Source organism: Toxotes jaculatrix, chromosome 8, assembly GCF_017976425.1.
Source record: "Toxotes jaculatrix isolate fToxJac2 chromosome 8, fToxJac2.pri, whole genome shotgun sequence".
Classification (NCBI taxonomy): Eukaryota; Metazoa; Chordata; class Actinopteri; family Toxotidae; genus Toxotes; species Toxotes jaculatrix.
Window position 1 is genome coordinate 1,421,733 of NC_054401.1, and position 67,686 is coordinate 1,489,418.

General features: G+C 43.9%; 8 protein-coding genes across 21 annotated transcripts in view; 4 read left to right on the top strand and 4 right to left on the bottom strand.

Moving 5' to 3' along the window:
• Positions 1-1,316: 1,316 nt before the first annotated feature.
• On the bottom strand, positions 1,317-3,892 carry LOC121186554 (protein C19orf12 homolog). The gene is made up of 3 exons (XM_041045323.1): positions 3,737-3,892; positions 1,906-2,066; positions 1,317-1,690 (listed from the first exon to the last, which is right to left on the bottom strand). The coding sequence occupies exons 2-3, from the start codon at positions 2,063-2,065 to the stop codon at positions 1,449-1,451; spliced, it is 402 nt and encodes a 133-aa protein (XP_040901257.1). The 5' UTR covers position 2,066; positions 3,737-3,892; the 3' UTR covers positions 1,317-1,448.
• A 3,330-nt stretch (positions 3,893-7,222) lies between these two features.
• Positions 7,223-16,720, top strand: LOC121186552 (NLR family CARD domain-containing protein 3-like). The gene is made up of 11 exons (XM_041045319.1): positions 7,223-7,321; positions 8,525-8,596; positions 9,087-9,194; positions 9,374-9,481; positions 10,136-10,205; positions 10,432-10,660; positions 11,025-12,831; positions 12,910-13,083; positions 13,680-13,853; positions 14,133-14,179; positions 14,640-16,720. The coding sequence occupies exons 2-11, from the start codon at positions 8,541-8,543 to the stop codon at positions 15,164-15,166; spliced, it is 3,300 nt and encodes a 1,099-aa protein (XP_040901253.1). The 5' UTR covers positions 7,223-7,321; positions 8,525-8,540; the 3' UTR covers positions 15,167-16,720.
• Positions 15,619-20,886, bottom strand: LOC121186553. 3 transcript variants are annotated; one of them, XM_041045320.1, is made up of 11 exons: positions 20,333-20,883; positions 19,585-19,950; positions 19,091-19,459; positions 18,543-18,896; positions 18,392-18,409; positions 17,856-17,922; positions 17,712-17,755; positions 17,109-17,259; positions 16,905-17,018; positions 16,496-16,563; positions 15,619-15,808 (listed from the first exon to the last, which is right to left on the bottom strand). In XM_041045320.1, exons 1-11 carry the CDS (start codon positions 20,723-20,725, stop codon positions 15,785-15,787), a joined length of 1,968 nt encoding a protein of 655 aa, XP_040901254.1. In that variant the 5' UTR covers positions 20,726-20,883; the 3' UTR covers positions 15,619-15,784. The 3 variants fall into 3 exon arrangements, with proteins under 3 accessions (XP_040901254.1, XP_040901256.1, XP_040901255.1); XM_041045322.1 differs by having other exon boundaries at positions 17,856-17,919; positions 20,333-20,882; XM_041045321.1 differs by lacking the exon at positions 15,619-15,808 and adding an exon at positions 16,210-16,340 and having other exon boundaries at positions 16,432-16,563; positions 20,333-20,886.
• A 933-nt stretch (positions 20,887-21,819) lies between these two features.
• mettl25b (methyltransferase like 25B) lies at positions 21,820-25,837 on the bottom strand. 3 transcript variants are annotated; one of them, XM_041044404.1, is made up of 9 exons: positions 25,700-25,837; positions 25,259-25,377; positions 24,837-25,053; positions 24,667-24,729; positions 24,046-24,183; positions 22,775-23,592; positions 22,548-22,621; positions 22,437-22,502; positions 21,820-22,346 (listed from the first exon to the last, which is right to left on the bottom strand). In XM_041044404.1, exons 1-9 carry the CDS (start codon positions 25,835-25,837, stop codon positions 22,264-22,266), a joined length of 1,716 nt encoding a protein of 571 aa, XP_040900338.1. In that variant the 3' UTR covers positions 21,820-22,263. The 3 variants fall into 3 exon arrangements, with proteins under 3 accessions (XP_040900338.1, XP_040900337.1, XP_040900339.1); XM_041044403.1 differs by having other exon boundaries at positions 22,437-22,621; XM_041044405.1 differs by lacking the exons at positions 21,820-22,346; positions 22,437-22,502 and having other exon boundaries at positions 22,551-22,670.
• Positions 25,623-29,882, top strand: isg20l2 (interferon stimulated exonuclease gene 20-like 2). Of its 4 annotated transcripts, XM_041044416.1 has the most exons (5): positions 25,774-25,898; positions 27,832-28,658; positions 29,025-29,225; positions 29,561-29,640; positions 29,735-29,882. In XM_041044416.1, the coding sequence occupies exons 2-4, from the start codon at positions 27,987-27,989 to the stop codon at positions 29,621-29,623; spliced, it is 936 nt and encodes a 311-aa protein (XP_040900350.1). In that variant the 5' UTR covers positions 25,774-25,898; positions 27,832-27,986; the 3' UTR covers positions 29,624-29,640; positions 29,735-29,882. The 4 variants fall into 4 exon arrangements, with proteins under 4 accessions (XP_040900348.1, XP_040900350.1, XP_040900346.1 ...); XM_041044414.1 differs by lacking the exons at positions 25,774-25,898; positions 29,561-29,640 and adding an exon at positions 25,623-25,745; XM_041044412.1 differs by lacking the exon at positions 29,561-29,640.
• Positions 29,883-30,182: 300 nt separating this feature from the next.
• Positions 30,183-53,703, top strand: bcan (brevican). Of its 4 annotated transcripts, none has more exons than XM_041044399.1 (18): positions 30,183-31,387; positions 31,528-31,777; positions 33,724-33,805; positions 34,599-34,760; positions 40,814-40,896; positions 42,206-42,598; positions 43,610-43,784; positions 44,265-44,392; positions 44,839-45,132; positions 45,402-46,289; positions 46,680-47,507; positions 48,490-48,741; positions 49,453-49,557; positions 49,681-49,839; positions 50,836-50,918; positions 51,026-51,170; positions 51,253-51,435; positions 51,770-53,703. In XM_041044399.1, exons 4-18 carry the CDS (start codon positions 34,750-34,752, stop codon positions 51,901-51,903), a joined length of 3,861 nt encoding a protein of 1,286 aa, XP_040900333.1. In that variant the 5' UTR covers positions 30,183-31,387; positions 31,528-31,777; positions 33,724-33,805; positions 34,599-34,749; the 3' UTR covers positions 51,904-53,703. The 4 variants fall into 4 exon arrangements, with proteins under 4 accessions (XP_040900333.1, XP_040900336.1, XP_040900334.1 ...); XM_041044402.1 differs by having other exon boundaries at positions 48,493-48,741; XM_041044400.1 differs by lacking the exon at positions 33,724-33,805.
• Positions 53,704-54,225: 522 nt separating this feature from the next.
• hapln2 (hyaluronan and proteoglycan link protein 2) lies at positions 54,226-58,269 on the bottom strand. Of its 2 annotated transcripts, XM_041044410.1 has the most exons (6): positions 57,724-58,269; positions 57,528-57,632; positions 56,652-57,008; positions 56,306-56,422; positions 56,029-56,211; positions 54,226-55,296 (listed from the first exon to the last, which is right to left on the bottom strand). In XM_041044410.1, exons 2-6 carry the CDS (start codon positions 57,607-57,609, stop codon positions 55,019-55,021), a joined length of 1,017 nt encoding a protein of 338 aa, XP_040900344.1. In that variant the 5' UTR covers positions 57,610-57,632; positions 57,724-58,269; the 3' UTR covers positions 54,226-55,018. The 2 variants fall into 2 exon arrangements, with proteins under 2 accessions (XP_040900344.1, XP_040900345.1); XM_041044411.1 differs by lacking the exon at positions 57,724-58,269 and having other exon boundaries at positions 57,528-57,703.
• A 7,587-nt stretch (positions 58,270-65,856) lies between these two features.
• The window catches only part of rhbg (Rh family B glycoprotein), an 11,932-nt gene continuing 10,102 nt past the window's right edge, over positions 65,857-67,686 (top strand). For 2 of the 3 annotated variants that reach the window (XM_041044408.1, XM_041044409.1), the window contains exon 1: positions 65,857-66,238. In XM_041044408.1, the coding sequence (XP_040900342.1) occupies positions 66,058-66,238 (181 nt within the window). In that variant the 5' untranslated portion in view covers positions 65,857-66,057. The remainder of the gene's footprint in view (positions 66,239-67,686) is intronic. The other variant, XM_041044407.1, reaches the window with a different exon arrangement.

Below are 67,686 nucleotides of genomic sequence, written 5' to 3' on the forward strand. Positions count from 1 at the left end.
CTCCAACAACATGTTTCTCCATCTCAACAAATCTTGAAAAAGTTACCATGATCATTCAGTGTGTGTGTGTGTCTAGACCACACTGGACAAGGTCCCAACAAAGGTTTTACAGACAGGTTGTCCCAGAAAGTTTGTAATTGTTAAGACTTGAGTTGATTTAAGGAAAGAAACTGGTTAAAATCACATGTGACAGCGCTGCTTATCACACTTATATTTATCTGTCCCTGCTTTAAAATACACAGTCAACAGTTTGATCATATTTATTAACTTGATCTCTTGTATAGTAGGTTCACTACATTATTTCATATTGGATTTAATGCAAATTTCCATTGAACATCATATGTCTTGTTATACTCGCTCCATCTTAAAATAACATGATTTTCCTTTAAATCTTGGTTCTGCAAATTTTATTTTGGATTGTAACAAACTTTCTGCAAGTTAACTCCTGAATGTGGGAGGAAGCTGATTAAAGCTACATGTGACAGACGGTTCTGTTTATCACGCCACTGATAAAAAAAAAAACAAGTCTTATAATGATCTCTCTTTGATGAAAAATAATTAATTAAAATACACACTTCATCAGTGATTCTTTCAAAATGAGTTTACCTTCTAGTCCAAACTTTTGGCGGGATGTGGATGAAGTTCTTTGACTGATGCTTCTCTTCTTGGTTAGATTTGGTCTTGGAGACGCTGATGCTGCTCAGTTACCTGCAGAATATATACTCTGAGACAATAGAAGGGAGTGAAGCAGTTTACACAAAACAGACCCGAATGAATGAACCGGTTTATCTTGACTTGTCTAAAATCACTGCCAAGTATTCAATCCGAAAATGGAAAGTGAAACTCACCTCATCTCAAAGCTGAAATAGTCACTCATCCATCAATAGTTCTTCATTGTGTTAGCGTCTGTCCAAACACCTTGATTCCCGTATTTTATAGATGTGCTGTTACAGGAAGTTACAACTATCTTCCTTGGCGTGAAACGAAACTCAATGTCAGTTCAGTCAGGAAATGATAGCTGTGTTTCTTTAAAGTATTTGATTCCTTTTAATTCTTCAGTAACACAGTCACAATGTCTCATTACAACATTAATAGCTTCAAAACTGCTCCAACAACATGTTTCTCCATCTCAAAAGGCATTAGTCAGACCGGTTTGTTTTTATTTATCTATGTTGTTGATCATCAAGGCTGAAAACATTCACTGTGGTTTTAGGATGAAGAATTTGTCACTGGTTCAATCTATTTTCCTAATCCCATGACTGGTCTTACACATCTTTAAATACCTTTAATACAATAAATCAAACACACACTGTGGATAGTGACTGCGCCTTTAATCAAGAGTCTCTTCAGCTTCAGAAGAAACAGTTCACAGTTCTTAACAAAGGCCTTAGAGAAGTTACCTCTGACTGAGGTTTCCACAGACACTACTGCACATAGTGCACCTCAGCCTACACCTCCTTGCTGATATATTTGACAAGAGCATCTTTTAGCTGCTGTTTCACGGAGGGGTTAGCCAACACCAGAGCGATGAGCTGGGCCACATCTGTCCAACGAACTCTTTCCAGGACGACCATGAGATGTTTATAAAGCCTCTCCTGCTGCGGAGGACTGAGCTCACTTATGATCAGAGGCACAGGTTTGAACTGTTCATGGGTCATCATGGCACCCATCAGGCCTCCAAGAGCACCACCTGGGGAAAAGAGGAGACTTTCAACCTTTTGAGCAACAGTATTGATCAGTATTGATCTGTCCAACAGACCCAGAGACCCTTAAAGCATTTACTTCTATTATGACAGTACAGAACACACAGGGTGACTCCAGTTCACCTTTGGTCACAAATGAGTCAAGATGAACATAAATATTTTTAGACACGTCAGAAGAGCTGTTGATTTTTTTTCCACTTACCTGCAGCAATACCAGCAGGACCCAGGAGCAGCCCTCCGACCACAGCCATTCCTCCAGCCACTGCTCCTCCCATCGCTGAACCTTTCACCGCGACCTGGATCTCCTCATCAGCAAATACCTCACAGCACATTTGCATAATAGCCTCAATTCGATGAGCCATCCTGGAATACAGAAAGTAAGTGTAAGATGCTTTGTCTAATAATAAGCACAGAATAAGATATCAGGAAAATACTGTCAGTTCAAACAATCAATCACTGACACACACCTTAAAAGAGAGAGCACTGAACATGATCCTCCATATGCTGAGTACTGTGGCATGGCACACTCACATATTTTCTAAAGCTGTTATCTGCAGACACCATTACTGAATAGTGTAACAGCACTGACTGAATCAGAAAGCAGTAAGACATGAGCTAACTTCTCCACACAGTGTTTTCCATTATCATTCTGCGCAACCTGCACTGTGCTGTTCTCCTTCCCCCTGAATGTGTCTTCACTATGAAATCAAACAACAAAATAAATAAATAAAAACTTCATCTAAAAACATCTACATCTAGACAGACAGACAGAGACAGACAGACAGACAGACAGATTCTTGATTCAGTGGCCGAGTAGAAAAATAAATAAAATGAAATGCATTAACATAAAAATATGATAGAGAAATACACACAACAATTAACAATAACAATCAGAGTCACACAGTTGTTGCTGTGGGCGGGAAAGATTTCCTGTGTCCGTCTGTGTGGCAGCAGAGCTGGGCGACAGTAGGTGGTGGAGAGATTATCCACGGTGGTTAGGAGGCTATATGGTGGTTTCTGATCTAGACCTGGTTCTGTCACCACAGAACAAGGATTGAACCCAAATGCACAACTCGAGAACAGAGTTCCAAAAGAACAGTCTTTATTTCTAAAATGCAAAATAAAAAATAGTTTGTGGCAAAAAGCAACTAAAAATAAAAGACCACAAAACACAAAATACTAATTTATGAAACAAATCAAACAAATCTAGAAAAAGATGATGAGGACGGTGCTGGTTTGACTGACATGAGACAGAATGAACTGCCAAGGAACAAAGGGAGACGCAGACAATATATGCACACAAGGTAATGGGGAACAGGTGGAAACAATCAGGGCGGGGAAGACAATCAGACTGGAGGGAACACAAGAGGAAGGGCGAGCTACTTGAAACACAAAGGGAGACAAGACACTATTTCCTCACTGTGACCATAAATAAAATAAAAGCAGGCCTGTGTATTCTGAGCTGTAGTAAGATTTAAATTAGATCCCACATCAACAACACGCACAAAGCACAGCACACATCTACCCTACACACCAAACACTGCAGCCATTTCCAGACCAAAGTGTGTGCAGGACACCAAACAGGTGTTAGCGTTGTGTTTTGGGTCCTTTCTCTCAGGTACATGTGGACGCTGCGTTGTACCGGTGAAATGTTTGGCTGCATGGAGGTTTACACACACACTGTTTACACATTCATGCCTCTGATGTCGATTCCCAGAGTATTAGCTGTACATTAGTATAACCGTAACAGCATCAACCTGGCAGTGACTGCACTAAAAGAAAAAGCAATACATACAATTGACAGGAAACTGTATAACTTCCAAATTCCAATAAAAATCTGGCTGAAAATATCTGAGTGTTGTCCTGCCCATTGCTCTGTATGGTAGCATGTGTCCACCCAGACCTCACAGCCGAACCTGCTGGGAAAAACATCCTGCAGAATCTCTACATGCAGACTTCTCCACATACATGTAACACATACAAAAGAAAGGCAGATACACACCGATAATCAACACTCAAAAGAGAGAACTCACTTCTTTAGTAGATTCAAATGTCACCTGTCCCTAAACAGAGATTATGACGAGGCACAATATTTCTAAACCGCCAGAGACAGACAGCACAGCCAGATCCTGACCAAGTAAAGGCTCAGTGTCCACAAACTGGCAACCGATCAAAACGGACGCACGAAAAAAATCACGGCAACCCAAAGAGAACACAACATGTGGTCCCCCACCCTTCCCCTTCCTGTGTTATTTTTAATGTTTGGTTTACTGTTTCTCTCAGTCGTAACCTGATAAGTGACCATCAGATTAAGAGCGAGAGCAGGAGGAATGAGAACACAGCACAGTGCAGGTTCCACACGATTACGACAGCAAAACTAAAAAATAATGAGAAGACAAGAGTAGGGCTGGTAATAGGTTCAATAACAATACAAACAATAACAATAATGACAGTAAGACTAAAAATAGCCCTGATAATAATAGTTACTGAGACTAATTATGGGGCAGTAGGTGTCCGACAGCCGTTGGCCCAGACTCCACAGCTCTGAGGACAGATGAACCTGCAGAGAGCAACAGCAGAGGAAAAACAAGGCTAAGGGAAGGGGAAGAATCAAAATAGTAACGTGTTAATGGGATATGAATGAGAACAATGAGGCTGTGTGGAGGAGAAACCTGGGGTTGGTTTTATTTTCATCTACTCAGGAGGAGTACCAGGCTTCTCTGGCATCACAGGCCGGACTGTATGTTTAAAGACTATCTTGCCAGACTAAGAAGAATTCTTCCAGTCTGGTGGAACACCACATCCTTTTTCTTTAATAGGCGAGTCTGGGAGATAACCACTGAGCACCTGAACTTGAACTTCTTTTGTTTTATTGTCTTCTTTTTTAGAGGAGCGATAGAGTCAGGTGTCATTTGCACTGAGCACTGTCGACCGTGGGGGACTAAAGTTTGCACACGAGTCCTCTGTTATATTTAGATATGACACTGAGTTAAGTGCTGATGGAATCATGTCCTTAAATTTAGCGGCAGCACCATCAAACAGACATCTGCACAGACATGCCTGATAGTACGAATTCAAACGCGGAGCGATTTCACATGGAGCGCAGGAAGTAAGTTACACGTCAAAGCCAATGGAGGAAAAATTAGCCGAGTCCGTATTGTACGGGTTTAGATCCCGTGTCGAGGAGGAGTTACACACAATTAATCAAACAATATGTTGGACGTGACCCGCAGCTCATGAAGATGAGCGAGTTTTCAACGGGCGTTAAAGATTTGCAGACAATCGCGGCTGTTGTGATTACCGATTATCTCGTACTTCAGACCTCTTATTATACCAAACAGTAAATGAAAGCCTACAAAAGCCTGGAGACATATAACTTACCTGTGAGCGGGTGGGTCCACAACCTTGGTACCAAACGGCTCCAAGGCGATTATCGTTTGGTCTTCGCCAGGGTGAGTGTTTATTCTTATACCGGTTATGTATAAGCTAGCAGCTAGCAATAGCGGCTATAATGTAAACAAACACATCTTACCGGGATACAAGAGGGTTTATTTGTCAGTTACACAGAAATACTAATGACATGGCAGCGAAATAGCATTTGGACTACTGAGTCAACGTCCCCTAAAACACTAGGGCAGAATAAAAAGTCCCAGTGAAGTTCATATTAGACTACCGGCAACTTAAACGAGCATTAAGCGACAAGCTAATGATATAAACACAGCCACAGAAACCAAGTTAGCTAGCTAACATACCTTTGACGAAGTGGTCACTGCAGACATTAGCAGGCTGCTCCTCCCAACCGCAGACGTAGGTTTAAGATCCACCTGTTACGGCGTTGTTCTGTACTTTTTTTTATATTTCTCGCCTTTGTGGGTGACTGCTTTTGGTACCCTATAATAGCTTTTTTCTTTTTCTCTATTGGAACGATCTGAGCACCGGTAAACTACACAAAACATCGGCATTTCCCCACACGGTAGATTCTCGGTGTGTCCGTCAGCTGGCGGCTGAAACACTTCCTGCCCGCCATCTGAATTTGGCGCCCGCGCGTCGCTGCATCGTGACGTCACGTGAAACCCACCTATACGTTACCGCAGCGCGTGGACCTCACGTGACGTGAGGTGCTGCCGGTGTGTCCGGTTGTTCTGTCTGAGAAGTAACTGACTTCATCTTACTGTTGTGACAGTTACTCAATTTCAGTTTTTTCCAAACCAATTCATTTTCAATTCTTCTTCTTCTTTTTCTTTTTAGTCAGGTTTCATTATGAAGTGTCCCTCTGTTGTTTCACAGCTGTTAGTCCTTCAGGCACAAAGATTCAAGATTCAAGAGTCTTTATTGTCATTATGCGAACATAACGAAATTTTCCCGGCTTTAAGGCACACGTATAAATAAATAACACAAATACTTTAAAAAAACGCTTATGAAAATATAAACACAAAGTAAAGTAAAGTAAAGTAAAGTAAAGTAAAGTAAGTAAGTAAGTAAGGGGGGGGGGGGGGGGGGCTCTGGGGGAAGAAGCTGTCCCTGTGTCTGTCTGTAATGTTCCTGTACCGGTTTCCTGATGGGAGCGGCACAAATTGTGCGTTGCTCGGGTGAATCATCCTAAATACAAAGGCTGGTTTCATTTCTACAGAAACAAGCGCCGGTCACTGACTCGCTTGTTCTACAATGGCAAGCGTCACTCAATATTTTAAGCATTAGTAATTTACAGGTTGTTATACAGGACGTTAAGACTGAGCACAGACAGACTGAAGGATTCACACAGGGTCAGTCAAACCTTTCATTTATTGGCTTCTTGCTTTGTTTCGCCAAATATGTTTTGGAGGAATCATTAATACTCTTTATGTTCACAACCAGAGAGTGTCTACGAGCCTTGACGCAGGAAGCACACACAGCAGGCTTTTATTAAATGTGGCTGTTGAATAAAATCCTTTTTTCTTCTGGTGCTGGACTGACCGGATTTAATCTGAACCAAGGTTTAGTCTGAGACAGGCTCAGATCATCTCATGAATCTGGCAAACAACAGGAATAATTCAAAAATGTTCTAGTCTGGTTAAAAAGTCTCTCTGAGACTCGCTGAATTAGTTTTTATCATTTCTTGACTTTTTTAAAACAATATTTTAATTTTTTTTTTTTTATGTTTTCATTTTCTTTAAAAACACAATTCAAATAAAATCAGTTTCTAACTCTATGTTGCTGATCAGAAGTCCCGCTACTGAACGACTTTTGCAAACTTGTGTTTTCGTCCAGATCTGATCTGGGGCCAGTGAACTTCCACACAGCATCGCTGAGCGCGGCTGAATCCACCCGGTCCAAAACACAGTCGTGTTTCTGTTGTTTTACATTCGTGTGGACATCATGTATTTTCACCAGGTAAGTCCATAAGAAGGCGACAGTCCTTCTAATGAGGTTTCACTTTCAACATTACATACACAACAAATTCGGCGCGTTCCCGTGCACTCTGGATTAGAAAGAATAATTGCCAGGGCACAGCTGCTCTTTTAGTTCTTAGCTCCGCCCACAGGAGGCGCTAGCTTAGTCGCACCTATTTCCTTATTTATGCATACTTTCATTTCCTTTATTTTTTCGCTCGGCAAAAACAACCTGAGAGCAACGAAAAGGTATCGTATCAAAGATCTCATGGTGTCTCATAGTTTAACTGGAAACTGTTAATACGTATTTAATGTGCAGGGTGTTTGCTGTCCTGCGTCTGTCACCGAGAATTAAAACGCTGAAAGAGAACGAGACTTTATTAAGGGCGTATGTGAGCGATCAGTTCCGATAATCTGCAAATAAAGACACAAGAAGGTCACAAATGATTTTAGACATTTGCACACACAGGAAGAAATTTGCACGTAAAATATCAATATTTATTCAGGTTGTGATGTTTGCATTTGTAAAATTGTTTTATTAGGTTTCTTGGTGTTTGTGGATTAAATGCGAACAAAATTCCGCAGAAACCGTCGTGAACATTTGCAGAACTTATTTTTCATTTGCAGATCATATCATACACGCGTGGGACAGTTTGAGTTTAATATCTCTTCGTGTAAATATGCCAACCTGCAAAAAAACAAAACAGAAAACACTGCAGACAGCTGGTGTTCATCGCAATCGCTTTCGTTATGATGAGGTGGCCTGTGACCGCGGGAGGAGGGGGGTTGCGGGGTGGTTATGGGCGGGCGGACGGGGAGCAGTAATGGTTTGTTATGATGACAGTAAACATTGGGGACTCAGGCACGGAAAGCAGGATACAGGCAATGAGAGGGGTGGACAAAACAGCTTTCACTTTCTGTCTGACTGTATTTCAATATGGAATTTAGACTCCACCACATCTTTAGGTTTAGTTTCTAGTTACTTTGCAGATTAATGGTTTTGCGTGCAGAGCCTTGAATCAGTCAATAGAACATGATTAATTATCAATGATTATAGAAAGTGGCCTCAGAAAATATTCAGACCCTTTGCTGTGATACTTAACTACTGTGATAAAACCCCGTGCAAACAGGCAGGAGAACAGGTGCAAACTCACCGACAGACAGCAACGAGACTTACCTGCCAAAAGGTGATCCACATTAGGGCGGGGCAAGCAACAAGGTTGTGAAAAAAACAAACAAAAAACAAAGACAGGAAGCAAAGTGGGAACAGAGTCACAGGGAATGAAATTTCAAAATAAAACAGGAAATATTGACCAAAACTCAAGAAAGCAAAACAAGAGTCCACAAAGAGTCTGAACACAGAGACTCTTTGTGGAGGAGTTCAACAAAAGTCCAAAATGAATGAATTATTCCAGCTAACACAGCACATTTGATTTGTTTGCTTGTGCACAGGTAAAAAGTGTACCAGATGGAGGGAGACACCAGTCCATCTGAAGAACATGACAGCAAGACTGAATATCAGAGGTAAGATGATCTCTGTCCTCAGTGTATTTCACACTGAGCTCTGACTGTCATGACTCAGAAAAGTATTCAGCTTGGAGTCAAACATTTCACTTTTTAAAATCTTTAGTTTTATCAGAACAGTCCAGTTCACACATCACCTGGACACATAACTCTGTTTGGAAATATGCATTTATTTAGGCGGAAGGTGAAAAGACCAAAGCTTTTTCAGCAGATTTCTAATGTCTGAGCTTGGTATGAAAGCTCAGGCCTCTCTCTAAGCTTTGACTTGGAAAAACTAATTCATGTTTTATTCCATCACACCATCATTTTATTCTTACTAAGCTCTCTGAATGTGGAGCTCTCACAGTCCAGGTGAGAGAAGACCTTGCTACTGGAATTTACAGGGGATGCATACAGCCCCTGTGTATTTTGTATGGACCCTGAGGACAGGACTGTTTTCATTGAGGTTTTCTTGTCTTTTCTTTTTTTGTCAATTCTCCATTTCTTTCAGGATGGAGCTGGAAGGAGCAGAGTCTCCTTCACCGACCTGTGTGTCCATGAAGAGCGACTCGTCCAGGAATTTGCCTTTAGTTTTCAAAGAGCAGGAGCCATCTTCAGAGTGAGTCAACAGATCTGCAAAGGGAAATAACTACAGAATTATATATGAAACTAACTGCATTTATTTCTGGTACAAAATATTGTCCAACAAAGCTAGTTATCTTGACAGGCCAGAGTTGTATAATTACCTCTAACTGTCCATCATATCACACTGATGTGACAATCCTCCATTTCTCTCAGGATGAAGAGGGTAAGAGCAGAGTCTCCCTCACCGAGCTGTGTGTCCATGAAGAGCGACTCGTCCAGGAATTTGCCTTTCAGTTTCAATGAGCAGGAGCCATCTTCAGAGTGAGTCAACAGAACTTTTTTAGGACTAATTCTCTGTGAAGGGGAATAACTACAGTATGACATATAAAACTTTGTAGACGTCTGCTCTCTGTGTTGTGGTTTCACTGCGGTCTGGGCTCAGACAGACAGTATGTCCAATAAAACTGTTCTAACACCAGTGAATTGGCCCGGCTGTCACTTCTCTGCCTGTCTGTCTTAGTCGTGATCGTCTTAACACATCATCATAAAATAGGATGGAGCAGGAGGTCTGATACCTCATGGTTCCTGTCAGTGTGGAACACTTACCAGTGTCCTAGTTTTTTAACTGCTGACTTAAACTGCTGTCTTTAACTGACTGTAAGACTTTGAAGACCTTTGGTCCAATGTTGGTTCAAAAGTTAAAAAAATATGAAATATCAATTTCCACATCTCACTGTTGGAATGAAAGTAAATGTGCATGTTGTTTCCCAACATGTTGAACTTTGCAGCACAAGTTCTTTTGAAAGAGGAGCAGCATCTCATCTCATTAACATTCATCTCTTGTCAAACCTTTGTTTTTGTCCATGTTGTGAGATGGTTTTCTCTGTAACAGGCTGTGTGTTGTGTGTCGTGGTTCAGTGTTAAGTTACAAACAGAAACAGCCGTCATCACTAATGGATCATGTTTTCTCCACAGAGTTCACCCGGAGGCTTCAGGGGTGTCCACTGGTTGTCAGACAAACCTGGACCTGAACAACATATTTACGGTTTGTAACTGTACAAGTACACCTTTAAGTAGTACCTACAAAAACTTATTAAAAAAAAAAACAAACAAACTCTAGAATAATCTCGCATAGTCAGACTCTCTATCTCTACACTTTGTTTTAGCTCCTTTCAGAATGTCAGAGTATTAAATTTGGGCTTTTACTGTTAGAAAGACTGAGCTGAGTTTGTGTTGCACGAGTCAAGTTTATGAATATTGTTGTATTCCAGGTTCTTCGTGAGGACATTGCTAATTTTATGAAGAATGAACTTGACAATCTCCAGAGGTTTCTGAGTTCAGATTACTCAGCATATTCAAGGAGCCAAAGTGAGGATGAGGAGGTGGTTGATGGTGAAGAGGAAGAACAGAGGAGGAGCGTAAGTGAGGCTTTTCTGAAGATCACCCAGCGGTTCCTGAGGAGAAGGAAGCAGGAGGAACTGGCCGACTCTCTGCAGAAAAGTAAGTCGATGCAGGAGAGGAAAGAGTGTTAAATCTAACAATGATTTGTTATTACCAGAGTCATTTTATGGTAGTGTAACAGATTGGAAGGCCGAGCAGGTGAACTGAAACAGGTGTGTGGTTCTGGACGGCTGAAGCAGGTCTGAGAAAAGAGTCAGTGACGGAGCTGGTCAGGTAATGAGGCGGTGACCTAAAGAGAGAGCAGGACACCAGGACTGAGCCATGAATGTAGCATGTGGTAGACTGAACAATCAGGAGGAGACTGTGACAGGATGCTGACTGCAGTTCACTCAGAACACAGACAGTTAGGTAAACCTGAACAATCGAATGTAATCTAATACAGTCTTTGTAATTTCCCTTGTAGAAACAGTGACTGCAGTGTGTCACCATAAAGTCAAATCTAACCTGAAGAAGAAGTTCCAGTGTGTGTTTGAGGGGATCGATAAAGCAGGAAACCCAACCCTCCTGAATCAGTTCTACACAGAGCTCTACATCACAGAGGGAAGGGGGGGAAAGGTCAACACCGAACATGAGGTCAGACAGATAGAAAAAGCAGCCAGGAAACCAGACAGACCAGAGATCACAATCACATGTGAGGACATCTTCAAAGCCTCACCTGGAAGAGACGGACCAATCAGGACAGTGGTGACAAAGGGAGTGGCTGGCATTGGGAAAACAGTCTTAACCCAGAAGTTCACTCTGGACTGGGCTGAAGACAAAGCCAACCAGGACATACACTTCACATTCCCATTTTCTTTCAGAGAGCTGAATCTGCTGAAAGAGAAGAAGTTCAGCTTGGTGGAACTTGTTCATCAGTTATTTCCTGAAACCAAAGAAGCAGGACTCTGCAGGTTTGAAGAGGTCCGGGTTCTGTTCATCTTGGATGGTCTGGATGAGTGTCGACTTCCTCTGGACTTCCACAACACTGAGATCCTGACTGATGTCACAGAGTCTGCCTCAGTCCATGTGCTCGTCATAAACCTCATCAGGGGGAAACTGCTTCCCTCTGCTTGCCTGTGGATAACCACACGACCCGCAGCAGCCAATCAGATCCCTCCTGAGTGTGTTGACATGGTGACAGAGGTCAGAGGGTTCACTGACCCACAGAAGGAGGAGTACTTCAGGAAGAGGTTCAGAGATGACGAGCAGGCCAGTAGGATCATCTCCCACATCAAGACTTCACGAAGCCTCCACATCATGTGCCACATCCCGGTCTTCTGCTGGATCACTGCTACAGTTCTGGAGGATGTGTTGGAAACCAGAGAGGGAGGAGGGCTGCCCCAGACCCTGACCGAGATGTATATCCGCTTCCTGGTGGTTCAGTCCAAACTGAAGAAAGTCAAGTATGAAGGAGGATCTGAGACAGATCCACTCTGGAGTCCAGAGACCAAGAAGATGATGGAGTCTTTGGGAAAACTGGCTTTTGAGCAGCTGCAGAAAGGAAACCTGTTCTTCTATAAATCAGACCTGACAGAGTGTGGCATCGATATCGAAGCAGCCTCAGTTTACTCAGGAGTGTTCACACAGGTCTTTCAAGAGGAGAAAGGACTGTACCAGGACAGGGTGTTCTGCTTCGTCCATCTGAGTGTTCAGGAGTTTCTGGCTGCTCTTCATGTCCACCTGACCTTCATCAGCTCTGGAGTCAATCTGCTGTCAGAAGAACAATCAACCTCCCTGTGGTCGAAACTGTTTGGACAAAAAACTGAAGTGTCAGAACTCCACCGGACTGCTGTGGACAAGGCCTTACAGAGTCCACAGGGACACCTGGACCTGTTCCTCCGCTTCCTCATGGGTCTTTCACTGCAGACCAGTCAGACTTCCCTACAAGGCCTGGTGGCACAGACAGCAAGCAGCTCACAGGACAGTCAGGAAACAAGCACGGTGCAGTACATCAAGAAGAAGATCAGTGAGAATCCGTCTCCAGAGAAAAGCATCAATCTGTTCCACTGTCTGAATGAGCTGAAGGACTCCTCTCTGGTGGAGGAGATCCAACAGTACCTGACTTCAGGAGTGTCCACAGATGAACTGTCTCCTGCTCAGTGGTCAGCTCTGGTCTTCATCTTACTGTCACAAGAAAAAGGCCTGGACGTGTTTGACCTGAAGAAATATTCAGCTTCAGATGAGGCTCTTCTGACGCTGCTGCCAGTGGTCAAGTCCTCCACCAAAGCTCTGTAGGTTAAAAACAACTGCATAAAGTAAATATGTTCAAACTGAAAAGAGTCTAATAGTTTCTTTTTGTTGCTTTTCAGGCTGAGTTGCTGTAATCTGTCAGAGAAAAGCTGCAAAGCTCTGGCCTCAGTTCTGAGCTCCCAGTCCTGCAGCCTGAGAGAGCTGGACCTGAGTGACAACGACCTGAAGGATTCAGGAGTGGAGCTGCTCTGTGAAGGACTGAAGACTCCACACTGTGCACTGGAAACTCTCAGGTCAGGATTTATCAGTTTGTTCAACAGATGACCGTTTAAATCCACACGCAGGAGAGAACCACTGCGGGAAACACTGACAGAGAATAAGTGAAGAGAATAACCACGTCTTCTAATAAAAGATTAAATGAATTATCATACTAACAGTGTTTAGTCAGAAGCTTACCATCATGGAGGTTAGCTGGCAGTTTGGAGCTCTGCAGTCACTGCAGCTTTTAAACCAGGTGGAGCTGGTGGATGTAGCTTCTGATGCAGGTGAGTGGTGAACACCAGCTGTAGTTGAAGCAGCGTTGGAGAGCCCACACTGGTCAGTGACAGAGGCGAGGAGAAACTTTGCATCTTTGCTGCAGAAAGTTCAGCACCGGTCAGGCTGGGTTGTTTGGACAGATGCATCCAGGGGCTGAGGAGGAACAAGCTTTAGAAGTTTCACCGTGTCTTTGGTTTTCACTTCTCCAGCGGAGGAAGTGAACATTAAAAGAGTGTAAAAATAGTTCAGCATTGGATTTAAGAGAAAAAGAGGATTTAAAATAAATGTTTTTTAAAAACAGAAACATGTAACGTTTAGAATAACTAAGGTGTGTGTGTGTGTGTGTGTGTAGGCTGTCAGGCTGTCTAATCACAAAGAAAGGCTGTGCGTACCTGGCCTCAGCTCTGAGATCCAACCCCTCCCATCTGAGAGAACTGGACCTGAGCTACAATCATCCGGGAGACTCTGGAGTGAACCTGCTCTCTGCTGGACTGAAGGATCCAAACTGGAAACTGGAGACACTCAGGTATGGACACACAAGGCCCACAGGTGTAGGTTGAGTTTTGAGTTGGGGGAATAAAGAAAAAAGCAAATAAATCAATAAATACATAAAAAAACACACAAAAACAAATTTTTTTCTCACATATCGTGGTAGTGGTATCTAGAGATATCTGCCTCTGACTGATGCTGTGTTTACATTTATATTTAAGCTAAAAGCTCAGATTAAAACCTTGTGGGATTTGTGGATCATCTTGATCATCCAGGGCATTAAAGTTGTGCTGATCTCACTCTGTTTTTGCACCAGGATGAACAATGGCCGACCACAGTCGATGAGGTCTGGGCTGATGAAGTGTAAGTGTGCTTTTCTTTTTTTAATGAGATGAGAGTGAAGTGGTACACAGTTCATTTTTGAATGACACGATGTTGAGGCTGGGGTGGCTGACCATGCTCCACAGAGAGCCAACAGTCAGGCAGGTCTGACAGCCAGTCAGAGAGAATGGTTGTGAAACTGATAGTTGTAGTTCCACAGTAGTTCAGTGGGTCTTTGTCAGTAGAGGTGAACAGATACAGGTGAGTGAACAGTGTGAGGCAGAAGTCTTACACTTCTTTAACCCTTTTAGCTTTATGCTAGTTTCATAAGGTTTTGTTCATTTGCAATTTATAATATTATAATATAATAAGATTTTTTAGAACCAGTTTTAGAACCAAAAAGTCTAAACAATATCATTGCTATTAAAAGTAAATTTAGTAAATTAATAAATGTTAAAAACTTGTCAGATAATAAACTGCTGTTACATTATCTCTCCATCAGATGCCTGTGAACTCAACCTGGACGTAAGCACGGCAAACAGAAAACTCATACTGTCGGAGCACAACAGAAAAGTGTCAATGGGGAGAGAGAAGCAGCCATATCCCGATGATCCAGAGAAGTTTGACTACTGGAAACAGGTGCTGTGTAAAGAAGGTTTGACCGGCCGCGGTTACTGGGAGGTCGAGTGGGAAGGACAGGTTTATATAGCAATGACCTACAGGGGAATCAGAAAGAGAGGAGACGGTGACGACTCCTGTCTCGGGAGGAATAATCAGTCCTGGAGTCTGGCCTGCTCCGATGAAAGTTATTCTGTCCTGCACAATAACATGAAGGTGTCCATCAACAGACCCCGCTCCAGAAGAGTTGGGGTGTACCTGGACTGGTCTGCTGGCAAGCTGTCTTTCTACAGCGTCTCCTCCAGCACTCTGACCCACATCCACACTTTCCACACCACATTCACTGAGCCGGTCTACCCTGCTTTCAGGATTAGGACCGAACCATTTAACTCCTCAGTGTTTCTGTGTTAGATTTAAAAAAAAAAAAAAGATTTTCTCAGTATTTTTCAGCTTATAACATTTTAATTTTACTATCATTTTATTTTACATTTTATTTTTAAAAGGATCTTTTTTTATAATAACCAATCACTTTAACTTGTTATTTCACAAAACCAAAGTTTCTCATCAAAACACAATTGTCTTGGTGGTTGTGACACTATAAGTTTGTATATTGTTATAACAAGAAACTTCTATATTACGTTGCAATGAGTCGAAGGGTCTGATCACCACAACAGACACTATATATAAGATGATTGATAAACATTTAAGTGGATGATTGAGACGCGTGGCAGGATGTTTTTATGCTGCTCGTGTTTTGAAATTAATCTTCTGTATTTACAGTCACTGCACTCACTGAGCACTTTGTTTGGAACACCATAACAACACTAATACTTAAAGCATTAATAAGAAGAACAGGTTTGTAATAGCTTTAATCCTGTACTTTAATGTTGGAGCTTTGTTAATGAAGATGACATTGAACAGATTCATAAGCTTATATTTGTCCTCACAGCTCCATGATACTGAGCAGCTGCTGCTAATTTCTCCAGACGTTCCTCCTCTGGTTCGTTCAGCTCAGCTCCGGCTGGATCCTCAGATTATGGCTGATTTCATGAACTGAGAAGAGAAAAAAAAAAAACATATTAAAAGTGTAAGAACAGAATCTAACTTCAGCATGCACCAGATACATTTAAAGTGTTCCTTTTTTAATAGCACTTATTTCACAAAATATTACACACAATACACACAGCACCAGCAGTTGTTGCCAGTTTAACTGCATCCGGTGCTGGAAACACTGGAGCTTTTTCTCTGGCTTCAAACTGGTTCAGCTTTAAAAAGCTTTGTTTTCAAACACTGAAATATTATTCAGCTCCCATCCAAGTGATTTACTGTGACTATTGATTTTTGATTGATTGATTGTTTGATGAGATTGGGTGTTTGCCTCCTACGTAGCACGATGATTTTCAATGATGTTCTCAGTTGCTGTTCATCCAAGTACATTCATGTGGAGACACAGGTTTAAATCACAGTCCTGAGTGAAGATTATGAAGTTTTTCTCGATCTACTTGTTAAACACAAAATGAAATCTGCAAAATCCCAGATTAACTTATATATGATATCATATGATGCATTACTTCTGTAACGTGTACATGGCAACCTGTATTTCTTTTTGGTAAGTGATACTGTTGTGTGCTTAAGATCTTTATGCTGTAAGTTCACATACAGTTAAACAAAGGTTCACATAAACAGCTTTCAGGCAAAGTCAGTAGAATTTCTCTGTTAAACCAGAACGTTTAATCTCACCTGTCTGAAAGAGAAACTGGCCACCTGGCAGTCACACGGCAAACTCAGCAGGTGGGCGCTGAAACGATCTGAGACAGAAAATATTCCCTGAACAATCTGATCACAGAAACTTTATTTTTTTTTTTTTAACATAAAACGTGCAATTCTTTTATCTATTGCTGATTTTTACCTTCCTGCTTTGTACAAACCTATTGTAATCGACTGTAATAAAGAGTGCCTAAGCCACTGAGTGTGTGACTGCTTATCGTGATTATAATTCATGTCTTATTTTCTTAGAATCTTATATCAGATCTTATTATACTCTATAAGTATTTCTAAAATCCTGGCTCCGGCTCTGCGAGCGTGCACAATCACAGTCAGCTGCATGTAACAGACGACAGCATTCAGAAAAGTGCCCACTGATCTCTACCTTTAAGGATCTGAAGTTTCGTCAGAACTGCCACATACTCATCGTAGTCGATGCCATCCTGGAGGTGGTGTTCGTGCCACAGCGTTCTGAAGGTATCATCGTCTAAACTGAAGTCTGCACAGACAGTGACGGATGAACAGCAAGTGACCATTAGCATCATCTTCATTTTGTTTTTACTGTGCTATTAGAAGCGTAATGCGTTACCGCGGGCAGTCAAAGCCTTCTTCAGCTGGGTTTGAGTGATGGAGTGCGGACTCCTCCTCTCATAGCTCTCCACATACTCCCTCCTGATAACAGCCACATGATGCTCCAGTTTGAAGAACTCCACCACATCCAGGTCTCCGGTCTTATCTGCCTGAAAGTGCTGTTAAAGAGCTCAAATGAATTGGAAACATGCAGCTCAACACCTAATTGCATAGCGGCTCCTACTACAACCAAAACTGAGGTCGGTGTGACAGGTTTGTGACCAGTTACTGGTTGGTATGGATTATTTTTTTATTTTGAAGATACCCTGCTGCTGCTGCTGCTGCTGCTGCAAAAAAAAAAAAAAAAAAAAAAAAAAAAAAATATATATATATATATATATATATATATATATACAAAATTTTTGTTTAAAGCTGCTGAGAATCTGGACTAAACTTCAGGTTTACATACAGTCTCACAGTCAGACATGAGTCACTGAATGCTGATTTTATGTCATGTATGATTCTTGGACAATTTTCTTGTGTTGCCATCTCGTCTTTTCTCTTTGGTTCCAGCCCAAAGAGAAACAACAGCAAAGGCAGCAGTGAGAGATGCAAAGGATACGTCCATGAGAGTCAACAGCAGGCGGGCGGTCTTGAGGCTCAGGGCTGGATCGGGGAACATAAATGTGATCATGAGTGTAAAAACTTATCACCGAGGCGATGAGATGATGGACCAATGTTTAAAATGAGAGGAAAATAAACTGACATTTGCCACGAACAGAGTAACCACCAGCGTTCAGTTTAGCAAGAACCTCCTCAGCATTCAGCATCTGATGGAAACAATAGAGTTGGATGAATGGATGAATGGAGACCGTGCAGGTTACTGCTTCACACAGGAACTTAGTCATTCTAACTTTGAGGTAGAATACAATAACATACGTTTGGCTTTATCACACAAAATGATCCTAAAATGGCATTTTTTGTTTTCCCCAAAACATGAGTAAGAAACTGAAGCAATATTTTATTTTTTACTTTACCATGTTTTGTTTGATTGAAAGACACAATGCAATACACAGTCCTGCCACAGTCAACCCAATCAAACCTTACTCTTTTCTTCTCATGGGTATAAATTATGGTTATTTATGATGTGAGGACTCTGACCCTCCTGCACACCCCTGTAAGTTCTGTCGCGATTTGCTTGATCAGCTGCAAATGTGAAATGTCATGTAAATTTGAAATCTCTGGTAATTCCAAAACTCTGTGTATAGAATAAACATGAAATTATTTCTGAAAACAAAATACCTCAGTCCTCCTGTCTTCCTGAAAAAGAAGAGAAAAAAGGAAGATGTGTAAAGATAAGATGCCCAGAAAAAATCCACATAGGGCGATGTTCAGGAAATGTTCTGATGTCAACTCTTTTTTTTTTACTGTCAACAAATTGTCCATTACTTACTGATAAGCACATTTCCTCTGGGAATGAGTTACACTGCAGCTCATCCGGCCAGGAAACGCCGAAACTGGTCATCAGGCTCTCACAGCCCTGTCTGGCTCTCTCACAGAAAGACCTGCAGGGCTGCTGCACTTCCCCTGCCACACACTGGGGGGCGTACACCCTACACAGGAACAGGCGTATGTCCACCGAGCACACAGTTTGCACCATGGAGTTGAAAAAGGACATCTTCATCACGGCCTCTCTCTGACTCGTGTGTCCCAGTAGATTGGGGACGATGGTCTGGTTGTAGGACAGACCCTGACACATGGGTATGGTGATGGGCTCACAGATCCCCCCACTGCTGCTCACTCCAAACTGGAACAGGATGCAGGTGCACACTGTCATTCCAGTTCCCTTTGACCTGTGATACATTTCTTTTGTACTGCGGCGAAAATACGTGTGTGTCCGCTTCACCGGGACACTGGGACAAATTTATTCAAAGCAACACACATGAACACAGTGAAACATCACGTCATCTTTACGTCGGAGAGCAGAGAGGGCAGACTTACGTGTTCACAGGACTCCATAGTAAATGCTTCACACCTGAGGGTTTCAGGCCACTTGAAGCCAAACTTGTTCATCAGTGGCTCACAGCCGGACCGAGCCTGTTCACAGAGCGTCCTGCACGGAGGCCGAGCTTGTCCTGACACACACTCCGGAGTGTAGACGGAGCACAGGAAAGACTTCAGATGAGGGGAACACTCCACTTTTACAAGTGGTGCAAACTGATGTATCTCCAGACCTGCCTCCTCCTGAGTTTTGTGGCCTAGAACATTGGGCAGCACAGTCTCAGTGTAAGGCAGGTCTTTGCAGAGCGGGACGCTGATTGTCTGACATGATGTTGCAGCAGATGGTTGGGTATCGATGGTGTGTTGAACCTGGATGAATGGAAACATAAGTGATCAGCATTCAGCACTCGGTATCGGGAGGTAACAGTCAGATCGGTGCATCCTCAGGAAACATCTCTCCATCTCCACGTTAGAGTCAAAGAGGGCAGACTTACGTGTTGACACGATTCTGTTGTAAACGCTTCACACCTGAGGGCTTCAGGCCACTGCATGTCAAACTTGTTCATCAGTGACTCACAGCCGGACCGAGCCTGCTCACAGGTCGTCCTGCAGGGAGGCCGAGCTCGTCCTGACACACACTCCGGGGTGTAGACGGAGCACAGGAAAGGCTTCAGATGAGGGGAACACTCCACTTTTACAAGTGGCGCAAACTGATGTATCTCCAGACCTGCCTGGTCCTGAGTGCTGTGGCCCAGAATATTAGGCAGCAGAGTTTCTGTGTAAGGTAGGCCTGAGCAGAGCGGGACACTGATTGTCTGACATGTTGCAGGGGGGGTTGGTATGACTCTGGTCTCTCGACCCTGGATGAACAGAAACATAAATCAGTCTGAATAAACAGCATTCTTACTTCTGTGTCTGTGTGGATGGCCCAGGCGCTGTGACCGTACAACCGAACAAACCCAACCTTTAACCCTGCTCACCGTGGGGCTGGGGGTCGGGGTCGGGGTGGGGGAGGGGGGGCTGTATCTGGTCTTTATGCTAAGCTAAGCATCTCCTTGCTGCTCAGTAGGTTTAAAGGGCAGAAATGAGAGTGGTATCCATCTCATCTAAATATCATCAAGAAGGTAAATGAAGGAATTTTCCAAAATGTCAAACAGAGTCTGTAAAAGCTGATTTCATCCTCTGTCATAAAAACAAAACACCCTTCAAACACCAGAGTTGATATCTTCATCATGTTCTCACCTGTACGCAGTTAGACTCTGGCAAAGCGTCACATCGCAGCCTGACTGGCCAGAACAGCCGCTTGGCTCTTAAGGCAGACTCACAGTCTGTCTTGACCTTCTCACAGAGAGCTCGACACGGCTTCGTTCGGGTGTCATCCTCCGAGCTGCATTCAGGCACGGCAACACGACACATGAGTGTGGCGACTTCTGGCGAACAGGCCGTCTCCACCATCTGACCAATCTGCTGCAGGTTGAAGCCTAGAGCTCCAGTCGGGTGGAGGGTGGTGGTGTATCCCACGCCTTGACAAAAGCTGGCTGTTACCGGCTTGCAGTTTGTCCTGTCGTCTCTTCCACTGTGTGCTCGCTGAGGAGACATCAGCAATCCCAAAACCACCAAGATGAAATTCTTCATGGTGTTCGGTGATCTCAAAGGCCGTGCTGTGCTGTTCAACAGAGCCCGAGCAGGTCTGACACCACTGTGTTTCTGCTGCTCGGCCCTGCTCTCTGGAGGTGGAGTACGAGTCCACGAATGGAGTTTCCACAAACAAGGCACTGATTTAGGACCACTGGCAGGGTCACACATCAATAAGATGCTCAACACAAAATGAGAGCCAAACTGGTCTCAGAGCAGTTGCAGCTATTCTGAGAAATCCAATGCAAGAGATCAGCAGCCGTGTTAGAAGCTCAACATCTGGCTGTGATTATGTGCTTTCTGTGGAACCTTGGGGGGCAAGAATTTGTTGCACAAAGCTGGCACATTAACCCAGGCTTCTGCCTGGAAAGCATTTCAGCACTAACTAGAAATGTTGTTTGTTGTGTGAGTGTTTTTTTTTTAAACAACAGTGTCTCCAGTTCTTTGGAATTTCCAGAGTTGCACATCCACATGTGGCATGAAGACGAAATGTGCCAAAAAGCCAAGATAAGGAGCTGAAACAGACAATACATAAATAAACAATGCCCACTGGACACAAACATTTCAAGCTGATAATATGTCAAAAAATATACGTACTGTACCTAAGTACTGTTCTGAAGTGCCTGTACTTCATGCTGCTTCACTATAGTTCAAAAGAAAATATTGTACTTCTTACTTTACAACATTTATCTGACAGATACAGTTTCTTGTTAATGTGCAAGTTAATGTTTTAAAAGCTGAGGATTTAAACCACAGCAGTTAAAGTGAAACAAAACGTGAACCTGAGCAGAAAACAGGTTTAATGAACTGTTTGTGAATGCAGCAGTGATCATGATGTTTTAGTCTGGCAGCTTGTTGTGGCGCTCTTCTGCCCCCAGGTGGAGAATACTGGCATTTTAATCCCATTTGTGATTGCATGTGCTCTCACCGGCCACTTTATTAGGTACACCTGTTCAACTGCTCATTAATGCCAGTCACATGGCGGCAGTTCTCTGGGTTTGATGCCAGAGGTCAGAGGTGAATGGCCAGATTGCTGCGAGCTGATAGGAAGTTTTCAGTGAAAGTAATAAGCTGCCATGGTTCTGAGTCTAAAATTAAAAGCATTCATTTTGTTTATTGCTTTGCAATTACAGATACAATAAAGCACAAAACACGGATAATAAAATAAAATTAAAAAAACCAGCAAAGCCATGAACACGTTGCAGAGCGACAGCCAGTGTGACGTGCACGATGTCAATAAAACACCAGCATGTTCCAGTGAAGCTGAACATCTGACGGGTTTTACTGCAGCATTACGGCAAAAATACATCTGCAGCTCAGATGATGTCAAAAGGCCATTTTAAAAAAATCTTCCCTTGATGTTCACTTTTTAATACATCTCTAAAAACATAAGCTAAAACCAAAAAAACCTTAAGACTGAGGAAACTTTCTACCACATGAAGCAGAACCTGACTTTCGTGATCGTGAAAAGGTGAAAGTGACTTTTTCTACCACGGAGTGAAGAAGTCTGATGACTTTCCCTTTTTTGTTGTTGCCTATCAACGGGGCTTCAGAGCCACGAGCACAAAGTTCCTCGGAGAAAAGTTTGGGTCGAAGAGAGCAACCAGCTGACTGTCCACACCTGCAGAGAGACGAGGCCTCACTTAGAGCTGAGGGTCAATGAAAGGAGATTCAATCATACAGAGAGTGCAACATCCATCGACTGGCTCACCGTTCTCCTGCAGGTAGATTATCCTGTCCAGCAGCACCAACGTCTCCACCACAGGAGCCAGCAGCAGGGCCAGGGTGAAGTACACCACCACCCGGCCCTGCTGCTTCAGCATGGTCTCCACCCGCTCCGGGTCCAGGGGTAACTCAGGAGGCAGGCCGACCCGATCCAGACCCAGACGGGCGTACCTGGGAGGGAACATCGCCACAGACACAGGAAAGAGCGGCTTTTATTTACCTAAGTGGAAAAAGAAAATCAGGCTTTTATGTTCAACAGGGATTTTCATGAGACACACAGAGGTTAGGACTCTGTAAGTGTCTGCAGGCTGCAGCCTTACTCACTCTGTAAAGGGTAACAAGTGAGCTTTCTTTATGGTCTGGATTCCTGCCCTACGCAGATCCGGCCTTGTATCCCTGATGAAAGTCTCCAGCATCGCCCGATAACAGTGCGTCCTCAGGAGCTCGCTCTCCTCCCTGAGCCTCCGTACGTAGTCCTCCACTGCGTGACACGCCCCCTCACGCGCCTTATAGGACAGCTGGTGTCCTGACAACCCCCGCACCCAGGAGCTCATCGGGTAGCCAAACTCTGAGGGAACCGATTCCTGACCCGGAGCCAGTGGAGTGGGGGGTTCAACCAGTCCCGGAGGGGCGGGGTTTTCTTTGGTTGTGATTTTCATGTAGCAACACGCCACAGAGGTGATGCCGCGGACATGAGGGCAGTTGACAAAGTGGCGGAGGAGGGTGGCGCTAAGGTCGCCGCAGGCATGGAGGCCAGTCAGGACAAAGTCTGGGTAGCTTCGCAGGCTGTGTTCTTCAGGACGAACCCCCTCCTGACGCACAGGCTGGGTGCAGGAGCAGCAGTTTTCAGGAGATGACTGCTCCTCAGACCTGTTCCCGCTCGGCTGATCCTGTGAGCGAGCATCAGAGTCCTTGTAGGCACGAGTTGGTGAAGTCTGGACCTCATGAGAACGCCCCTGATGATGCTTAGAGCCCCGCAGTTTCTTTTTGCTTGGTCCAGGTGGAGTGAGAGGACCTTCGCTCAAACAATCAGTAGTTGCACTCAGCTGCTTGATGAAAGCTTCCCAAGATGCCTTGGGGTTTACCCATCCGGCTACATGGCGGGGAGAGGACTGCGATGCTGGGAGCTGAGACGACCAGTTCTAAGACGGAGAAATATTTTTAGCAAGATTCATGTTGATGGTTTGTTTCCATCTCCACCGGTTTCATCATGTAATCTACGTGTACCACGACAATAAAGTCTATTCTGTTCTGTTCTGTTCTGTTCTACGCATCTACAGCAGAGGACAAAGTGAAGACATCTACTTTAAAGCTGCTTTAATCAATATTTTTATATGAGTTTACAAGATCAGTTAGATTCTTAAAATCCTCTTACGCAGTTAAACATTTCAACACAGGCCATTAAACAACAACATCAGCTAAAGTATCAACACAATGAGCAATAAAACAACGTAAACTCCAGGTTTTCATTTCCTACAACTCTGACAAACCCTTTAGAAAAAGCTTTGAACTTAAGCAGACACACTGACTGATGCGACAGCTATCACTGAACTACATCCTGCTTCATGCTCTGTGAAAACCAGCAAAGTACCAACCTTTTTCTGCTTTTCCTTCTCCAGCGCCCACAGTAGCTGTCCGTCAAACCTGGACGCCATGGCAACCAGGGTGCGATCAGCCTCAATGGCAGTCACAGACAGTCCGAGCCCAAAGGACAGGAAACGGGTCAGGTGACCCTGTTTAGAGCAGAGTGGTGGATAAATGTCACCGTTCAGTGTGTGTGTGATGATTCGATGCTTCGCCTCAGATTCTGCACGTGCTCGTCTGAACACTGAAGATACACTCGTCTGATAAAAGCTGGGGAATCAATCCACTGTGCTGCTGACAGCTGATATGTGAAGGAACAATCAGCCCACTATCCCTGGAATTATCTTCATGTTGGTGGATTTCACAGTCATGATTTACATCCAGTGCCAGTAGTTTGTGTCACAGCCCTGCAGTTTTCTCTCCGTATGTTTGTCGCCTAACCTCCAACAAATCCACTATTTTGATTGAGTAAAATCTGATAACTGGTAATCTGCCAACTGTTGGAGGAAATCACTGATGTTTTTAAAAATCGCTTCACATATCTGTTCACCTTCAGTGTTTGCACTGTTGTTGCCATTCACAGATACTGCAGGGACCTTCCAATATCAAAATGTGTCTGGTTAAAATAATACCTGTCCAGAGCCTACGTCCACCACTCTGCTGCAGTCAGTCTGGTCACACAGCTGTTTCACCAGCTGGAAATTAAAAAAACAAAAACAGAGAAATCAATGAAAACACAACTAACAGAGGAACAAGTTCAGCTTAAAAAAGCAGCAGCCACGGCAGATCAGCGATCCTTTACCGTGCCCAGCTTGCGGATCTCGTGCTGTTTCTTGGGTTTGACGTGTTTCCTGAAGATGTGGCCCAGCAGCGAGCTCTGACTCTGGTTTTCCTGGAACTCCTCGGGTTTCACCGAGCTGGATTCCCTGCTTCGCTCCCGACCGCACTCTCTGGGAAATGCCAAGGCATGAGCTGTGGCACGGAAAGCCAGGAGAGACAGAGGCCACACGGAAGGATACCTGTAATGACAGAGTCTCTGTGGTTAATATGAGGCTAACCACTGCTGTAAACTCCTGTAAAGCTTTCGTATTATGTTTGAACCCTTTGCTCTTCTGTGCTTCAGTTTCTTATCTCACGCCCATTTTCCCCACTTTGCCTTGGTTGTGTATTATTTTACTTTTCTTTTCACTCTTTTGTTCTCTGGAGTAAAGAGTTCAGTGGTACCTCCTGTCTCTGTGTGTAGCATCCAGTAAAAGATCCGCAACCTGTGGATACGACAGGTCCTGCAGCACAGGCTGCCAGGTGCTGGGTAAAGTGTGCCACAGATCCTCAGTGAAGAACTCCTGCGGGGAATAACAGAGACTGTGACTGGATCTGGATCCAGCTGTCTAACTGTGTGCACTTTGGAATCAGCTGGCCGGGATGAAAACATGAACACGGCTCTTAACACAGGCCTGGAGGACACACAACCTGGCCACGCGTGTACACAATCAAACATGCAACGTATGTAATGACGCTGCCGCTTTGTTGTCATGGAAACCTAGGTCGGACAGGATATGAATTTGTTTTTAGATCTTTGGTTCAACACACACACACAAAAAAAAACGCTCCCCTCTGGCATCAGACCGGAAGGTTTGCTGTCAGAGGAGAGTTCCTGTTACGCACAATTATGTAGGAGTCGGATAAGCGGCTGTACTGAGACAGAAAAGTGGTGAGTCTTCCCGCCAGCTCTCTCTGTTGTTCCGAGGACAGACTTGGTGTAAACATCTCCACATCCTGTGCCGCTGACAGCTCAGCTGACATGGGACGTAAAGGCGAGCTAACGCTTCTACGTTAGTATGTTAACGGGACATTATTTTCCCAGGTGAGACCAAATGCTCCTGAAATACTCTGACAGCCACTGACTAGCTCTAAAAATCGCTTTATGGCGCGAATCCGTTGCTTTTCATTTCAGAAACGCTCGTAGCGTTTCGCCGTTAGCCACCGCAGCTAGCTGGCACTTCCACATGTAGCGTGCCGAGGCGTTCGCGTGCTCCCCGTAATTTCTGCTTTCCACCGGTCGAAGTTTAACAACAGTAACTGTAGTCCCACAAATTGAGAGGCCGAGTCGCCGTATACGCTCAGTTGGCATTTTGTTCGGTACACCCTAATAAAACTAATTCAGTTTAATACAGCAGTTCTGCAATAAATGCTTCTTACGTGGAAGTTATAATTGTTTGTGTTGTAGAGAATGTATAGAGGTGTTGATTCAACTATATGGTCATTTTGGTACTGTTGAACTGTATTGTGCTAAACTAACTGGTGTTTCAATTATTTTGCTTAAACCAAGGACGGCAGGCCAAATTACAGAAACACCTCTCTGAGTAATGTTATATAGTTCAACACTAGCACAAACTACATCCTCCAAAATGATCACACAGCTGAATCAACAGTTCTGGTAAACAGTCTGAATACAAAACTGAACATAATAACCTTCCACGAAGGAGGAGCAGTTGTAGCTCGGTGTACCTAATAAACTGCCACCTGAGTGAATGTCTTTGGTAGCCGTTTGGGGATGTTTTTGGTGATCCAGGATCATTATTTAAAAATAACACCCTAAAGACAAAAACTTCTCTGTACATAGAGATACATACATTCACAGAAAAGACGCGGAATTTAAAATAAATATGTATAAAAGGAAATAAACAAATCAAGTCAAACATTTTTCCAGTTAGCGTAACTGACCTTTCCCAGCATCTGATTGTCCGCGAAGGCAGCATGACCCGGATGAAGACGGTTTGTTTTCGGGAGGAAGTGGAGGCATGGCGGGCGTCCGCACGGCGTGTAGCAGGTCTGGTTTTATCTTTCAGAAAGTTATTTTCAGATGTTTCCTAACCGGGAATCTCTCGGTGTCAACTCGTCCATGTTCGCAGACCCGCTGAGACGAATTTCCCGTCGACAGATAACCACATCCGGCCACCGACAACCGCCGAATTAGCAAGAGTCGTCAGCGAGCTAACACCAACATCCGTCTGCTAACACACAAATCAAAAGCGAAAGTCAGGTGTAGCTGCGGAAAACAGATTGGTTTCTTTTAATTGTTATTATTTTTTAAACAATTTCGAGCTAATTAAGACATGAATTGTGTATTTCGTTTTTTTTAAACACGGTTTTGTGTCGGTATCTTGTAAATCACCTGTGTAGCAGTGTGTGAGACGAAGCCTGTGTGAATGTGTGTTATTTCAGGTCAGAGAAATTAATTACAACAACAAATGTGGAAGAACCCGCAGGTTTACAGGACGTTACGTGTTTTCTGCCCGTAACACTGAACAACGACATGAAAAATGAAAATGTTCCGATGTGTTCAAGTGCTCTTGTAAAATTCTTGCTTCAGCTTTCAGGTCGGTGAATGGGGCCGAATCGATTAATTGATGATTCAGTAAACATAATAATAGTCTGCAACTATGTTGGCAGTTGATTAATCCTATAGGTCATTTATCAAGCACAAATAATGAGTTGAAAAGGGTCCAGCTCCTCACAAGGTAGAATTTGATGCTTCTTTTTGTCGTGTATCATATTAAACCGAATACTTTCCAGTTTAGGACAAAACGGAGCATTTGAACTCTGCACCTGGAAGTTGTGATTAGCATTTAGCAAACTATTCTCTGATATTTCAAAGACCAAATGATTAATTGATTAGTTGAAAACATAGTCATAGATTAATCAAAATTGAAAATAAGTGCCAGTTGCAGTTCTACAGTCAGATTCTACAAATAAAGCCAGGGTTTGATGATGCTGTGTTTGTGTTTGTCTTGCAGGTCAATGCATTTGAACTGATTTCAGCTGATATAAACACGACTACGAAGGACGAATACCCGTTGAGGAGGTTGAAACGAGCAGATTTACATGCTTGTTTTGTGTGAAAGTGCATTGAGAAAACTTTATTTTTTGATGTTGAACTGCGACTGCAGCCATGTCGAACATCACGATCAACTTGTGCTCCTCTGACGAGGCTGCAGAGAGGGAAGCTCCAACAGGAAACCGCAAGAAGAAAAACAAGTCTTTTCATAAAAAGCTGCAATACTTGGAACAAAAGGGATGTTTGGAGGGTAAACACAAGTACAGCCACCACCGGGGACGGTTCTGGCATGACCAGGCTCCACGCCTCAATGGAGTGTGCCCAAAGCGCCCTCCGCCTCCCACTTCCACGTCAAATAAAAGTGTACCTCGTCCAGGCAGCGCTTCACACTGTAGCTCCAGGCCTTCAGCGTCCACACCCCGTCTGCCTTCCCGGCCTTTCACTGTGAACAGCAAAGACAGCCACGTGAAGCCAAAGGAACCTGTGATCTCAGAGTTAGCAACCAGCACCGCCGGCCCCTCAGGATCAAGCAGCCATAAACCTGCTGCCACATCAGCAGCAATCCCCACTAAGTACCTCGCTATTGACTGTGAGATGGTGGGTGCAGGACCAAAGGGGCGCATCAGCCAGCTCGCACGCTGCAGTATAGTGTCCTATGAAGGAGACGTTGTTTACGATAAGTTCATCAACCCCGCCATGCCTGTTACCGACTATCGCACCCGATGGAGCGGCATCCGGCGCAGCGATCTCGCCAAGGCCACGCCGTACTCCGACGCCCGCAAGGAGGTGAGAAAAAGTCTGACATTTTCACGTACATGAGGAAATTTAACGTGGCTGTTATTTTTGGTTTGCAGGCTGATTTATCGCAGAGTTTGTCTCTTTGATTAGATCAGCTGTGTCCTCATGCACCAACAGTATATTTATTTACTTTGAAAGAGAAATAAAACTGGGTTAATTTGGCCAAGTCAACTGTTAATTACCCTTCAAATTTTAGGCAAATGCGTCTCTCACAGTCGAATCGCAGTTGTATTTTAACCCATCAGTGGGTTGTTGTTAGCAGCTTGTAAATTCTCATATTTCTGTTTGAGGAGGCGAATATGGAAACTTATTCTGCATAAACCTGTGTGAGTGAATGTCTTCCTCTGTTGGCAGATACTGAGGCTGCTGATGGGGAAGGTGGTGATTGGCCACGCCGTGCACAACGACTTCAAGGTACTCGGTTACTCTCACCCCGCTGCCTTGACCAGGGACACGTCCCGAATCCCTCTGCTCAACCTGAAGGCCGGCTTTGCTGAGAATGAGTGTGCTTCACTGAAGAGACTCACCAAAGCCATTTTCAACCGTGACATCCAGGTATGGAGGTTTCCACCGTGCCAGCTTCCCTTAGCTAAAAGAGTCTGAACTGAATGATGTCAGTAGCACAAGGCTGCGCAGAGCGAGGCGTTGAATATGATCTGTATTTTGGTAAACCACAAAAAAGAATGGGAAAGCATCAGTGTCCAGTAGATCACTTTATATAAGCACCTGAGCAAATCCCAACTTAACGTCATTCTCTTATGGATGTTATGAAATTGGCAGCAGAATTCTCTAATATAATAAATAGTGAATTTGATGAGAAGCTTTACTGTATTCATTTATCAGTAGTTGTAGTAGTAACCCACAGTAGTTGAATCCACTCTGGTTTGAAGGAAGGGACAGTCAAAAGTCAGAGACGGAGGTCAGCGAGACAGAGGAAAGGAAGCTCAGCTTAAATGGACTCCACAGAGCTGTGAGAATAATGTTTAACCTGAACCAATAATTCCATCATGATTTAAAAAATGTCTCCGGTGTGATGCTGAACTCGTCTTCTCTTGTGTTCTCAGGCTGGGAGGAAGGGCCACTCTTCTGTGGAGGATGCTAGAGCCACTATGGAGCTTTACAAAGTGGTGGAGGAGGAGTGGGAGAGGAGGCTCGCCTCCAAATCGCAGGCCATTTAGTGTCAGGTCTGGTGAGACAACATGGAGTTTACATGAACAGCTGGTGAGGTTTGAACTGACTGACTCACTGCAGAGTTACAGGACCAACCTTCCTGTGTCCTGTGTCCTGGATCATGTGTAGATCGTCTGTCTACCAGCTGCCTGAGAGTTCAAACTCCAATATTATCACAGGAGTATGCTCCAGACGAACATGAACAACTGCTGGGTCACACACTTTTCTGTGACCTTGAGTTTCAACAGTTAAATTCATTCTCAGGGTTTTCATTGTTTGAAAAGGTGCATCTGCCACTGGGGGGCAGTCACGTTCATTCATTCATTCCGGCAACAGAGGTGCGTCACTGAATCAGCATCAATGATCACAGACACCAAAAACATCGGTTTCAAGCTTCCACAGGCTGAGTGTTACTGACAGCAGCAGCTCAGCTGTTCCAGGACAGCGTTCGACCCAGAGTCGCTCTCACTCCACCACAGTGTCCTTTCAGCTTGTCTCTAACGGAGCTTCATCATGTGTCAAGTGTCAGTGCAGAGTTTTGGGGTTTTTAATTGTCTTTAAGTGAAAATGTGGGACAGAATACAGAATACTTCCTCATGTAACAATAAAATAGGATCACGTAAACTCATAAACACCACAGGTTTAAATTTCAGAATCAAAGTTGATGTAGTGAGTATCATCCTGGCAAAGTGTTTCCATGCTGCACCTAAATGAAAGCACCAGCTCGCAGCCGGCTGAAACTCCCACATCCCCCAGAACACAGAGGACATGACCTCCACAGTAGCTGGGGCCCCGATGTTCTCCATATCTGTCCTCCCACAGGCTCTTTACTCGTCATGGTGGCTGATAAAACCAGCGTCCTCTTGGTGATCTGACCTCTGTCCAATCAGTTCTGGTGAATCAGCCATGGAGGTGCTTTCTTTGAGGGATACCAGTTTCCTATGCAAAGTCAGACGAGTTCCTTTGTTCCACTGTGCATTCAGCTCAGTACTTGTGTTTTAATATGAATGGATCGTTAACACATTCATTGATTCATCGCTGTATGGAGCGCCTCACGCAGGACTGTTACAGATCTGTTGCCGGGCTGTTCCTGTGGGTGTCCCCCTGCCACAGGAAATCATCTGAGGGTTTGGTTGTTTTTTTATTTTCCTGATGTTGAAGGCTGACTTGTGTCAGATGTCTGAGTCTGTCTGACTCAGCTGAGTGAAATGAACACTGAAGGCTTTTGTTTGGTCAGATTATCCACATTAATAGCGAATTTTGTGTTATGGAAAATGATCTCGTGTGAATTTCTCCTCATATCAGTTCTCATCTTTCATCTCTCTCTATCAGTACAGCTCAGTCAAATACAAACATTTGTCTTAAATTGTTTCAGAAATCCTAAAAAACTCATTTGTTGTGTTCTTGTGACAACTTTAACAACCACACACGTTTTCTCCTCACATTTAAACCGGTTTCAGATTTCTTCTGTTTACACATTTAACAGCAGAGGACCTACAGCCGTGCTAGCAGCTCTGTGGGACTGTGTATGACTGTATGTTCAGCAGGTATAGTTACTTAAAATCTTCCTTCTTGGTGCCGTGGCTCTAAGACTGAGGCATTTCATGGACTACACTAGATCTTTGATCAGACCTTTGATCTTTTCTGTCCACCTCTAAAAACTCATCTGCCACTTTGATACCGACAGAACAGACCAGGACCAGGACCAGATGTTTGACTGGACAAACAGCCACCAGGGACCACCTGGTCTGCTGTTAATTTCCCGTTCTCTCTGTGACCAGCCCCTCTCCACAGAGCTCCTCCGCGGCGTCATCGGGTTGGTTCTCCTCGGACCTGACTCCAGTGACCATCCTGCACGCTGGTGTAAACACACCGTTCTTCCTGAGTCTCGAGCTGCTCCACTTTCTGTCTCCTCTGGCAAACGTTTGTCCTTAAAGGTGAGAAAATCAGCACTGTCACATTAATGATACAGCACGCCGTCCTTCCTGAAAAAGCCACACCAGACGCAGCTGCTGGCACAGAGCAGCTGCTTAAAGAGGAGGAAATGCACCAAACCTCACAGGAAACATTCAGCAGCACGTTCTGGCTTCAAATCAGGTGCAGCCGAAAGTGTCGAGAGCTTTGAGGGAGGTGTTAGTGAGTGTGAGAGTTTAGACGGCACCTGTGCAGGTTTGGTTGTTATTAGAAAAGGAATTCAACATTATCCTGCAAGAGTTCCTGGAATGAAGCAAGTGAGTAAGTAGTGTCCTGAAGTAAAGACAAGTCCTGTGTCTGTCCTTTGTCTGCTGACAAACAGGCAGCTGAAAACCACAGAATCACCACAGAGGATGCCAAAGCATCTGATGGGCACAGTCTAAGTAGCTGGCAGGGGAGGCAGTGGAATCTCCTGTGCTGGAAGTTCCTGAGCCGTGAACTCCACAGTCTTTTAGATCCTCAATAGAAGACGGGAGAAAAAAACGGCACAGTAGAAATCTGGAAAGTGGGACTGGCTGATAATTAAAAGCCTTTGGTAACATGGAAGGACCGAGTTTAAAAAAAGGCTTTAAATCTGCTGAATTCTTCTTCCCTCTGTTTAAAGGCTGCTGAGGTCTGGCTGTTGAATGCAGCACTTGTGCTTGTGCTTAAAGGATCAGTTCACCCAAATTATAAAGGAACATTTTCTCACTTAACCCCTTGTTGTACTGACCCTTCAAAGGAAAGGACAGTTAAGTAAAATCTGACTTTTATTTTGGTTGCTGTGGCATTAAATTATTATTATTTTTTTATTACTGACAGGTTTTTAGGTGCTTGTATTTGTTTTTGGCAGCATTGCCATGTTCCAACATCCTGTTTATTTATTCCTGGTTGCTTCCACAGTGACGGAGCACGATGATGGTGCCATGTTAACGTTTGGTCAACTGATAAAATCTCACCAGGCTTTCATGCCGATGTTGAACGATCTCCCAGTCAGCCAGGTCATGTGATGTGTCACCTGTGTCTGCTGTGTGTTTTCACCCTGGGTGCAATAATTGGGACCGTCTGTCGTTAAAGGCATTCTTAGTGATGCACTGGATTGTGTTCATGAGAAGTGACTGTTGTAGAAAAGAGTTGCAGAGAGAGAGAGGACCAAACCCAGCCTTGTTTCACACCTCTGCACACCTGGGTAACTGCTGCTTACGGTGCCTTAAGGTGTGTGCGTGCGTGCGCGTAAACTGAGGCCTTTAGTGATCACTTGGAGTCTCACTCACCTTTGCAGCAACCCTGGACTTACAGACAGGGTTGAGCAAAAAATATTGCAAAGCAACATGTGATTTAATCCATTCCCTAGTCTAGATTATCCCATACGGTTTATCCCTCCTTAATCTCCTTGTGCCTGGGCAATAATGTGAATAATTTGATTTTATTCCCTGTTATTAGCTCCATAAGTGAAAGCCAGAGCTTAAACCCAAAAGAGGCTTTGGATTTTCTTCTGTGGCTGTGTTGTGTCTAATATGTTAAAAACAAGATTTTCTCCTTCGCGTCTGAAAAACAAATGTCAGTGGAAACATCTTCTGGCTCGCTGATCCCCTTTGTAACACAGACCTTTCTGACTCGTCATTCTGTGCTGTGGATTTCAATTTTATTCTCGACATTTGAAACGAAAGAGGATTAAGTGTACACCTGCTGTATTAATAAGACCTTGAATTACTTGAAAGAGCACTGTTGGTCTCATTAGGCTGTACAATATGGATTTTATGGGTTTTATTACCCCCTGGGTCAAGTTTTTGGGCACCTACACTCTGCAGATTACCCCTTCTATACACACACATCACACACATTAGTCATAGCCCAGCATCAGCCACATGCACATAATTCGTTTTTTATTACCCACTGCCAAGCCATCAGGAATTTGTCCATTTTGCAGATGCTGTACATACAGTGAGCACCGTGTGGGCTGGCAGCAGGATCGGAGCAGGGCGGAGCCTACTCTGCCCAGGGGGAAATCTGTATGTATGTCTGGGATCAATAATGTTCCTCCTGTAGGGACAGACTTTACAGAAGTTTCAAGATTAGGTTAAAATGCATCATAAAATTAGGAACAGGCAGAACTGAACGAGCTATAACTGTAATTCTGTCCTATGATTTGTGGGGTTTTGCCGTTTCCAGAGGGCGTTCAGGCTCCCAAAGGTAGATTCATCTTGTTTCAGTGTGAGTTAATGCTGTTAAGCCCCACTGTAAGATTCATAGAGCTCAGAGATTCATTTATTATTTAAAGCTCCGCTAATCAGTATTTTTACATTAAGAATAAACTGTGTGTAACATGAGAGGAGTCGCTTGTCGTGACAAACTGACCATTCATGTGAAACTTTCACAGAATTTGATGTGTGCTGATGTTTTTAAAAACATTAAAGCCCCGATTCAGAGCACATGTCTCCTCGCTGTGGGCTTCCTCTGCCCCCTAGTGGCCATTAAAAAGTCCATTGTTGCAGCTTTAATGGTGATCTTCAGTTCGGGGGCAGTGCACCGCAGAGATAAAAGTTTGGGGACCTCTGCTTCAGGCTGCGGCTCTTTGCTTTTTCATTCACTGACGGAAAATTGAAAGATAATTAATAATTGTCCTCTCTGATCCTCGCTTGTTCGCCCATCAGTGCGTCCTTCTACCTCATCAGGGATTATGATGTTCCAGGCAGCAGGAGGAGGAGGAGGAGGAGTGGGGAGGTGTTGGTGCTTTAACACTGCCTTCATCCCAGTTTCTCCTCTCTTCGCCTCCTCTCCTCTTGGCGGTCTGGACGGACATAGGTCAAAGCCTCTGTCTCGGTCGGTTTCGCGGCTTCTGGAGGAATCCTGGTCGGAAAAGAGACCTGCACCTGCATAAGACCTGCACCTGTCCGGGGTCTTCACGGAGACGCGAGGGACAACTTCTGAAAACCGGGACCGAGAGTCGAGTCTGATGAAAATGAAGTAAGTCCGTAACATCTGTTTGATCTTTGCTTTATCTTTGAATGGTGCCAGTTTAATAACCCGAAATAAATAGAAACGCGCGATGATTCTGCGCATCCACGTCCGGAGTAACGCTGCCAGCATCAGCTGTCACCTGCTGCAGCATCACTGTGCGATTCCACACACATTCCCCGTGTTTGGGAAAACGCGTGGGCAGGAAAACATACCTGCACCTGAGCCGAGTATCACAGGACGCAGACTGGCTCCTTTCACAGTCTTATACTGGTAATTATTTTATATACTGGGTTGTTATTAGTGGTTCATCAGTGTGTACACAGTGTTTTAATGTTGTACATGATCAGGGTGGAAGTAACTGAAGTTGTTGGGCAGTTGAAGTTATAAAGTTATTCAGAGTTCTGTATCTACAGGTGTAATAAAAATACAGCATTGCCCTCTGACTTGTATTATAGTAGAATCCAAAATAGAAATAATCATCATGTACCTCAGAACTATATGTTAGTACAGGTTAAATGTACTGTGCTGAACGTGGTTAAGTTCCACTGAAGATGTTCAGTCTGATCTGTATTCTGGGAATATCTTCATGAGAAATAAGAACTGTGAGCACCACATTAAAAACAAGTTCCATCATTAAAGGAGAGTTTGATGATGCAGTAATGGAGGTAACTGAGCACACGTCTGTCCATCATGAAACACGTTAGAATGAACAGTAGCTTGTGTTGGAGTTTTTAATGACAGCACATAGGAGTATCCAAATACAAAAAACTAAATACCATGAAGCCTCATAGCTTTTTTCACCACTGGTATTATGGGAAGGTTTGTACTCTGGAAATCCACCTGTGGAGTTCCTGGAAATCAAAATGAAGAGGGCTGAAGGGCTGATGTCAGCTTCTGAGTTATAATGGAAATGTTTGGTCTGATGCATTTCTGCATTTGTTTTGGTTTTTTTAATTACAATTATAGCAGAGGTTTAGTCAATGAAGAGCTGAGGAAACGATGTCTGTTGGTAAGAACAGGATTCAGGATTCAGATCTGCTGAATCCTCCAAAATACAGAAAGAAAAGTTTATAAGTACTGACATTACTTTGTTACCTGATTCACTGGAAGCACAAGATCTATTCTATAAGTGACTGGAAGGCTGTGTAAAGGTTTAGGCACAGAAGTAATGAGCTCAGTCCTTTTGTTTTTCATCCTGAATGAGCTGCAGTTGTCTTTTTGGGAACGGAAGACCAGACAAGAGACGGTTATAATAGTCCACCCTGCTGGAAAAGGAAGGGAAGGAAGTCCTGAATGAGTTTTTCTAAATCTCGCCTGGACATGATTTCTCACTCCACTTCTCACTCCATTAAAACACCAAACTTTCTTACTTTAGAAATTTAAAGCTTTAGTTTTTCAGACGTGTAATCAAGCTGAGCAGTGAGAAATAATAATGAAGGGAGACGTTTCTGAGTTTCCTTACAGACGCCTGCTTCTGTAACATGTGTGTGTAGTTTTCATGTGGTGGCTTTTAGTTTCAAACTTTACCAGCTTGGTTTGTCAGTGACCGATGGTGCCGCTGGCGCTCAGTGGGGGCAGCAGGTCATGCAGGCTGTTGTGGTTGCTGCACCGTGGGTTCAGAGGGTGTAGCGTCTCCACAGCAGCAGCAGTACGTTTCCAGCAGCTCCTCTGAAATGTGACTCAAACTAAATAACGAGTGCAGACCAGTGCTGTTGTTTTTTCTGTCACCCTGTCTGAGGTATAAGCCCTTATATCTCACAGCAATTCAGCCTAATCAGCTTATGGTTCACAGACTAACACACACACACACACACACACACACACACACACGCACACACACACACACAGTCTAAATGCTGCTGTAGCTAACAGCCATAGTGTTGTAACTTATGGCTTTTGTCACAAGCTTTGCCGTCCGGCACAGAGTCAGTGGATAACAGCTAATAAGACGTGGCTGCTGCTTGAGGCCGACCGGCGAATCGTTAAAGATCGTTCCTGTGAACTTAACGTCTCTCTCAGCTCTCAGTCACGCTGTACAGAGCTTTCCTCCTTTGTGCCACCCTATTCTCCGAGAGGTCCCCGTTGTTTCCAGCCCTCCCCGGCTGCTCCTTGCTTCCTGTCAGATTGTGTCTGTCAGGGGGGTTTGGGTTGCCCCTGGAGATGGGCAGACCGAGTCATTCGAGGTGGCGCGATGTGGGACTGGTGGGCCGGTATGATGGAGGAGCTGAAGAGGGGCAAAAGCAGGGTAACAGTGGTGGTTCTTGCCTTGAGAAAGCAGAGGGGTACAGTGTGTGTGTGTGTGAGGGGGGGGGGGGGTTTGGGGTGGTCTTGGCGTTGTGGCTGTGTGTGGGTGAAAGTCTAGATAGTAGAGGTCACTAGCTTCCTTTGTATTTATTGATTCTGGATCGTGTACTGAATCCACTTATTGAATCAGAATCCTCTCTAATCGTTTATCAAGTCCTTCCAAGTTTAGGTTATAAAAAAAACTGAGACTCAAAGATTCGGTTTAGATCTGTTTAGATCTGTAATCACCTCATTAAATCACAGTTTTCAGTGATACATCGATAAATGTTCTTAACCTGGAACATTAACCAGAAAATAACCAAGTTAGTTTTGGCAAATCACCAGTGGAATTACTGAATCCTCAGTTCTGTATCTGTTCGGTATGAACCCAACACTTGACGGAGTAGAACCATCTGATGTTTTTGGAAACCACCTGTTTTGTTGTGCGGGTGTGAGGACTCGTGTGCCGCATGCTAAAATGTTAGCGTGTGTTAATCACTGAGCTATCCGCCGGATCACCAGCGCTCACATCACACGCTGGGTAAAGTGACAAATGGGCCAAAGTCTTAACAAGCTGGTGCAGTTCTTTAAGAATGTAGTTCACCCTCCCCCGCCTCCTCCTCCTCCTCCTCCCCCCCCGTGGCCTCAGATGACCTTTCCTGGCAAACTGAGCGGTCAAACATCCTCTCCCCTGGCCCCCACCACGTTTCCCTCAAGGTGAAGTCATTGACTATTCAGCCACTGTCTTTGCACTTGTGATGTTGCCTGGGATGCGTCCTTGGCCTGCTCTGCCTCCCCAGAGGAAAGCCACCTCTCTCTCTCTGTCTCTCTGTGTCTCTGAACAGTGTGTGTCTCAGAAAGAGGGAGTGAGACAGATTGTTGATGAGTCTGAAAATGAAGAGACTGTAGGATCTGAACATTAGCACCAGTTTGACACTGGATTTATGGGAAATTTGTCCATTTCCTTGATGTGAGTATGAACTGAAACCAGAGTGACAGGCAGCTGACAGGCTGACAGTTTGCTCATTTATATTTACTCTTTTCTATCTGCAGATAAAGCTGATGTTATTTCAGCCAGTCACAGAAACTCAGCCAATCATAGCTTCTTTTTCTGGAAAATGTTTTTGGTGAATTTTGGGGAATTATTTTATGGTGACAATAGAGTGAAATGACAGGAGATGAGGGAGCGAGGAAGATGGCAATAAAAGTTCCCGGTTTAAACTTCCTACCCCCCGTGTGTCTTTCATTAATGTGTAAAACATTTGTTTTTCCTACTAACCACAAATGCAGCTTCTGTGCCGACTGAAAGCGTTATAATATATTATGGCTCTGAAAAGTTTGTAAATTTGCTGTGTGCATCACTCAGCGTTACACACTGCATGAACTGGATTAGTACAATACAACAAACTTTGTTGTGATGTTATTTCCACTTTCACTTCTGCTGAATCATGTTTTCTTCTGTCGCTTCGTTCAGGCAGACGCCATGATCCCCTGAACGTCTGATCAGTTAGCTGTCATCAGTGCACTCCGCAGTCGTTTAAGCTTCGTGATCAAATCATTCTGAACAAACTGAGAGCTGTAGCTGATATTTCTGTTTTTTAAAAGGTATTGAAGATACATTGCATTTGCCTCAGTTTTTTTTAAAACCTTTTTTCCTATTAAAATCTTACAGATGCGAGTGTCTACAGTTCTGTTCAGTGGAACGATTTGAACGGCCAGCTTTATCCCTTGTGGCATTTCTGTCTTCAAAGCTTTCATTCTGGACTGACGGAGCCAAATTTAGGCATTAAAGACCTTTGAGTGATTATTTATTAATCCTGTTTTGATTAGAAATGTGTCTCTGCTGAGACCCACAAAACAAACTTTAATTTCCTTCGTCGTTGCAAGTTTAATACTACTCTCACTCAAAGGGAAGAGCTCAGTGGCATAACTGTGATGTCTTTGATTTTCCACTCAGATGCCAACATCCATCCTCAGCTGAGACGGAGCGTCCGTCTTCCTCTCTGCTCCCCACAGGCTGCTTGTATAAAAGAAATCAGGTTACACAGGAAACCAGACAACATGTTTACGTGCTCTGTTGTAACTCGGTTACTGTAAAATCCACGTAAACATACAGCAGGTTCAGTCACTGGATTTCGTCCTCAGTCTTATTTCAGAAGCGTCACTTTCTTATGTTGCCTCCACACAGGCGACAGCCGTGGCCGTTGTCCATCCCATTCTCATGTGTCATCTCAGGAAGGACTCAAGGATGAACTGTTTAGGATTTGGTGGTCAAAGGTCAAATGTCAAAGTCACTGTGACCTTGTAAAACACAAGGTCAAACTTCAAAATGTTTACGCTAAAAATACTCTTATTCCTTTTATTAAGACATGGACACAAACTGAGGACGTCTGACTGTGAGGCTGTAATTCTAGTTTTGACTCCATTAGTGATTCTGTTTCCTGGCAGACAGGCGGAGCTTTTCCTCACAGTGCAAATGTGTCTGGCTTTTTAAAATATTCAAAAAACAGACTTAACTACGGAGACCAACTTATTCCGACTTTTAGAGTTTCAGTTTTTGAAAACGAGGATGTAATGCTCCGCGTCACAGTGGTGCGTTCCCCGTCTTTGTCGTGTACATTTGTTCATGTAAAAAAGCAGCATTAAAACATTACGTCTTTATTTGGCCGTGAGAGATGTTTTCTACGCATGGACGGATTTACATTCAAGCAGTGTGAGGCTCCTTGAATGTGCTTGTGTGGAGCTGGAGATTTCTTGGCCATCAGGCTGTGACAGTTTTATCCATCTCTACCATTTGTTTGCGCTCGAATCATGCAGCTTTTTGTAATACAGAGATTTTCTCTTGTCAGATCAAAGCTTTTCTAATCACAGTTTGAGATAAATCGGCGGCATGTTTGTCAGGCGCTGTTGTGAAGTAGAGAAAAGTTAAGTTATCAACAAGCGGGAAAAAAATACGCTCTTAACTGATGGTAGCAGGGGAATTAGGATTATAAAACAACAAAGGAAGACAGGGTGTCAAAGGGAAAAAGGAGGAGTGAATATACTCGAGGGTGAAAGGAGAGGTAATAATGGTAGATCTAGTTAAGTTGGAGGATGGGCGTCAGTCCGACCCTCCGGGGAGTTCTGTGGGAATCAGAATTCAGCTCACACTCTGCAGCTCCTGAAGTCTGACTCACAGCAGCTAGAAAGCTCCAAGGACACACAGGCCGTCCCTCTGTCTGTCCGAGTCTGTCTGTCTGCCCCCTCGCACACACACACACACGCACACACACATTCTTGTTTTACTATCTTTGTGGGGATCTGTCATTGACAGTGCATTCCCCAGCCCCTCCCCCTAACCCTAACCTAAGCCTGACTCTAACCTGAACCCTAAACCCAAGTCTTAACCCTCAGCCCTTTAAACTTGTGGGGTCCAACATTTTGTTCCCCACCAAGCTGTCGGACCTCACTAGTGGGCTCCTGGGTTTTGGACCCTGCAAATACAGTAAAATAAGAAAACTAGCACTTGTGCTGGGGACTATTTTCACTGGCGGATTAATCCACATTTGGTGCCGGTGTGTGGACAGTGTGCGTGTGTGCGTGTGTGTGTGTGTGCAACAGAGTCAAAGTAAACCAGTGTGTGTGTGTTCATGGCAGCTATGATGGAAAGGGAAAACAGGAAATTCTGAAGTAAATGAAAGAGTGTGCTTTAAAATGCCCTGAGTTCCCTGTGATGTTCATGTTCAAACATTTTGTCCTCATTCTGTCCCCCCCCCCCCCTTGTCTTTTATCCGCAGACTGGTTGTTCCTCTGCCTGTGCTGCTGTGTGCCATCTGTTTCCTCGCCCTGCCGTCGTCCTCTACCCCCCACCATGACTCAGGTATGCATCCCTCCCTCCCCTTCGCCATCACATTCACTGTTACCATCCACCACTGACACCCAGGACTCCATTAAATCACACGTGACCTCTGGCTTTTTAGGGCAGGGAGGAGCTCTTTAATCATTTTCTGTCATTGTTTTTTGCTGACATTCACATTCTGGAAGCCACTTTCAAGGCCGTGTGAGTGTCCCAGCAGAAAATCAGGTACTGAGAGCATCGAGAGATGTCACATATTGGCTGTAACATTATAATTTGGTATTCATGACAAGTTGATTTGGGAAAATGCAAACTAAATGTTTTCAGAATGACTGACCTCTGTTGGTGACGAGTAGGAACAGCAGCAATATGACAGAACTACTCTTGTGCTTTGCTAACAACCCTACAAACCTCCTGCAGATATCAAACCATCATTTTGTGATATGAGGCAGCAGAAAAAAAGTGTGCATGCCTACAGTTTCACGGGTGAGTAATCAATCACCTCTACCCAATTAAAGCTTTGGCCTGTAGTCCAATGCTGATAGTAAATGTCAGGCCCTGGCTCTAATAGCTGGTTACAGGGTTTTGCTGCAAAGCTGGAAAAGTTGAATATATCAGGAAATGGAGGATAAAAATGACCGAGTCCTGTGAGCAGCCGAGCTTTAAGCTGATTGACAGAGAAAGTTTTTCCTTTATAAATACGACTGATTTACCAATAACCTGCTTCCTCTTTCCTCCTCTTCCTTTCACTTATTTTTCTGTTCTTCCACCTCAGCGTTTTGTCACAATGTCATGTGGTGTTATTAGCCACGCATGGCTCCAGGGAAGGCAGTATATTGAATGTACTGCCGTGAAATTTGGTGCAAACATTCGTAGTGAGGTTTAAATTTTTTGCCACAGAGTGAAATATCCTGGCAGCTCTTCGGTGTTGAGTTTGAAGGATCGTTGCCGACCGTGGAAATATCAGTTTAACAAAGAATTTCTTAACCCAAGTTCCATTCACTTGTGTGTGGTTTTATTTATTTTATTTTTTTTGTTATTTTTTCCGCCGAAGCTTTTAACCACATCTCAAGGCCTTCCTCTGACGGTTTGCTGAGTTGCAGAGTGAACATGGGAAATATTATATATTATATATCAGGATTGTTGATATTAACATTAGTCCTGTTTTATTTTGGCTAATAATTGTATGTATAGATGTATCTATGTCACTAATGCCACAGGAATAGAGTGTGTGAGGATGGTATCAAACTTCTCATTTAACTCTCATCAAGAACTTGTACATACATGTATATTCGTATTTCTCAAAATGTCACCTAAGCTTGCTTCTCCTCAGATGATTCAGAGCTTCTCCACGTGACCATTCCCACCTCCTCGCCTGTGTTTTCCGTGCTGGGTGGCTCTCTGACGTTACCCTGCCTGGTGTCCCTGGCCCACCCTCCGCCATCCCCCTCCACCAACGGCCGCCACGCCGTGCTGTCTCTCCCACGGGTGAAGTGGAGCGTCCTGACTCATGGCCGTGACACGGAGATCCTGGTGGCCCGGGGAGATAGGGTGAGAGTCAGCGAGGCCTACAAGGACCGAGCCTCGCTGCTCAACTACGCCTACTCCCCCGCTGACCTCACCCTGCGGCTGGACAACCTGAGGCAGAACGACACCGGCTTCTACCGCTGCGAGGTGCAGCAGGGCCTAGAGGATGCTGATGACGTGGCTGAGGTCAAGGTCAAAGGTTAGAACCAGACATGACAGATCAAAATGCCAAGATACAGTATAGTGGATAAATAATAAATGTATATTAAAATGTAAAGAATACAGGTTCAACTGATAATTCTCTGTAGGTTCATCACAACAAAACCTGAACGAGCTTTACAAAGTTAGCGTTCACCGCAGGGCTGTTGTGTACACACACACACACACACACACACACACACACACACACACACACACACACACACACACACGTCCTTCTTCTTTGTCAGGTGAAAAAAAAAACGTGTGCTCTTAGCGAACATCTTGTGTTGCCGGATGATTGTCTGGTTTGTAGTTTGAAAACAAACAGAAGACGACACCGTGTGCTGCCAGCTCGCAGATCTGACCCAGGCACACTGAGAGAAAAGGGCTGAAAGCAACATGTAATCAGTTTTCACCAGGACTGTTTCTTTCTACAAAAACTAACATCAGAATACGGCATAAAAATAACCCGATGGCACTGACAGAACAGGCGAGTCAACACACAGCACGATGAAGGAGGTCGAGGTCAAACTGTTTTCTTGGAAACAGAAAACATCGTATTCCTGTATCTATGTAACGCAACACACACTCAACATCTGTGCTGAATGGCTGCCTCATTCAATGCCAACCACGTAACAGAGTATACATTCTCTGACCAGAGTCATTTGTGAGCCGCTGTATCAGGAACTGAGTGCTGCATTTAATGTCGACGGCAGAAGATCCAGAGTTACACTCAGATTCCAGGAGGTGCAGTTGAAAACATACTTGGACAAGAAACACGAGGAGGGCAGGGACCAGCAAATGTAGTTTGGTCATTGTGTTCACTCGTCTTGGTTTGTTTGTAAAAAGTCAGTGTAAACACAAACAATAAAGCATTTATTCCCCTCGGTCTGGTCCAAACCAATCAAACCACAGGTCCAGAAGAAGTCTGACTCTGATATCTTATTATTTGAGATAATTTATTATTTGGGACCCAGAATTCACAGAGCTCTCGTTCTGGGTTTTACAGGGGTGGTGTTCCATTATCGTGATGCATCCAGCCGTTACGCCTTTACCTTTGAGCTGGCCAGAGAGGCCTGCGAGGACATCGGTGCTGAAATGGCCTCTCCGGAGCAGCTCCTGGCCGCCTACCACAGCGGATACGAGCAGTGTGATGCAGGCTGGCTCTCAGACCGCTCAGTGAGGTGAGGACCTGAGAGAAAATGGCTCAGTGTTTAACAGGACACATCTACACTCTCCACTGGATCAAGTGGGCTCTTAGCTAGAGAATCCTGCATTTTGGGTTGTGTGGACTCTCAGTGTGCGTTTGGCAACAGCCCAGATTGTTAATGCAGCTCCGCACACACAACAACACTAAATTCTTAGACTGACTCGCTGCTGTTTGTGTGGCTGGGGGAGCATCCAGGGTGGAGGCCGGTCAGGTTGGAGGGCTGACAGTGGACCACTCAGCCAGCTAACATTTGATACGCTCTCTACATCTACAAATCAGAACACAGAGACCATCAAGAAGCTGAGAGGTTCTCATCTGAACTCAAACCAAACATCTCTCCCCACTTCAACACTCCCTCAGAGAAGAGCTCAAACAAGTGTGATGGTTGGAGAGCTGCCGTTACAGACGAAGAGGTACTCGGTGTTTCAATGCCGTGTGTCCTTTCTTTCTACAGGTATCCCATTCAGATGCCGAGAGAGGGCTGTTTTGGGGACATGGATGGACTGCCAGGAGTGAGGAACTATGGGCTGTTAGAGCCTGATGAGCTGTATGACGTCTACTGTTATGTGGAGAATATTGAGGGTAAGACAACCCCCCCCACCCATACAAAGCCAGCTCCATTTTCCCAGTTTGTTTGGAAGGGCCTGTACAGAGCCCTGAACTCAACCCTGTCCAACACCTTTGGAATGAAATGGATGCAAACTGTGCCAGGCCTTAACACCCAACATGTGTTGGGCTTCACTAATGCTCTTGTGGCTGAATGGGAGCAAATCCCTGCAGCCAGGTTATCGTGGAAAGCCCCAAACCAGAAGAGCTGAGGCTGTTATAGCAGCACATTAATGCTTGCTGCTTTGGAGTGACACTCAGTTTTTACGTATGGGCGTAATGTTCGAGGTTTTACTCCATTTTGGCTGTTTGTGTATGTAGGCCATTATTGGAGAGCCATGGAAAAGCTCCCCGACTGGTATGTGCATATGTATTTACATCTGAAGATCATTTAAACCCAACACCTGTATCCCTGTGTGAAGGTGAGGTGTTCCATGGCTCCGCCCCCCAGCGTTTCACCTTCTGGGAGGCCAAGGCCTACTGTCTGAGCCACGGCGCTGAGCTGGCCACCACAGCTCAGCTATATGCGGCCTGGAATGATGGACTGAACCACTGCAGTCCGGGGTGGCTGGCAGACGGAAGCGTGCGGTACCCCATCGTCACCCCTAGAGAACGCTGTGGAGGCGGAGAACCTGGGGTCAGAACCGTCTATCGCTACAGCAACCAGACGGGCTTCCCCGGGGCTCACACACGACACGATGTCTACTGCTTCAGAAGTAAGAGACTTTGGTATCAACTGCTTTAGTCTAATGTATTTTTGCTTGTTCTAAAATAACCACAAATACTGTAATTGGTTCAGGAGGTGAACCTGAAGGTGCCCACTTGTTAACTCCAATGATGAAGATCACAGATGCCTTTTCTTCTTTTTAGCATGCAAATAAGCTTTCTTGTTAAATTCTCAACCAAGTTTAATAGTATTAGGAACAGGTCCAGTAAAATCTTGGACATTCTAAAAAACATTTTCCAATTCTGCTCTTAATTCCAGGCGATAACAGCCCTTATACTGAATCTCCTCAGGATTTTCTTGCCACTGAGCCGGAGGACATTGGTCAGGACATTGTTTTCTTAACTAATCCTTCCCAGGAGGAGGTCAGCCTCAGCGAGGTAACAGCAAAGGGAGGCGAAGAGGTGCAACACGCCCAGACGGTCAGTCCTGTAAAACAGGTCCCTGTGGAGGCTCAGTCCCCAACGCTGTGTTATGACAAGGAGCCGCTGCTCACAGTGGAGCTTCATCAGCCTGTCGCCGCTCCGCCTGAGCATCAGCAGCCTGCAGAGAAGGCCATCCACCCGGAGTCCTACCAGCCAGCACCTGAAGAACACCCAGGCACAGATCCTGAAGAGTCCCATGAAATACATCCAACAGCTACTCCAAAGGCCGATGGTGCAGTAACTGCTGCTGAAGACTCCACTTTACCCACAGCTGATGGTTCAACTTCAGCGAGCAGAGAGCCGTCACAGACTCATGTTCCTGAGACATCTGGAGCTGATGCAAACGAGCTGCTCAACAGTTCCTCAGAGGTGCATCAGGAGGGGGAGCTGCTTGTTTCACAAGAGGACCACACTCCAGATGTCCACTTGGAACCTACCTCAGAAGCTGAACTGGTCTCCTCGAGCACATCGTATGACGTTTCAGGGCAGCCAGAAGAGTCCAGCACCAGCACTGTTGAGGAGGCATCTGTGGTTATTACTTCACCCCACACTGAGGAAACAGATGTTCACTCCACTACGCCTGTAAACCTTCCAACCGAAGAGGAGTCTGGAGAGGAGAGTGCAAATTCTCCTCCAGATGAGGAAACACGAGACCCAGTAACTCAGAGTCTGATTGTTGTGGACGTCTCTGCTGTTTCCGAGCTGGTCCCTACGACTGATCCCAGTAAGTATACAGAGAATATTAAACATGGGCACCTCATGTTTCATCAGCATTCAGGTTACAGTATCGAGGCTATTTTAGAGGTTCCTCCACTGCTTGTGACCCTGTGAGAGTCAACTTCACAAACAAACAAATAAAATAATACCAATACTAAATAAAAATCTTCTTACACTCTTGATAAGGGCAAACATTTACAGATATAACATACTGTAGATCCCCAACGTCAACCAGAGTCCATCTTTAGGATGAGACTAACTTTGCTGGCATGGCCACAAACATATCCTTAGTATATAAAGTAAACGTCTAGTCATTGCATCATATTGCACAAGTTGTAACTGGGACAGTTAATATGTAAGAAGATTTTCTAAGACCTTTGTTGTTGTTCTTATGCAGGTCTTCTTTTCAAACTAAATGGCTTCAGAACAGAAGATGCAGGTGATGATTCTGCTCAGGATCACTCAGCTGTGACCGTACAGTGCTCCATCCCAGTCGACCACGGAGACGAGGAATTCAATAGCACTTCAGAGGAGACAGCACCAGACGATCCAGCAGAGCAGAGTGGACACGTCCGTCCTGCAGAAATCCCAACAGCAGAGGTTATCGCAGCCACAGACGACTCCAGCTCCAGTGTGGATTCTCCCGTCCTGAACAGTGATCCTGTCACTTTGTTGACATCACCGGTATCTGTAACCCTGTCTCCTCCCTCTGTGGAGGTTGAAGCCAGCTCCCCAGACGTTATCACCTTCATACCTGAAAGCAATGCGTCGTCTGGAGCCGGACCTCTTGAGGACATCCAGGAAAAAAATGAACAGGAGGGATTAGGAGGAAGCCCTGAAGTATTTTTCAGCACAACACAAAATATCATAGACAGTGACCCAGAGGGGAGGGGACAAGGTACCAGGGAGGGATCAGGCGAATCCTCAGGAGAAAGCCCAGAGATGAAACCCGAGCTTCTGCTGACAAACCCAACGGCCTCCACAGACCCGGCTTCAGGAGGAACTGATGCTGACGCTGGCACTGATGCGTCTTCTGCATCGGATGGAAAAATCACACTGATCCCGCATCTGACCCTCACACCTGACTGGGAACCAGAGCCCTCCTCCTCCACACCGCAGGAGTCTCGCTCTGATCACGAATACAGCGCTCCCATCGCTGAGGAACCTGAGGATGTCTCTACAGAGGAAGAGGTCGTGGTGGAGATCACCACCGGCAGCATTAATGGTGAGTCCGAAGGATTGCTCCAACAAAAACCTATTCTGGGTATCAAACTCGTAACCTGTAGGTTTGAAAGGTCTCTTAAAAATTTATGACTGAAGCTTTTTCTTTTTCTCCTCAATCTTTGTTTCAAAAGAAAAAAGTGAACGGTTAAATGTTCGAGCAACAACTGATTAAAAATCTGTGTTGTGAGGTATAATGTGGGCGTCTGCAGTGGATGTAATTTCAGTTTATTGAGTTCAGCATATGGGATCTTAGAGTATTTTCCCAGTTTGACAGTAGTTATTAGTCTGTGCTTTCATTAGGCTGGTATGGCAATTAAATGCTGCATTATATTACTGAGAGAATTATAATTCCTCGCTTTCATTCCAAATGCCAGATGCATGCCCAGCAAGCCTCTTTCAAAAGTTAAATCATTTGCTCAGTTTGCATTGTTTATTATAGACATTTCTCCATATTAGTAAGCTAATCACAATCATTTTTCTTTACCATGTGACCCCCTCCTGGCCTTTGTATATTTAGATGCACAGTTTTTTTTGTAAAGCTGCATCTTAGCTGGTGTCGACCAAATGCAAAAACCACAAACAACCTTCGAGCTGGAGAGAGCCCAAATAAAATGACAGCTTACACAAACTCTGGGCTGGGTTCAGCACCTTTTGCCACTCTGAGCTTTTTCCTGGAGGGTTTCACGGTCGATATTCAGATTTTATGGCAGCCACATGGACTGCCAACAAGCAGCAACGCAGAGAGGTTCTTCAGGTAACAGCTCCCTAGACACATTGCTATGCTGTTCATGGAACAGTAACACAAACACCAGCCATGAGTGAAGAAGGCACTGTGCTGAAATTAGTGCCTCGAGGTGAAAATGCTCTCTTCATATTTGGAATAATTCATATAATAATAACTAAACATTCCCTTTGTGTTTTCTCACTTTAAGCATAATCAGCATGAAACTGGTGGAGTGACATACTTTTGTCTTTTGTCTCAGCAGAAGACGGATCAGAGACGCCTGAGGGGGAGACCGGCACAGACGAGCCCTCAGTCAGAATGTGTGCACGACATCCGGATGAGAACGAGGAGATCTGCAGTCCGTCACTCACCACAGACGTTCATGATGTGACCATCAGTGCTCCCACCTCTCACCCAGACGATTTTAAAACCGATGAGGAGGACCACACGGTCATGGGTGCCTCTCTGCCCGCTGCCAAAGTTTCTGCTGTGCAACAAGGAGGCGTTTCAGGTGCCGCATGTTTGATGTTGACAGAAACAAGAGTCCAGGGAGGGCTTTACTGCACGCTGCGACGAAGCAGCTCAGGCTGACTCGTTTACAGAATGCAACCAGTTCTATTCTTCAGCTTCACAAAGACCAAAGACAGAAAGTTTAGACTTACAATATAAAGCTCACTCATGCCGCTGTAGTCACAGTGTTTAATTACTTAAAGCATGAAATGAATCCAACTCTTCTCACATTTACTGTATTGTTGCCTAAGTAATAAGATACTGTTTCAGTAATATTTGTTTTTAACACCCAAACTTCATTTTATCATTGAAAGTGCAGCACGGCCTTCAGTGAGTCAGCAGTGTGTCCTATTCCTGAAGCAACAGCTCCCTCTGCTGCTTTTCAGGGAATTTGGCTTCTTACACTCAAGAAAAAAAAAAAAACTGGTGTTAAAAAACTTAATATAAAATATAATATAATATAATATAATATAATATAATATAATATAATATAATATACTAATATAAAATATACCCATTCAGATGGGAAATAGCTGTTTGCTAAATCTGGTACAAAGTATGACAATGATGGTTCCTGACAAACAGATTAAAGGAAATAAATAATAATGTGCTAGGTTGGTTATTTCTCTTCTATCACTACATCTGATAGAGATACTAAGGAATGAATATATTTAATAATGTGTTTGCTCTCACGATCTTCTCTCGTCTGCAGACTCCTGTCTGGAAAACCCCTGTTTAAATGGAGGCACTTGTGTCGACGGTGACTCAGCGAGGTGCCTCTGTCTGCCTGGTTACGGAGGAGATTTGTGCCAGACAGGTTCAGTGTCAGCTGTTTGATAAACCTGCACCACAGACACACAATCTGTCACATACAAGTAAAACCTTTCTAATAATTCAAAAAACATTGTTTTGCTCCCCTCTCTCATCCCCCGTGTCTCAGACCTGGAGGAGTGCGAGCCAGGCTGGGAGAAGTTTCAGGGCTTCTGCTATCGTCACTTTAGCAAGAGGCAGAGTTGGGAGGCGGCTGAGCAGCACTGCCGGATGTGTGGCGGACATCTGATTTCTGTCATGACCCCTGAGGAGCAGGACTACATCAACGGTAAAGCACCACGCAGGTTTCACCTGATGTTGTGAGTTAGATGTAACTGGAGCCCAAGAAGCAGACGTGGAGTTCATCTTAACAAGTTAGAAAGAAAATGGCTGTTTACAGTGTAGAACTGGTGCTGTGAGAAAATGCCTTTCTTTGGTTCAGCCAGTGACGTTTCTCGCTCACCAGTGTGTCTTAACATCTCATACACACTTCACAAAAAGAACAGCACTCTTCTTTAGCTTGCTTTGTTTTCCAGTTTCGGTTTTTCAGTGCTTGATAGTTTGGTGCCGACCTCTGACCTTTGTAATCAGTTAGCTAACACCATGGAGGATGCTGACAGTGTACGCAGGAACACCGAAGCAGCTCGTCGTCGTGCCGCGTTTCTCGCAGCGCACATCAAACCAGTGATCTTCCACCCGAACATTCCTCTGAGTCAGACTGAAGTTCAAAAGCGAAGAGTTCGTTTTAAGCCCTCAACATTTTCCAGACAAGACTCAACAGTGACGTTTCATGTCTTTTATCTTATTCATTCATTCATTCTTTTTTTATTTGAACAAAATGCTGTGGTTTTGAAGTTGAAGTTGGTATTTTGTCTGGCGGCACGGTGATGAGATACTTATCTGACATTCCTCTGGCAGTGTTCCAGTGCAGGCAGTTGCTGTGGATCGCACACACTGATACTCAAACTGTTGTGTAAGCGACAGTAAAGGCAACATCTTTACAAAATCAGTCAACTTAGTAAGAGTGTCAGATGCAGGGTTGAATAACTCGGGTCTTTAGAATGTTTAGTATAGCATATTTTACACAGGGAAGTATATAATGTGGTCTTAGAGAGGACTCTGCTCCCTGCATTCACAGTTCTCTGACTTTTGATTTGATCTGAAGTATCTGATCTTCCTTTTGACTCATATACATCTTTATGTACCACATGTACTGCATGTAGCTGTGATACAGTGACTCCAGCCTTAGTTTCTCTCCACTCATGTCTTCCAATGTTTATTTCAGACAAATACAGAGAATATCAGTGGATTGGACTAAATGACAGAACCATTGAGGGAGACTTCCGCTGGTCAGACGGGAACCCTCTGGTGAGTTTCACTGAGACTCCGTTGTAGTAAAGGTTTTCTGAATTTTTTTGCTGTGCTTTTTCCTTCATGTGACTCTGCTGTAATCTTCCCTCCTCTCTCTGTGCCAGCTCTATGAGAACTGGTACAAAGGCCAGCCTGACAGCTACTTCCTGTCCGGGGAGGACTGCGCGGTGATGGTGTGGCACGACGGCGGCCACTGGAGCGATGTACCATGCAACTACCACCTGTCCTACACCTGCAAGAAGGGTGTCTGTGAGTTCTCCTAATCGTCTTGTATTTAAACGACCTCAGCAGGTGAGGATCTAAGCAGCTTTATTTTTCTTCCATGTAACAGCTTCCTGTGGCGAGCCCCCTCAGGTTCCCTCTGCTAAAGTTTTTGGGAAGAAGCGTTTGCGTTACGAGACGAACACCAAGGTGCGGTACTACTGTGAAGACGGTTTTCTTCAGAAACTGAATCCTGTGATCAAGTGCCTGCCCGGCGGCCAGTGGGAGCAGCCTCTGATTACATGCATGCCAAGTAAGTGCTTTTCCTGACCTCTCTGAGCCCTGGAGGATTCTGATGGGAGAACTAATCCCTCGTATTAAACATGAATATTACATCTCAGTTAAATCACAAAAATACATAAGGAGGAGGCTGAGTGGCTGATAAGAGACAGAATATTCTGGGTAAGTGAGGCAAAATAAAAAGTGTGAATATTTATTTGGTGATTTATTTGCCAAAAATATTCTGTTTTTCAGGTTATGTTCGTACTTAGTGATAAATTTAACATAAAATAAAAAGTGCACAGCAAGAAGACTGGGAGCACCACAGTAAACTAAATGATTAAATCTGCTTTTTTTCCCTCCTCTAGCCCATTCAGTGGAAGTGGACTCAGTTACCTCACCTCCTCACCAGCATGAAGAGGTCATGGAGGTCATGGAGGTCATGGGCGCAGCCACAGAGAAAGCAACGCCGCTGTTCTGGGACATTAAGTGGAATGTGTAAAGCCATCGTGACTTTATTATTCTTATTTTTTAGATACCGTTCCTCTCCTTGCTCGTACCTGTCTTGAGTCTTAAAAGAGTTTCCAGCCCAGTTCCTAGATTAAGTTAAACTGTACAAAACTAATCTTTCATGTTAAAGAAATATCAATCAAACAAACGTTCCTACAATCACGGAAAATCTGGAAAAATGTGCAATGATATGTGTTTTCCAGGAGTGGAAAAAGTGAAGGATTTCTAAAGAGTTCTGTAAGATTGAGATGGACGTGTTGATTTGACCAGCTAGATAAACAAACAAAAAAAAAATGTTGCTGGCTGATGTAGATATCCCTGGAAAAAACACGGCATCCAAAATAACTTTCTCATGAAACTGTCATATGAGCAGATAAGAGAGACCTGGGCCCAGTTAAGGAAATGCACATTAATCCCAAGTTATCATCTCAACCCATCTGATCGTACTTAAAGTGCGAGTTAATCATGTAAATGTAAGTTTTATTAGTCTAAATGACCCTAAATAAACCAAATTAAATGTAAACCAAGCAGGTTATAGGAATGATATGAGGGGTTAAGGGATCCAGAACTATTTAAAAATGAGTTTTTGAAAACAAGTTGCGTCCTTCACAGCAGAATTACCTGTGAGGAGAATAGTGAACCTATAGTTTTCTTTACTTTCTCAATCAACAGCCTTTTCATAACTAAACATAGCTGTTTATTTTTTTTAATAAAGGTCGTAGAAATTAAAACCAGCCTGTTCAAAGACAACGCTGACTTCATGAATTTGACTGCTGCTGCCATAAACGCTGCATTATGTTAACATGTTGGTAACAGACTGCTGTTCGTGATGAGTTCGACGTGTAGAAAAGTCTGACATTCACCGACACCATCTTGTTTTTACTTCTCTGTGAGAGCGTTGTAAGAACAGTGGCCATCAGTCAGCCTTCATTTCCCACTGTCTGCACTCTCAAAAAAAAGATGTGCGCTCTTGTTGTGTGTCAAGCTTCACACACTTTTTAAACTTTTCCAGCACAACTCGGTTTTTCCATACAGGAAACCTGAATTATTCACCCGTGCGGCGGAGAGTTCCTGCCCGTCATCACACCTGAAATTAGAGCAAACCTCAGCCACCTCAGGTAATGTGAATGGGATGCCTTTGTGTGGCAGTCTTTAAAAGAAAGCGCATCTTTAACATCAGCAGATATCGAGATGAATTCATTTCGGCTCCAGGCACAGGCATCCCGGAGATTCAGTTACTGTCCGTCTCCTGAAGAGAAAACTGCGTTCTTATTTTTTTAGTTAGATGATACCAACAGGAAAGTAGATGGTTAAAAGCCGAAGCACCTGCTTCTCTCTGTGCACACAGGCCATCTTTTTTTAAGAATGCAGTTCACTGACTCTGGTGCTCTGGTGCTTTTTATTCAGGTGTCTCTTAGACTCTGTACAATGGTTTGGCATACAGTGTCCTGATCAGTATCCTGTCTGTAGATCTGCACTGGCCTCAGAATGACAGCTCTGCTTCTGGCATCAAGGAGGAAACACAAATATCTTTGATGATGCGACTAACGCAACAAAGCTCATCTGCTGTTTTCTAGTTTTAGAAGCAGTGTTTCTAATAGACTGTTTGACAGTAACAAAGCAGGAAATGTTAATCACTGATAAAATGAACACATACCATATAAATGTACAAGTAGAAGTAATTTAGTAAAAATGAGTCCAATGAAAAAGAGAATTAATAAAATGTAATTTTGTAATGTAGTCTGAATCTTTGCTCTTGTTATGTGTTGTTTATTGATTTAACTGTATAAAAATTAACACATTAAAATAGCATGATCACATGATTCTTAATGAAGAGTACAGTGTCTTACCAGATAACTTAGTTTAGGAAAATTTAAACGTAGTAAGAGTAGTTGTGGAGTTTGGAGATTGTATTTTCATGGCCCTTTTTCATCAAAAGAATTTATTTGTCTAATTAATGAGCTCATTAGTATAAAACCTTCAAACTGCAGAGCTGCAGCCTCCGGATAAAGCTGGGTTGTGATTTTTACAGACCCCAATTTAAGTTGCCAGGAGTCATTTCCGATGCTAACACAAGGAGTCGCCAAAGCAGCGAAGTTTCGAACACAGGGCTTCAGCACATTCTCTGTTATCAGTTTCTTTAGGCGACTTCCACATGTTTTTGGCTGCACCCTCAGACAGTGAGTTGGTGATGTTTGAAAAGCTCAGAGTCTACAAATCCCACACACTGGTGGCATCTGGAGCCACATCCAAAAAGCTGTTTTCTCTCCAACATGGCAAACTTCAAAGCACAAATATTTCACTGCCAAATCAGTACCCTGACATGTGGACACGTCTTTATTGAATAAATTCAGTTACATGGAATTAATTTACAGATAAACCAGTCGATCCTTAAAGTACGTTTTAGCTGCTTTGGACGAGCTCACAGGAAGCAGTTTAGTCTTAGACAAAGTATTACAGGTTTAGTGTGAGATGATTGTGTTTGTGTTTCTTTTTCACCTTTTACTTCCATTTTTTCCATTTTTCCATAAGTCACAGAAGCTGGCATTATCCAAAATAAACTACAGTAAACATCCAAACAACAATTATTTCTTAAATGATTATTACGTCAGAGAGAATCACTGCTGGAGTTTACCAGCCACAACCAAAATCTTCTGGCAGTTTTGGCTGGTAGCTGCTGGACACGTTAAACAATCAGGAAAAACCTGAATTACTCTTCATGTATCTGTTTAACACGGGTTTGTGTTGTCTTTATATCCAATGGAAGAAATAAGCCTGATCAGAAAAGCTTCTGAACCCATGGTCATCTGACCCAGTCAATCAGTCTCATGTCTTATTGAGAAATCTGGGTTAGGAGACGGTGTAGAAGGTCCTGTCTACACGCTAAATCAGTTCCTGGCTTTAAGATTTTAAGAATCTGCCAAATTATATGGAAATGAGGCCTTTTGTTTTCAGAAATCCCTGTTTTACATTAATAATATGGCCGTGTCACTCACTCAATTTTAAAAATGTAAGAATTGAAATATAACCATATAATTCTGTTGTCAGTAATTGTCTGTTGCTTCAGATGTGAGGTTTCGTAATTCGTCTGCAGGTCTTATTCGAGGCTACCTATAGCAATAGGCTCCGTAAAGATGCGTCTTCTTGTCAGGGAACCCAAACGAGCGCACCCCTGCCCCGGGGATGCCTCCGCAGCGCTCCCTGGGGTTGCTGATGGGGAACCGTACGCTGCCGTCTTTCAGCCATCCCCCGTCACACTGGTCATAGTTTTGGAAATGCCAGGCGGCATAAAGCTGGCCGACCAACGCCAGCTCGGCTCCCTGATGTTTACACGCACGTCCTGCCTGCTCGAGGGAGAAAGACCCTGATATGTAGAAGACGGAACCTGTGAGAGGAGGAAGGATTGATATGAACACATCCAGGCAACTTCAGTTCAGAGGTTTGGTATCGTTTCGATACTGTCAAACATTCTAATCTTTAAATTCTTTGTTTTGCAAATTTCCATCTCACTTGTCACATTTTCCTGATTGCAGCAGGAACAGAGGCAGGCAAGTGTTTTCCCACTGATAAACGTGTTCATCGCTCCTCCTTTTTTGTCCTCTGTCCTCCTACTATCAGTTTGCTACCAAAGGTCAGGCTGCAGCTACGCAGAGCTGACATTCAGAAGTGTTTCTGAAACACTGATTGATTGTGAAATAAAGTAACAACATCCTTCCCTTCACACAACTCTGAACTGTGATGCTCCACTGGCAGTAACGAGAAAACCCACACTGTGTGAGGACTTTCCAGGAATCTGAGAACGTCGGAGAAATCCTGAGTTCTGCTTCAGAACAAGTCTGATGTTGGTGCTGAGGGCGATGCAACAGTTTGTGAAACTGATCAACGAACCCCAACTTAGAGTTTCAGTCAAGTGGTTCACTGCACAGATTCGTGCAGGTGAGATTCTTAGCACCTGGAAAATTCAGACATTGTGAAAAAGAAAAACTGTCTAAAATCAGAGGAATAATCTAAAACAGGCTTTTCTGCCTGATGTTAAACATTTAAAGATTCCAGTTTTCTGTCATGTCTGATAAGAATCAGGTCCCACATGGTCCAAGCCAAGCAACTCAAAGCTTACCAGACGCCTGAGAGGTGAAGCAGAAAGCATCGAACCGATCATGATTCTTATCCTTTGCTCCATAACTGCGAATCCCAGGGAGCAGCTCTCCTCCACAGACGGGTCGAGGGTGGATGATGGGGTACTGAACGGTTCCATCGCGGAGCCAGCCTGCGTTACACCAGTCCAGACCCTCCGTCCAGGCTGCAGGAGGAGACACGCTGGTTTAGGAGGGCTGATATAGCTGCAGACAGCATGTTATTGGCTGCTAATAAACACTTTGCACAGTATGTGGTACCTCTGTAGAGCTGGATGTATGTGGCTAACGTAGCATCTTGCTCAGCACAAGCCTCCTGGGCTTCATGGAAGGTGAATCTGTAGCGTCCGTTTTCACTCTGGTATGGGAACACCACCCCTGGAAACAGAAGCCATCTTTTCAGTGTTTATGCTGTACACTTTCACAGTGTTCTGTGCTTCCTGTCTTTCATTAAAGGACAATGATTCCCCAACACAAACCCGCAGCCATGATAAAATCCTTGCCCCTATGTAGGTGTGGGAACATTTCAAACACATATTTTACACCATTTACAGCAGTGAAAGCTGATACTTGGATTAGACACTGGTCTTCTTATTGCTTCAGTTACCTTCAATCCTCAGCGTTATGACAACACTCTCATCCTCGATGCCATTGACAAGCTCACAGCGATACCTGCCGCCATCTTCCAGCTCCAGACGGCTGAGCTGCAAGGAGGCGTCCATTACGTGAGCCTTTCGAAGCGAGGCCCGCGGTCCAAGATGGCCGTAGGGCTTGAAGGCATGTGCATTTGATATCATGATAATATTCTCTGGCCCTACGTGCTCGGGCTCCAGCTTTGTCCATTTCACTTTGTAATGGCTGGGTTTGCTTCTCAGAATACACGGCAAGGTGACATTATCTCCCCTTCGGCCGGTGACTTCAGCGAACACAGGCGGGTCGATGAGATACTTCAGCTTCTTGGGCTCTGGGGACAAACAGCATCCAGCAGGTGTCAGTGTTTATGTCGTCACAGTTCACTGACCAAAGGTAAAGCAAAGACATTATGAAAATGATTGTTGAACTGCCCTTTAAAACCCTCAGATTTGCTTTTGGTGATTGCTGTTAGTGGCAGAGTCGACCTGTGACTGGGAGCTCCGTGGTGCTGCACCCATCAGTGACCGACTTCTGAGAAGCTTCCCAGAAACACAGCTCTTGCTCTTCCTCTGCTGTATTTCAGAGAAGCTTCTCAAGGTGTGACACCAGCGCAGGTCATGTGACTCAGAGGCACACCTGGCACGTGCTCTGGCTTTGCCTCATTAGGATGAAAATGCCAACCACCAGGTGTGTGCTGAAGTCAGAGTGTGGGCAGCACTGAAACATTTAACTCCTCAAAAAAACAAAACATATTTGCACAATCCAGTTTTCAGATTTTGAAGGTTCACAATCATTTTCATGTAAAAGCTAATCATTAACAGCAGACAGGACAGATTACCAAAACCTCTACCTGCTCCGCTGGGTGTATACAAAGCTGAAGACCAGTTGAAGCAGCTTGATGTTAGTAGAAGAATCACAGCGCAGTTCATCATGAAGGCGGTCACTCTTCCAGCTCCTACAATTCGACAGGTAAGCGTGTTATCATCTCCTAATCTACTTCACACCGATCTTGGCAGAGGTAAAGGGAGAAAAACAATAGTTCAGACCTGTGAAGTTGAGAAGAAGCAGTTGTGCAGTCGCCCCCCTGCGTTGTCCCACATGACGACAGTGTTTGATTAGTGTCCAGTCAGAAAATTCCTGGATAGTTCATAACTTTGGAAAGTGGAGGCTGATGTTTGTCCCTGTTTGGTCCTTGGTCCAAGCCCTGAATGTCCCGCTGTCACATGTAGTTCATCTCTCTCACTCTCACACCCTCTCTCTCCTCTCTCTGGTCATATGGTCCAGTCGGTGATAAACAGTGTGTAAACAGGATTGTTGTCCTCTCTGCTCCAGATGTTAATGAGTGTATGAAGGCCTGAAATGCTCTTTCATTCTGTTTTACTTGGATTTGTTCCCTTTTTGTTTTGTTATCAAAGATGAGAAAAAAATGAAAAGATAAACAATTTTCACACGTTTTCGTTTCCACACGTAAAACATTCAAACAGTTTGCAGATGTTTCTGAATGACTGACTCTCAGCGCTGTTTCAGTTTCAAACAAATCAGACTGTTTTCTGAGGTCAAGCAGAAGTTGTTCGTTTTCATTTTTTACCGAAATGAAATTGTTTGATAAAATAATTCTGTGTTTGTGCCACTGATATTTTTTTGACCAGATTTGCCTTCTGGCTCCTGCACTGGCTTCTCCTGTCACACAGCATATTGTAGCATTCAGCCTATACAGTGACCAGCCATCACTGAACCCGGACAACAAGCCTGCCTGTGTATTCTAACCTTTCTCAGAAGGCTGTTGCCAAAGAGGACTATAGTGTGCATTCAGCCATCTTTGTTATTGCCCACACGGCTCCGGGGGGCAGTGGGAGAGGAAGCTGTGTCGGCTCTAGTTTCCTCTGCTGCCGTGGCCCCTGGGCACAAGGGCTGCATTGTGAGGGTCACGGTCTCCACGCAGTGACAGCAGGCGGCGGTCACACAAACACGGTCCAATGTGGAAAAAAGATGAAATAATGGGATTCTTCTGTTTTTGCTTGTGTTGCCTCTCCATTGTGCTCCATCATCAATGGGATTCTTTCTTGGCCTCCAATTAGTATTCACCCAAACACCTCTAGGTGACAACGGCCAACTGTCTCTGATTCTATCTATCTATCTATCTATCTATCTATCTATCTATCTATCTATCTATCTATCTATCTATCTATCTATCTATCTATCATCTATCTATCTATCTATCTTCTTCATTCAGTGAGCTCAGTCACCTCAGCTGCTTCTGTTCTGTTTTCTCTGCCATTTCCCACCTAATTATTCAGTCTTTGTTTTTTTTTTGGTGACATATTTTAACACCTCCTGTTTTTTCCTCCCTTCCATCGAGCTTGATTCTTCTCCAGTTTTGGTGAACGAGCAGAACAAACGTTGCCCTCTGCTGTGTGTAGTATGAATACTGCTGTGTGTAGTATGAACACTGCTGTGTGTAGTATGAACACTGCTGTGTGTAGTATGAACACTGCTGTGTGTAGTATGAATACTGCTGTGTGGTATGAATACGATGAGTGTGAGCACAAGCCTTCAGGACCAACTCTTTACTAACAGAGTTCAAACACATGCTGTCCGGTGAACATCGGAGCTCCACACGTCATCCTGACAACAGTCTTTACAAGTGAGGTCAGGGGTCAAACATGAGGTCACGTCACATTTTGGTGCCATCACCTTTTCTGAAAGGAAGACTCAGTTTTAATTTGACGACCATCTCTCTGTGCTCTACTGTTTTATTTGTTTTAATGGAAATATACAATATAAGAAGTTGGAGTTACATCATTTTCCTATCGTGCCATTAAAAGTTATGCTTTTAAAAATTCTGTTATACAAAATTTATAGTGTATTGAATTGTTTTGTCACTAGCTTGAGTTTGTTAGAGTACTACTGTCAAAGATTAGAAAAGATGATGCTTCCCTGTTTGACTGGTTCCTTCTGCCTCCTGCTCTCTGCAGCTGCTGCAGTCTGACAGTAACTTATTCCAGCCTGCAGGTAAACACAGTACATCTCTCTCTCTCTCTCTCTCTCTCTCTCTCTCTCTCTCTCTTTCTCTCTCTCTCTCTGACACTTCATTTCCATTGTGATATATGACTTATATGTTAAACCCCCCCCCTCCATTTATTTTCAACAGATTCATGCTGCCATAACCCAAACCTCCCTCCCATCCGTGCACCACAGATGAAGGGGGCTGATATGAGAGCAGGTTGGGCCTGCCTGCAGCCCCGATGCCGTCTCAGTTTGCGTGGTGCATCTGTGCGTGACTCTGCTGACAAAAGGAGTGACAAGCGGCGGGGTCATGAGGGCGGCCTCATGGGTAAAGGTATGTACTTTCTGACAACATTTCTCCGTCTCTGAAAGGTCCCCCCGTCCCCCTGTAGAGACACGCCAACCACTGGAACATTATTAACATTCTTACAGATGCCCCTCTGCTGGAGCCCACGCTGAGAGTGATCGTTTTGGATCATAGTGACAGATTTGCCCTCGTCACAGTTTAGGAAAGTAAATGTTCCTGACAGCTCAGAGAGGCTCCCCTTACCGGCACAGGGTTACCTGTGTCCCCCTGCTATTCACGCAGGTATATGCGGGCACCTTTGCTGTCTTTGCATACCTCGCACACATTTAGTTCGAGGGTCTAAATGGACCTGGATTTGACCTTTGACCCTTCGTTGTACAGCAAACCATGGATTTCTCTAAATAAGCTTTAAATATCTGCCTTGCATTTCTTTCCTCAGTGTCATTTTACTGCACCAGTGGAGCAGATACATGTGTAAGATCATGTTGTGTGATTCCAGTGCAAACTGTCAGGCAGAATACGGTGCACTTTTTGTGTGCGTGCGTTTCTAGAAGAACAAAAGCATCATTTCAGGAGAAGTCGTTTGTTACCTCACTCTTTGTTTCATCGTTTCCTGCAATAAAAACATCAGTTTTAACAGTCGACTAAAAAACCAACACTAAAGACTTTCAGGATTCAGTGTCTCTGTGCTCAGTCACTGTTCAAACATACATTCATAAAATACAAAGGAAAGTATGTTTGAAACACATTTACTCACATTCCTGAGTGAAGCTGTGTTCACATGGGGTTGACAGGTGACGATGGGTTCATATTTAGATGTTTGTCATGTGACAAAAACTGATCTGTCACATGACAAACCTCAGACAACTATCAGCAGCATCAGTTCAGATCGATTGTTTAATTTTTCTTTTTATCCAGTGACGTTTGGGCCATGATGCTCATCGGACATGTGACTGACATGTGACTGTCTCCATCACTTACACATGTGATTTTAACCAGTGTCAGACGGCGTTCAACTTTCTCTGTCGATTTATTTATTTATTTATTTTAATGCCACATTTTCACCGTGTGCTGATTATTGTGTGTGACATGTGACTGTTCAGTCCAGTCAGCCAATCAGACGCTTCACTGATTGGCTGCTCAGATACTCAGATGCTCTGCCAGGTGTTACGAAATTGATTCCCCAAAGAGAACTGCTCACAGCCGTAACACTTTTACACTGTCTGACTATGTCTTTCAAATTGTTCACACAGTTTTGATGAAACTTGCGTATTTGTTCATGTAAAAAATATATTTAAGTCTAAACAAAAAACAGGAGAGTGAACGTGGATTTATTGATGAGCCTGAGGCTCTTCAACCAATCACTCATCAGCTGAGTTAGCCTTGTAACACGTGGACGCCCCATGTGAGAGTCACAGGTAGATATAGATCTGAGAGCAGAGACGGGACAGAGATAAGTCAACGCTCCTGTACCTGCCTTCCTCTGTTTAGCCTGGAGCTTCTTCTCTCCACCAAACACCGTGACACAACACTGGATGGTGGGCGTACAGAGTGAACGACTGTCACCCAGAGTTCGTATCCACTGTCCTATCTGAGACCACAGTCTCGTTATAACATGAAAAGGAATTCATTTGGACGGTGACACAGGTTTGACTTTAAAACGTGAAATGAAATCATCCTTTTTCCAGATATTTCTTCACTTTATTTTTTTTAGAAAATGTACAATGACCCCAATGTTTGAAATGACTTTATAAGACAGATGTTTTTACACACGGTCACTGTGAACTGAGTGTGTGGGCCCCTGAAAAGAGCCCACAGTACAGTACAGCTGTGTGAAGTGTGAAGCACCTGTACAGCTTCCTAATGTATGTTATCTCAGTGTTACATAACAGGCAGGTTTGGTCTTGTGTTTATCTCGTTTCATCTGGTGCCAGGCCTCCTGTAGCCTCCGCGGTGTTACCATCGATACCCTCCCACCTCTGATTGGGCGATTGTGTTATCAGTGGGGCCCAGGAGACAGCCTGCTGCACTGATGGAGTGACAAGAAGCTTCCACTTCCACAATTTAAAAAAACAGTCTGTGGCACACACCTCACCACCGCGAGTCAGGTGATGAATCCAACATGTTTTCATGCTCATGTGACCACAGCTGGCTTTTCAGAGAGATCTGATACATCTCTATGTGAGGTTCGTTCATCTACCAGCAAATGCATGACTTTTTAAAAGCATTTTTATGATTTTGCTGGTGTGGAGTTCGATTTCAATGCCTTCTACACCATTCGACAGTTTCATCTGATGTTTTATAAAGAAAATAGAAATAAGCTGTACCCAAAACCGTCCTTTGCACAAGTTTTCCCACATTCTTCCAGGCTGTAAAACTCTCCCCGGAGGGGTTTTAAGAAAATAAGGATTACACCTTGTGGTTATTTAGAACAGATGCCCCCGAGGGTGAACCGACATCTGTAGCTGCTGATCTGGAAATACCTTAGATGTCCTGGGATCGAACCCCATTTGATTGTCCTGAGTGTTTACAGGAGGTGTGATGAGAAGATGAGAAGACGTCCATCACTGTCCCTCCTGCTGGAGAAGGTATTTAATGCATACTGAGTACAGGTATAAATAGCAGAGTTTTCCCTCTGCAGGATTAGACCCTCACATTGTTTTCACAGTTTTTGTGCATAAATTAACGGCTGGAATCACTGATTCGCAGGATTCGATGGGTTCAGTCGACCGATCCATCCACTCCATCGTCCAAACATTACATCTAAAGCACTAACACGTGGTATAGGAACAACATTACTGCAACACTTACGATGGAATTGAAAGCATTTTAGGAATAAGAAAAGTATTATCTACAATCTGACGTGCACGAGACTCACACAAGACTCCAACTGTTTCCTCAGCTGACAAAGCTCTGGAATGACAGTGATTCTCTGCATCTCTCTGGCATTAAACAGAAAAAACAATCCATCACATCACAACATCCAGCAGGAGTCTAAGACCACCATTTCAAATGGACTAAACAGGACTAAACAGAAGGATAGGATAACAAATGAGTAAACAGAGCCCAGTAAACAGTTGTTAAAAAAAAAAAAAAAAAAAAAACATTGATATTTAAAGAATAATTCCATTTCATTACGACTTGCAGCAGCATGTGCTCCGGTGTCTGTGTGAGGTTGTTACACGCAAATGTTCAGGTAAATAACAGTGAAAATGGAAAATGTGATGTTGAAACAACAAGTGCACAAGTTTCCCAAACTGGGAGAAAATAAAAATATAAACATCCATAAAGTTGAAAAGTTGTGCCTTATAATGTGAGATCTTGCTTGTGCATGTGATTTAGACATTTGTCCTCAGTATCTGCAGTGATTCAGGTGTAAATCTATTCATCTTTACTGTGTTTTATACTGTTACTGTTGCTGTACTTATTGATGGATGTGCTGTTCATACTTAAAGTTTTATTTGTGTTTATTTTCTGTTGTCATTTTCAATAACTGAATCTCTTTTATATTTGATTTGTTCACTTATAAAGTTGCTGTTGATATAAACACTTCTGTTCACTGGCTGATGAAATACGTAAGAATGAACTGCAACAGTTTGCTGAGTCACACGTTTAAATTTGGAGACAAACTTTCTTTATCATTTTTACTAAGAAATTCTTTTTTACCAGTTTTGTTTGTTTTTGTTTGTTTTTTAACCCACATCCACATCACAGTGTTTTCTGTGTGTGGTGCAGATTTAATTTGTTTACATCACCTGTTTTCAGTCGGAGCTTCATGATGGCGCCGTCCTCGTCTGATTTCTAACATGATTTCAAGCCCTCGACTCTGTTTTCTAACCAGACTTTCCTCGTTTCATTGACTTCACAGGACATATCAATCACCAGACAAATGCACAATCAACTGAGAGGTCAGAGGTCACTGTTGCCCGTCAGCTTTCCTGCAAGACCGCACAGGTACGTTACCTAAGGTGTCCCTGTCTCACTGGTTGGTTGAATGTACACCTGTGGACTTTTACATGGCCAGAGTTTGAAGTGGTTCAGTGTGAGAACCTGAGTTTGACTGGAAGGCTTGTTGATTGAAGTGAAACCTGTAACTCTAACTGCTGCGATGAAGTGATGAGGAACGAGCTCAGGAGAGAAAACAGGATGAGACTTGTCTGCACTGAAGGCCTCCCGGCCTCAAGTCGAACTTTTAAGTTCCGTTAAAGTTATTTGTCAAAAGATTTTAAAGATTTCCTTCAAAAACAAAACCACACCTGCATGAATCAACTGTTCATGGTCCCAGCTGAGTGTGAGCTCAGTCACATAATCTGTGATAAATTAAAAATAGCAATATTACTTCAAAGACGATGATGCGTTAAAAGTTACAAAGAAAACTGCCATTACCAATAACACACTAACTTTTATTACATCACTGATCAGCATTATGGAATTATAAATGTTTAGCAATACATAAAATATACAAATAAAAATATTAAAATAGAGTAATAATGATGACTAAAAATGCTTAAGAAAAAAAAAAAATAAGTGAAGCCCTGCTGCTCAGGTTTAAGGTACCAACCATAAACCATAATAGCTCTGAAAACACTGAAATGATAATTGTTGATGATTGATTTATATATTTATATACACATTATGTACGTGTATATATATCTATAAAATATACTGATTGGTGGCTTTTCAGTGAAGATGAGAAAAGGTTAGAATGTGTAGTTTTATCTTTTGTCTCACAGGACAACCTGAGGCAGGACGCAGTGCGGGTCAGGCTGACTTGGGAGCAGGACAGACAGGATGCCGGGAGGACAGACAGGATGTCGGGAGGATAGACAGGCCTTTTCTGTCACTGCAGAGTTCATGGCTTCTCTTTGACGCCTGTGATAACAAGTGGTAATAGCTGAAATTCCCCAAAATCACAACAGCATTCCTGGCAGGCCGTTCACCTTTCTGAAGAAAAGTCTCCACTGATGGGCGACGCCGATACAGGTGTGAGTGACATCTCTTATCGAGCTTTACAGGAGGAGGAGGGGGAGGAGGAGGAGGAGGTACACAGTAGTATCCCTTACCTCCACCACCCCCAACCTGTGCTACAGTCATTGAGGCTGTACTGTCTTATCACAGTCTTCCCCTGTCGCCTGTGGGCTCTCCTCAAAGGCACCACCACGCCCGCATCCTTTTCTCCATTGTGACTGTGAAAGGCACAGTAAATGGTCTATGCTGTTGTGGTTTCCTCAGAGACCTGAGTAAACAATTCACTGAGGGCAGCAAATAGTGCGTAAAGGATACGGCTGCCGTTATTTCTTCTTTCTGTTTTAATCAACAAAACCACAGAAAAGTCTGATGCCAACAATGAACTCATGTTACTCACAGACTGTACGTCCTTACGGACCTTCTCTGATTGGTCAGTGAGTCTGTGTCACAGGAGCCTTTGACAGCTCCTCTCCACATTTCTATTTCATTTTATTTTATTTTTATTTTTCAGAAGATGTTCAGTCAGTCCTTGTTGTTTTCCAATTCCATATTTTTTATTGTGTTGTCACAGATTTTGAATCATCTGACTTCCAGCTCTGGTTATATGGCATTAGAAGCCGTCAGGTGTAGCTGCTCAGCTGCTGATGCCTCAGGTCTTGTACTGCTCAAACCACTAACAGATATTTCCAAAAGACACAACTGTTTCTGGATTAATTCCTCTGATAAGGTGAGCTCAAACACCTCTGACTACCTTAAAGAGTACAGTAGGACAGGGGTGGAGCTAAAAGTGCCACTGCCTTATTTGTGGAGGAGGCAGGTCCCGGAGGTGTGACCCAGCAGAACAAAAAACATGTAAGACAGCTCTTGTATCTGTCTGTGAGCTTCTTCTCCCACCTCCTCACACACACACACACACACACTCACACTCACCCACACCCGCACCAACCTCCTGTCTCTGCACTGAGGACACCCCTGGGTGTGTGTGAGAGAGACAGTGTGCGTCTAACTTTCCGTGCTGGATCTTTAATCCCTTTCATCCCCTACTCCAGCAGCGAGCCTCATTAAGCCTTGCCTCGTCTCGTCTCACTGGGAAGAAAGCATGGCAGACGGAGCGTCCACCAACATGCGGCTGAAGCTGCCGATCACCTGCTTCATCCTGGAGATCATCCTCATCATCCTCTTCGGTGTGCTGGTGCAGTACGACAAAGAGACGGATGCAAGGGAATGGCATAACGAGAGCCACTCTAACTATGAGAACGACTTCTACTACCGCTACCCAAGTGAGTGTCCTGTGGATGTGTGGAGATTCAGTGTCAGAGGTTACTGTGAGGGTCAGAGGTCAAAGTGCTGACTCCCAGTCTGTGCCTGAATTTGACTAACAGAAGGTTTCTCAAAGACCAGTGGTAACAACTTGTATGTTTGTTGTATGTAGCGTTGCTTTAACTTCATGGTAGTGGGTTCTTTAATGAGAATTTTGCATATTGTGATGGTTAAGGAAGGTGTTTAATTAGTCAGAAAACTACAACCCCCAGGTTGCCACTCAACCTCCCCCTGCTTCTGCAGGACATGCGACCAGTGAGGAATGACAAATAACAGAAGCCAACAAAGGTGTAAAAACAACTCAGAAAGTCTTAGATCAAGTTTCTCAAAAGTCTTAGATTTAGACTGTGAGTCTGTATTCAGACTAATTCTGCTGATAATGCAGGCCGCCATGTTTTTACCGTGCAGTGCAAAAGCTGTTGAGACGTGTCCTGTAACCAACTTTATTAGATTAGTGAAGTGACCCAGAGAAAGTCACGTCTCAGGTGTTTCTGAGCTGCCTTCTGTATCTTCACTACACTGATGCACAGGTGATGATGTGTGTGTGTGTGTTGTTTTTAGACTGATCCCAGAAGCGTCCTTAAGTCAACAGCAGGCTGTGTTTGAGAGTCAACAGTGCACTGTTAGAGAGACGTTAGAGGCTAGAGAGAAGATAAAACCTATAAAGGAAATATTATGACAGGATGGATTTGATTTAAAGATATGAACGAATGCAATCCAACAATGATGTAAGAGCAAGTTATAATAATCAAAGCTAAAAAAAAAAAAGTACATTAAATCAGGGAGCGGTAGATTTTTCACACCTGTGCCATCCAAAAACAAAAAGAGAGGAAGTACCAAATATTGCACTCATTTTGTCATTTTTGTGTTTTTGGTTTTTGGGTGTGGTCTCAAGCATGTGTTTCCTCTTTAGCCTTAAAAAAAATCATTTTACTGTAACTTTGCAGTTTTTGTTTTTAGTGATGATCAACAAAACTCACCAACCAAATCTCACCCTCGTTTACACGCTCGCTCTGTGATTTTTACAGACCTGTGAGTATAATGTGCTTGCATGCTGCCCCATCTCATTTGCATATTAAAAACGTTCAGATTTTTGTCGAAGTTTTCACAGCATTAGCTCATCTGGGAAATGTGGTATTCTGTGTAAAAGGAGGACAAGCTGCTGAGCTGCAGCGTTTCCCTAATTGGATGGGGCCCTATTCTTTGTGAGAGGACATTTCATAAAGATGTCTTCCAGTCCGCTGCTGTCCCACAGAAGCTGATCCAGTGATCGTTAATTTCCTGATTTATATGGACTGATGGTGTAGAAAAAAAGGCTTTTGCTTTCAGAGACCACAAGCCACTGATCACAGCCTGCAAAATGCTCATTACTGCTTCCATAAAACAGCTTTTCTATCCACTGACACTG

Excerpts from the sequence above, each read along its gene's own strand:
- LOC121186554 (XM_041045323.1), bottom strand. The coding sequence starts at position 2,065 with ATGGCTCATCGAATTGAGGCTATTATGCAAATGTGCTGTGAGGTATTT. Across the intron at positions 1,691-1,905 it reads TCCTGCTGGTATTGCTGCAG|GTGGTGCTCTTGGAGGCCTG; the intron begins GTAAGTGGAAAA and ends TCTTTTCCCCAG.
- LOC121186552 (XM_041045319.1), top strand. The coding sequence starts at position 8,541 with ATGGAGGGAGACACCAGTCCATCTGAAGAACATGACAGCAAGACTGAA. Across the intron at positions 9,482-10,135 it reads GAGCAGGAGCCATCTTCAGA|AGTTCACCCGGAGGCTTCAG; the intron begins GTGAGTCAACAG and ends TTTTCTCCACAG. Across the intron at positions 10,206-10,431 it reads ACCTGAACAACATATTTACG|GTTCTTCGTGAGGACATTGC; the intron begins GTTTGTAACTGT and ends GTTGTATTCCAG.
- LOC121186553 (XM_041045320.1), bottom strand. The coding sequence starts at position 20,725 with ATGAAGAATTTCATCTTGGTGGTTTTGGGATTGCTGATGTCTCCTCAG. Across the intron at positions 19,951-20,332 it reads CAGAGTCTAACTGCGTACAG|GGTCGAGAGACCAGAGTCAT; the intron begins GTGAGAACATGA and ends CTGTTCATCCAG. Across the intron at positions 15,809-16,495 it reads CCAGTTTCTCTTTCAGACAG|TTCATGAAATCAGCCATAAT; the intron begins GTGAGATTAAAC and ends TTCTCTTCTCAG.
- mettl25b (XM_041044403.1), bottom strand. The coding sequence starts at position 25,837 with ATGTCAGCTGAGCTGTCAGCGGCACAGGATGTGGAGATGTTTACACCA. Across the intron at positions 24,730-24,836 it reads AGATCCGCAAGCTGGGCACG|CTGGTGAAACAGCTGTGTGA; the intron begins GTAAAGGATCGC and ends TTTAATTTCCAG. Across the intron at positions 24,184-24,666 it reads TGGACGTAGGCTCTGGACAG|GGTCACCTGACCCGTTTCCT; the intron begins GTATTATTTTAA and ends TGCTCTAAACAG.
- isg20l2 (XM_041044414.1), top strand. The coding sequence starts at position 27,987 with ATGTCGAACATCACGATCAACTTGTGCTCCTCTGACGAGGCTGCAGAG. Across the intron at positions 28,659-29,024 it reads ACTCCGACGCCCGCAAGGAG|ATACTGAGGCTGCTGATGGG; the intron begins GTGAGAAAAAGT and ends CTCTGTTGGCAG. Across the intron at positions 29,226-29,734 it reads TTTTCAACCGTGACATCCAG|GCTGGGAGGAAGGGCCACTC; the intron begins GTATGGAGGTTT and ends TTGTGTTCTCAG.
- bcan (XM_041044399.1), top strand. Across the intron at positions 40,897-42,205 it reads TACCCCCCACCATGACTCAG|ATGATTCAGAGCTTCTCCAC; the intron begins GTATGCATCCCT and ends GCTTCTCCTCAG. Across the intron at positions 49,558-49,680 it reads AGGAGATTTGTGCCAGACAG|ACCTGGAGGAGTGCGAGCCA; the intron begins GTTCAGTGTCAG and ends CCCGTGTCTCAG.
- hapln2 (XM_041044410.1), bottom strand. The coding sequence starts at position 57,609 with ATGATGAACTGCGCTGTGATTCTTCTACTAACATCAAGCTGCTTCAAC. Across the intron at positions 56,212-56,305 it reads ATACATCCAGCTCTACAGAG|CCTGGACGGAGGGTCTGGAC; the intron begins GTACCACATACT and ends CTCCTCCTGCAG. Across the intron at positions 55,297-56,028 it reads CTTCACCTCTCAGGCGTCTG|GTTCCGTCTTCTACATATCA; the intron begins GTAAGCTTTGAG and ends CTCCTCTCACAG.